General features: G+C 37.4%; 1 protein-coding gene across 2 annotated transcripts; it reads right to left on the reverse strand.

Annotated features, from left to right (window-relative positions):
- Positions 1-15960: 15960 nt before the first annotated feature.
- ice1 (KIAA0947-like (H. sapiens)) lies at positions 15961-59183 on the reverse strand. Of its 2 annotated transcripts, XM_051935618.1 has the most exons (18): positions 58888-59176; positions 52103-52138; positions 51267-51284; positions 51031-51142; positions 50870-50946; positions 50744-50781; positions 47102-47184; positions 46203-46242; positions 46054-46116; positions 45670-45759; positions 39694-40160; positions 32713-36597; positions 28793-28961; positions 25991-26151; positions 24116-24306; positions 20506-20609; positions 18927-19025; positions 15961-16494 (listed from the first exon to the last, which is right to left on the reverse strand). In XM_051935618.1, exons 4-18 carry the CDS (start codon positions 51094-51096, stop codon positions 16307-16309), a joined length of 5721 nt encoding a protein of 1906 aa, XP_051791578.1. In that variant the 5' UTR covers positions 51097-51142; positions 51267-51284; positions 52103-52138; positions 58888-59176; the 3' UTR covers positions 15961-16306. The 2 variants fall into 2 exon arrangements, with proteins under 2 accessions (XP_051791578.1, XP_051791579.1); XM_051935619.1 differs by lacking the exons at positions 15961-16494; positions 18927-19025; positions 20506-20609; ... (1 more) ...; positions 25991-26151; positions 28793-28961 and adding an exon at positions 32457-32572 and having other exon boundaries at positions 58888-59183.
- Positions 59184-72089: the final 12906 nt, after the last annotated feature.

The raw sequence follows: 72089 nt of genomic DNA on the forward strand, positions 1-72089 counted from the left end.
GTGCAGGTGATTAGACAGACTGGACAGACAAAGACTAGACTTACGGGGACATTTACAAGAAAGTGACAAAAAAATCAGAATATCTTTATTGTCATTGTAGTAAATACAACGAAATTAGGTGCAGTTCCTGCGGTGTCAAAATATAAATAACTATAATTAAAAAAGGATGAGAAAGCATAAGAAGAAAATATATAAATAGGAAATCTCAGCTACAGTTGGCCAGAAAGCACTTTGGATATTCTGAAGTCAGCTGGAAGATGGTTCTATGACCTGATGAGACCAAAACTGAATGAAAGCCAAACACTGCGTCTTATCAAAAACACACCATCCCCACTGTGGAGCCTGCTGGTGGAAACATCAGGCCCCAGAGGTGCTCCTCTGCAGCAAGCTGTCATAGGCTTCAAAGAGGAAAATGAAGGAAGCAAAATATGAGCAAATCCTGGAGGAAAACCTGATGGGAGTTTGCAAGTAACTTGCACCTTGGGAGAAGATTTGTTTTTTTTCCACCAAGACAACGAGCCCAAGCATAAAGCCAAAGCTTCGTAGGAATGGCTTTTAAAACAACAATGTGAATGTCCGGGATTATGGTCCAGATCTCAGTCCAACTGGGAATTTGTAGCTGGACTTGATAAAGCATTACATGATCTTAGGAAGTACACCGAAGCCACAGACATAGCAGACCCCCAGATACTGAGGCTGACCTTCATGATTTTAACCAGTTGACTCCCCTGGAGAAGAAGCTGGCGTGATAGTCTGGCTGGATAAAGCAGTTAGCTAGACATGGCAGAAAAGGGTGTAAGGCTTTCAGTTAGCAAACCAAGACTCTGCCCAGATAAGGCAACACCTCAGGCAGCCAGCTCATAACTACTAGCTGCAGGCTTCGGCCTAGTTAGGCCCCAGAATGGGAAACTGGCTCTAAACATTCAAAATGACTATAAAAGATCCAAAATATTCAAAAATACCTTACAAGTAAGAGCATAACTCTAAACCATAAACCTTATTATTTTTGGGTTGTTGATACTTATTAATAGATCAACCGTCGAGTCAATAAAAGGTTGACGTACCTCATTAAGAGATGTCGACTTTGTGACGTTCTCCTGTTGTGGAATATCCTTTCTGGTCAATGGAATAGAAGCTTATGTATAGACCTTTGGCCAATCAATATATGTGTTATCATGGAGACCACAGACTTGCAAATCTGATAAGATAGAACATTGGGTTAGCATTTTGGAATCATCATCATAATTATTCATAGTTTTGAGGAACACCTGAGTTCTTCATCCATAAAGGTTTCACCGTCTTGGAAGATTTTCAGTGTAAATTGTTACTGAACTACCAGGACCTATAAAGGCGTTGGACTCTACGTACCTTTAGCTCTTCTTGGTTTTTATCTTAACGGGGACCACATACAGTGCATCCGGAAAGTATTCACAGCGCATCACTTTTTCCACATTTTGTTAGATAGATAGATAGATAGATAGATAGATAGATAGATAGATAGATAGATAGATAGATAGATAGATAGATAGATAGATAGATAGATAGATAGATACTTTATTAATCCCAATGGGAAATTCACGTTATGTTACAGCCTTATTCCTAAATGGATTAAATTCATTTTTTTCCTCAAAATTCTACACACAACACCTCATAATGACAACGTGAAAAAGTTTACTTGAGATTTTTGCAAATTTATTAAAAATAAAAAAACTGAGAAAGCACATGTACATAAGTATTCACAGCCTTTGCCATGAAGCTCAAAATTGAGCTCAGGTCCATCCTGTTTCCCCTGATCATCCTTGAGATGTTTCTGCAGCTTCATTGGAGTCCACCTGTGGTAAATTCAGTTGACTGGACATGATTTGGAAAGGCACACACCTGTCTATATAAGGTCCCACAGTTGACAGTTCATGTCAGAGCACAAACCAAACATGAAGTCAAAGGAATTGTCTGTAGACCTCCGAGACAGGATTGTCTTGAGGCACAAATCTGGGGAAGGTTACAGAAAAATTTCTGCTGCTTTGAAGGTCCCAATGAGCACATTGGCCTCCATCATCCGTAAGTGGAAAAAGTTTGAAACCACCAGGAATCTTCCTAGAGCTGGCCGGCCATCTAAACTGAGCGATCGGGGGAGAAGGGCCTTAGTCAGGGAGGTGACCAAGAACCCGATGGTCACTCTGTCAGAGCTCCAGAGGTCCTCTGTGGAGAGAGGAGAACCTTCCAGAAGGACAACCATCTCTGCAGCAATCCACCAATCAGGCCTGTATGGCAGAGTGGCCAGACAGAAGCCACTCCTTAGTAAAAGGCACATGGCAGCCCGCCTGGAGTTTGCCAAAAGGCACCTGAAGGACTCTCAGACCATGAGAAAGAAAATTCTCTGGTCTGATGAGACAAAGATTGAACTCTTTGGTGTGAATGCCAGGAGTCACGTTTGGAGGAAACCTGGCACCGCTCATCACCAGGCCAATACCATCCTTACAGTGAAGCATGGTGGTGGCAGCATCATGCTGTGGGGATGTTTTTCAGCGGCAGGGACTGGGAGACTAGTCAGGATAAAGGGAAAGATGACTGCAGCAATGTACAGAGACATCCTGGATGAAAACCTGCTCCAGAGCGCTCTTGACCTCAGACTGGAGCGACGGTTCATCTTTCAGCAGGACAACGACCCTAAGCACACAGCCAAGATCTCAAAGGAGTGGCTTCAGGACAACTCTGTGAATGTCCTTGAGTGGCCCAGCCAGAGCCCAGCCTGGAATCCGATTGAACATCTCTGGAGAGATCTTAAAATGGCTGTGCACCGACGCTTCCCATCCAACCTGATGGAGCTTGAGAGGTGCTGCAAAGAGGAATGGGCGAAACTGGCCAAGGATAGGCGTGCCAAGCTTGTGGCATCATATTCAACAAGACTTGAGGCTGGAATTGCTGCCAAAGGTGTATCGACAAAGTATTGAGCAAAGGCTGTGAATACTTATGTACATGGGATGTCTCAGTTTTTTTATTTTTAATAAATTTGCAAAAACCTCAAGCAAACTTTTTTCACGTTGTCATTATGGGGTGTTGTGTGTAGAATTCTGAGGAAAAAATGAATTGAATCCATTTTGGAATAAGGCTGTAACATAACAAAATGTGGAAAAAGTGATGTGCTGTGAATACTTTCCGGATGCACTGTATACTATTAGCCAAAAAGAAGTAGCATATTTCAAACGTTTATTCTATAAAAATGCTACAAGATAAAATAAATTTCATTACGACATAAGAAAGGGCATACAAAATAGATTTTTTCACCATGTTTTAATAACGATGTCTTCAAGGTGGTGGCCATCATTAGCGGTAAACTCTTTGAGACGATTTCTGAACGCTCGCATGACTCGTTCAGCCATTTCAAGGGGAATAGCGGCGATTTCGTGGCAAATAGCCTCCTTGAGGGCTTTCAAGGTGTTGAGGTCAGTGTGTGTATACTTTCGACTTGAGAAGAAATCACACGGAGTGAGATCAGGCGAACATGAAGGCCACCTGACATCGCCGTGCAGGGAGATCAGGTTCCCCAGAAACATCTCTTGCAAAACTTGCAAGTATCTCCACGTTGTATGAGCTGTTGCTCCATCCTGTTGACACCAGGTGTCCACCACATCCATTTCTTCCAGTTGGGGCCGCAAAAAGTTCTCTAGTATTGTAACCGCTGCTCCCGCCTCCTGAAAAAGTAAGGGCCTACAATGCCATATTCTGTAACAGTGCACCAAACTGTAACACGTGTGCTGACTGTGCAGGGGCCTCTGATGAAGTTCACGAGGGTTGATTTCAGCCCAATGGTGTAAGTTTTACTTGTTTGAGCAACCATTCAAATGGAAATGTGCCTCGTCGCTGATGTCTCGTGACGATGGCTTCCCGATGAACGGCTTGCAGAATGTTGGCACACAACTCTCTACGGCTCTCCCAGTCTCTCTCAGTGAGTTCCTGCACTGCCATCATTTTGTATGGATGGAAATTAAGGTCCTTGTGCAAAATCAAACACGTGTTGGAAATGCTGAAGGCAGAAGCGCGCTGAACGTCTAGGAGACGGCAAAATGGACGCCCTTACAGCTTGGATGTTTTCAGGCGTTCATACAGTCCGAGGACAGCCTGGAGATTTTCTATTCAATGTTGTACCCGTCTGTCTAAATTTAGCCACCCACTGAAGAATTGTTTTCCGATTTGGGACGTCACCGTTACGAGTAATGCTGAAGTGCGTTTGGAAGGCACGTTATGTAGTGATCTCCACGGTGGATTAATAAACATTTAAAAAATGAAGTTGCAAAGGAAAAAACTGCTTTATAAGGAATGTAAGACTAAGGACTGCAAAGTGAATAGTAGAGCGTAAAACATGAGGGCAACCATTAAGAAGGATATCAGGGAGGCTAAAAGACAGTTGGAGAGGAACACAGCAGATAAGGCAAAAGACGACCCTAAGAGATTCTTTCAGTATTTTAGTAGTAAAAGAACAGTCAAGGAGGAGGTGAAGTGCATCAGAAATAGTAAAAGGGAATTAAAAGATACAATGAAATAGCGGATGACCTAAAGTTACATTTTTCTGAGGTGTTTACAAGTGAGCAAGTGGATAACCGCCGAGTGGTAACAGGGACTACTAAGGAGGTACTGAGGGATTTGGGAATTGTAGAGGGAGAAGAGCTGCTCAGATTCAATAAGCTGAAATCAAACAAGTCACCAGGACTTCATAATATTTACCCTCAAGTTCTTAAGGAGGCTAGCGAGTACAGATATAAACCCTTGACACATATTTTTAGGAAGTCACTGCACACTGGAGAGACTCTGAAGGACTGGAAAATGGCAAATATCATCCGATTATATAAAAAGGGTGACAGGGCAGATCCAAGCAACTATAGGCCATTAAGCGTAACATGCATCACAGGAAAATTAATGGAAGGAATTATTAAGGATAAGATTGAGCAACACATGACAAGGACAAGAGTTATTAGTCAGTCAGCATGGGGTCAGAAGAGGGAGGTCGTGTTTGACTAACATGCTGGAATTCTTTGAGGAGGCAACAAAAGGATACGACCAATTATTTATCTGGACTTACAGAAAGCATTTGATAAGGTGCCACATGAGAGGGTGGGCATCAAATTAAAAGAGGTGGGAGTTCAGAGTGTGGTGTGTAGATGGGTGCAGAATTGGCTCAGACACAGGAAGCAGAGGGTGATGGTGTGAGGAGCATTATCAGAATTGGCCGATGTTAAGAGTGGTGACCAGCAGGGGGCAGTGCTAGGAACGCTGCTATTTTGAATATATATAAATAATTTTGATAGGAATATAAGTAACAAGCTGGTTAAGTTTGCAGAGGATACCAAGATAGGTGGATTTGCAGATAATTTGGAATTCGTTATATCATTATAGGAGGACTTGGATAGCATACAGGCTTGGGCAGATTTATGGCAGATGAAATTTAATGTTAGTAAATGTACAGAATTACACATTGGAAGTAAAAATGTTAGGTTTGAATACACGATGGGCGGTCGGAAAATTGAGAGTACACCTTATGAGAAGGATTTAGGAGTCGTAGTGGACTCTAAGCTATCGACTTCCAGACAGTGTTCAGAGGCCATTAAGAAGGCTTACAGAATGTCAGGTTATATAGCGCCTTGATGTGTGGAGTACAAGTCACAGGAGGTTCTGCTCAGCCTTTATAACACACTGGTGAGGCCTCATCTGGAGTACTGAGTGCAGTTTTGGTCTCCAGACTACAAAAAGGACATAGCAGCATTAGAAAAAGTCCAGAGAAGAGCGACTAGGCCGATTATGGGGCTACAGGGGATGAGTTATGAGGAAAGATTAAAAGAGCTGAGCCTTTCCAGTTTAAACAAAAGAAGATTAAGAGGTGACATGATTGAAGTGTTTAAAATTATGAAGGGAATTAGTCCAGTGGATCGAGACGGTGACTTTAAAATGAGTTCATCAAGAACACGGGGACACAGTTGGAAACTTGTTAACGGTAAATTTCACACAAACATTACGAAGTTTTTCTTTACACAAAGAATGATAGACACTTGGAATAAGCAACCAAGTAGTGTGGTAGACAGTAAGACTTTAGAGACTCTCAAAACTCGACTTGATGTTTTTTTGGAAGAAATAAGAAGATAGGACTGGTGAGCTTTGTTGGGCTGAATGGCCTGTTCTCGTCTAGAGTGTTCTAATGTTCTAATGATGGATTTGTTGCTTTTGAGGAATGCACGGTGTGCACCGGACCAAGGCATGTTGGCAACTAAAAACTACAAGGGATTGCCTATCAAAGGACCCCCACCCACCTCAACCCATTTAGCTGACTCTACCTCTCACAATGACCTTGAGAAATGTGGGACTTCATTTGGGTTCACCCTGTAGTACATGTTCTTCACTGGCCAGTGAAGTTGGGGGGTATCCCCCGTGAGATTCAAATCACGTCAAAGTGATTGGGAGACGGTGGGGTCATACCCCCCTCCCCCCAAAAAGGATCCAAGCATAAAGAAGCCGACAGTGAAGTGAAGATCCAATCATGTCAAAGCAATGGGGTGGGATGTCCCCGTTAAGTTCCGATCACATCAAAGTGTATCCAGTTTTCTTTCATGACGTCTACAAAGTGGAGGATTTTCCACAACTGCAATAGTGAGTGTCAAGGGATGGTGAAGGAGACTGTGAGGAATCCCAAAATGCTGCTTTAAAATTTGGGATATTCTGTAATTTTTCAGTGTACCACATACTTACCATGAACTCTTAATGACAACCTTATCCAGTAGAACATAAAGGTGCGGTGGCATTGTATGGTGATGCCACTCGAGGTTTCCACATATATAAACTTCAGTGATATGCTGTGTGTTATTTTTGGGTTACTTGATATTTAGAAATCATTTTTGAAGTTTTGTTTTTGTTTATTGTTTGGGACTGACTTGAGAATGTTTGGAAATTGTTTCATTTGTCCCGTACTTTATGTAACACGGTAAACGGGTTCAACTGAACTGAACTGAACTGAACTTTTAGGTGTAATGAGGTCTCAAACAAATCCGTACTGCAATTGTCTCGCCATGCTTGTGGAATGAGGGACAGATGGAATTAGGCTGTCAATTAAGCTCTAAACCAGGCATGTGCAACCTTGACAGGACTATGAGCCGGATTAGAAAGTAGAAAGATTACGCGGGCCGGAGTACTTCAGGATATATATGTATTTCTGAAAATCGAAAATGCAAGAAGGCCAAAAAAAAAACAACAAATATTTATTAATATATTATTTAATAAAAACTCTTTATTAATGCGACGATTGAGATTGCATGGTGGTCACAAGCTTATCAATATTAGGAGATATTGTGGACGTGGAAACTCGCAACGTGTTTTCTAGGTGCTCATCAGTAATTCGCGTCCTGGTTTTGGATTTTACGAAGTTCATCCTTGAAAAAAGTTGCTCGCATTTATAGGTGCTGCCAAATAGAGTCATTCTTTTCTGAGAGCTTTAGAAACTTGTCACGTGGGAAATAGTTTTTATAAAAGTCAAGTAATTCAATATCATTGAATTTTGATTTCAGGACAAGGTTCTCTTGTAGTTCAATTAATTCCATTTGCAATGAAAGTGGAGCTAGTTCGACATCAACATCAAATGGACAAGAGAAAATTTGCAAGTTTGCTTCTTGATTTTTAAAATCACGGAACCTAGTGTTGAATTCTCCACTCAATGAATTTAATTCATTCGCAAACGATTCACAATCAAAATCTTCGTGGTTCGCAAGTGTGGGAAAATGATAAGTATTGCCTTCCTTTAATTGGCTTTCCCAGAGTCGAAGCTTATTTTGAAATGATTTTATGTGTCCATAAAGCTCATGAATCATTTGTCCCTGAGTTTGTAATTTAGCATTAAGTTCATTTAGATGTGTTGTTAGGTCGACAAGAAATGCAAGATCACACAGCCAGGGTTTGTTTTCTAGCTCAGGAATAGGTTTTCCTTTCATGTCCATGAAAAGAGATACCTCATTTCTCAAATCATAAAAACGTTTCAACATTTTTCCCTTGCTAAGCCAACGCACTTCACAATAAAATGTAAGATCTTCATGATCAGAAAGAACATCAGCCAGAAATTCTTGAAATTGGCGGTGATTTAGCGCCCTGGATTTAATGAAGTTTATACATGCAGTTATTGTGCCCATCACATGTGCAAATTTAACTGATTTTGCACATAAGTTTTGCTGGTGTATAATGCAATGCAATACCGACAAATCTTCGGTACTGATTTTGTTACTTGATAATTCGGTTTTTATTTGGGCAACAACTCCGATGTTTGGTCCAATCATCGATGGAGCTCCATCGGTGGATATTCCGCATAACTTTTCCCACTTTAAATCAAATACAGTAAAAACAGTTTTTACTTCCTGGAAAATGTCTTCACCCCTTGTTGTATTCTTCATTGGTTGGAGAGCAAGCAATTCTTCCGTACAATTGAAGCTAGCGTCAACTCCGCGAATAAATATAGCCAATTGAGCGGTATCGTTGGAGTCTGTACTCTCATCAAGAGCAATGGAAAATGCTTCAAATTTTGATGCAATATTTTTAATGCTTAATTTTATGTCACTGGCCATTTCGTCGATTCGTTGGGTTATTGTCCAACGAGAAAGACTTATCTTTTCCATTTCATGGCTTTTCTCTGGACACAGAACATTCGTGACTGCAGTAAGGCATTCCTTGACAAACTCGCCTTCAGAATATGGTTTTGAGTGCTTCGCAATTTTTTCGCTAACAATAAAACTTGCACGAACAATATTGTCAGCTACATCAGTATGTTTGCGGAATAACATCTGTTGTGCCGATACACATTTTTTCAAATTTTGTATCTTATCTGTTCTTAGTTTACCTTTGTAACTGTTGTAATTAGCGTGTTTTGTATTGTAGTGTCTTTTTAAATTGTATTCCTTTAAAACTGAAATACTTTCCAAGCATATCAAACAAAGAGGTTTTTCTTTCTGCATTATAAAAAAATAATCGTCAGTCCATTTCTCTTGAAATGTACGACTCTCAGCGTCCACTTTTCTCTTCTTTGTTGAAGCCATCTTAATTAGGGTTTGATCAAAAATTCACAAGTATTTGTAAGTATTGAAATGTAGGCCGATATAGCGTGAAACTCGAAACAACATGCAGATAGGTACAGCACTAGCAAAAACCATGAAAAGACTGCGCTATGCTACACACGACAGCAGAGCAGAGAGATGCAGCAGAGTCAACGACTACGTGACTACGAGCTCTTGCACACTTTAAACGTGCGACAGTTCCAGACGTGCCGTAAAAGAGGGGGAAGCACAATATAAAGTACAGTGGACCCTTGACTTACGAACTCAATTCGTTTGCGAGGGCTGGTTGTAACTGCAGTTGGTTGTAAGTCAAGACTATTTTTCCCATAAGAAATAATGGAAATACCCATAATGCGGTCCGAACCTCCCACTGCAACACTTACTTAACCTTTTCATAATAAAAAAAGGGTTGTATAATGTGCATAATTTACCAAAACACCAATAATTTTTCTAATGTACTAACCAAAAAGTAATAAAAAGTGCCTAGCCTACCAGAAACAACAATTTCATACTGTACTCACCATTTAATTTGACATCTTTGGGCTGCAGGAAGGGAGGAGGATGATAATGAAACTGAAGGCTTTTTAAAGGCTTTCTTTAACTTGCGCTCAGGCATTTGCAATCATTTCAATAGCTTCTTTTGCGTTAATTTTAATCTCCTCCTGCCTACAAGTTATTCTGACGAGAATTTTTCTCAGCATTTCCTTGCGATGATACAAAGAACTGTTTCTGAACTCTTCTGAGACCCCCCCACACTCAATGGGAACGACATGCTGAATTGCGTCCTGAAGCGCGATTGCCGCGACTGTGGAAGCTTGCTTGTCCATTGCCGGGCAGGGATATCACATGCATATCACTCATCGATATCTTTTCTGTTTGCTTTGGCTGAGAGACTCAGCACAGCTTTAAGCCGGCTGTTGCCCCAGCAACAGATAAACAGTCTTCCATACGGAGTTTGGACTTTGGCATGTCTTCTAGTTGGGGGAGGTCCCAAGAGAGTTTACAAACCTGACATTTTATTGAATGAGTGCCGCATTAATAGGAATGTTTCTGTTTGTTTACAATTGCGCAAGCGGATACACGTGACCGCATTCAGGTCGTAACGCAAGATGTTGGTCGTAAATCAAAAAAAAATTTTGGTCGTAAATCAAGTTGTTCGCATGTCAAGCCGGTCGTATATCAAGGGTCGACTGTACTTCAGAAAGCACTGGCCGCATCATACTATCAAAAATAATCCAACAATACCACAAGAACAAACAGGCATCACCAAGAGGGTTAATGGGCCAGATTCAATGATATTTGGAAAAGTCGTCGCGGGCCGTATAAAATCAGTACGCGGGCCGGATTTGGCCCGCGGGCCGTAGGTTGCACATGCCTGCTCTAAACTGTATTTTTCCACCCACCAATTGTTAATAAAAATACCAGAAAATTGGCAAGATAAATATGGCATATTACACACCAAATACAAACACCAGTATATACAAACAAAGCAAGGAAAAGGAATAATGTCATGTAATTTTCTAACCAGCTTAATCCAGACCAGGGTTGCAGGGGGATCTGGAGCCTATCCCAACAAACACAGGGCAGGGACAAACCAGACCACCTCAGACTCCACATGGGGGCCAATTTATCATCACCAGTTCACCTAACCTGCACTTCTTTGGACTGATACGAGGAGAACATGCAAACTCCATGCAGGGAGGACCCAAGACATGAACCTTGGACTCCTTACTGCGCCGTCCCTGAAAAAGCAATAATCTAAACTTAATAAAATGACAAGTGTCTGTCTATGCGCCCACCACACGCCGAACCACCTGGATTGGGACCAGAGTGCAGTGGGCGACACCTCAGCACCACACTCACACAGTGTGAGGTTTTTTTTTTTTTTACAGTGGCTGGCGTGCCAATCCTGCCACCAACCCCCAAGTGTTCCCTGCAAGTTGGAGGACCTGCTTGCAGGGATAGATTCAGATTAACGTCATACCCTGGACAAAGCAATGGCAGGTTAAGGGCCTTACTCATTCATTCAGTTGCTATGTCTCTGTTAACCAACAGATGGAGCATCTGAAATATTAGCACTGCTTTTATGAATCTCATACCAAATGTTATATAAAAAGAGACACATGCATTGCATTTGTCATTCCAACATATGGTACACCATAAACATTTGGCATTTTATTATTACAAATGCTTGTGATGTGCCACCTACTGGAATGACAGATGCAATGCATTTTATTTTTACAAGACCAGCAACCGCGCACTGCACGAATACACTTGACTTGAGCATTCCTAGTATTCCTCCTCTTTCTCTGTACATTTATCATTCGTTTGCTCAGAGGTTGATGCGCTTGCTGCTTCCTGAGCAGCTCTTCTTTTCTCAACCCTAGCGGCCCACTTCTTCTCATCTTTTCGCATTAAAACTGATTAAGTCAGCGTTTGTGTTGCAATTAACTTTGTACGTTTTCTTTAATTTTTCACTTAAGCTGGCACTTAAGTCTTCAATCTGCCTCAAGAATGATTTAAGATATGAAGAGGTAGGGGAAGTGACGGCAAAGGTGGTAGGGATGAGAACGGTGCCCATACACATGCGCCACACGAATTGGCCGCTGACAGGAGCCGATTCTACAATAAAAAAAAACAAAAATAAAAAGAGAAATAACCTTGGAGGTCAATCATCACCACGAAAGCGGATAGTAGACATCCCGTAGTATATGTGTACCAAATTTCAGCTCAATAAGTCAAACGGTTTTCAAGCTACAGGTGATTTAAAATCCTGGACAGACAAATGAAAAGCCACGGTAGCGTATTATACAGTATAAGAAGGTACATTTCACTCAATGGTGCAGTGCAAACATTAACCCTGAGGCCAATGTTGATTACTTAGATTTCCACCCATCTTAGACAAGTAGCGAAGCTATGGCTCCTTAATAAAAGGACAAGTGTATGCATGTCTGTCCGCCTCTCTAGATCTCTGTTATCCTGTACATAGTGCGTCACAAATATGATCACTGCTTTTATGAATCCCACATCAAACGGCACGCAACACCGACATTGTAATCGGATGTCACACCTACACTGCAAACGTCAACTCTGAATCAGTCCAACTGCCGGATGAGCAGAAATCAGCTTATCCGCCTTACTAGAAGGAAAAGTATCTGCATTATTTGTGTGTCCACCCTTATGCTATGTCTTTGCCATTCCAACAGATGGAGCATCACAAATATTTCTGGTTCACTTTGTCATTATGGGTTACTGAGTGTAGATTGATGGACAAAAATGGTAAATGTATCCATTTAAAAATGAAATCTGAAAAAGGATGTCAGCCAGCCAATTGCACAGCAGAGTGGGGCAGGGTGTGCGTGTGTTTGGTGGTTCTCAGACCATCTTACAAGAATGTCAGTCCATTTCAGAGCACACACATCCACAGATAACCACCACTGCAATAACCTGATAACGACACGGCCGACTTAATCTGTGCGTGTGTATCTGCTGCCACCTTGTGGTCATTGTAGAATGCAGTTTTTCTTTTCTTATCCTTAAGGCACACCAACAGAAGACTTTGAGAAGCACTTGGTCTGTGTGTACACTTCAACTAGTGTATATGAAATAGTAATAATCAAATCTTAATAAATGAACTATCTAAACATTTGCTTTACTGATTTTAGAAGATGGACTGATGAGATTACAAAAACAATGTAATGTGTGATGTGAATGCAATGTTTAGATTCAAGGAAGAGCATGGAAAGAATTCAATATCAGGAGGTGAGAACCTGTAGTCCAGTAAAATTAGATAACAGCTCGGCCTCCTGAAGCTTCAAGCACTGATATCCATAATACAGTATGAATGCAAAGAGATATTCATAAATCATAAAGTGCTTTTAAAAGGTCTTCACCCTGTTAGAACACTTTTTCGTGTTATAAAACATTCAGTCACAATGGACAAAGGTTAGTTTTTTTTTTTTTTTGGACACTGATCAACAGAAAAAAAAACAAAACACAAACTTAAATGTCAATCCTCTAATAAAATGAATTCCTAGTAGATTCCCTGATGGTGAGCTGGCCAGGCACTGATAGAGAGAAGCAGTAAATGTGTTTCCAGGTAATTGCTCTTAAATTTAGCTGTTTTGTTTTCAGTTTTACCTCCACACAACTGTTATTTTAAACATATCTCAAGAATTTCATTACAATTGGATTATATTAACCAGGGCTGTGGAGTCGGTAGATACAGTGGGTACGGAAAATATTCAGACCCCCTTCAATTTTTCACTCTTTGTCATATTGCAGCCATTTGTTAAAATCCATCCATCCATCCATTTTCCAACCCGCTGAATCCAAACACAGGGTCACGGGGGTCTGCTGGAGCCAATCCCAGCCAACACAGGGCACAAGGCAGGAATCAATCCTGGGCAGGGTGCCAACCCACCGCAGGACACACACAAACACACCTACACACCAAGCACACACTAGGGCCAATTTAGAATCGCCAATCCACCTAACCAGCATGTCTTTGGACTGTGGGAGGAAACCCACACAGACACGGGGAGAACATGCAAACTCCACGCAGGGAGGACCCGGGAAGCGAACCCAGGTCCCCAGATCTCCCAACTGCGAGGCAGCAGCGCTACACATACTGCTTAGAATTAAGGCCAAAAAGTTCTATCTTGGTCTCATCAGACCAGAGAATCTTATTTCTCACCATCTCAGAGTTCTTCAGGTGTCTTTTAGCAAACTCCATGCGGGCTGTCATGTGTCTTGCACTGAGGTATGTGTGGAGACAACCAGGCACGGCTCATCACTTGTCCAATACAGTCCCCACAGTGAAGCATGGCGGTGGCAGCATCATGCTGTGGGGGTGTTTTTCAGCTGCAGGGACATGACGACTGGTTGCAATCGAGGGAAAGATGAATGCGGCCAAGTACAGGGATATCCTGGACAAAAACCTTCTTCAGAGTGCTAAGGACCTCAGACTGGGCCGAAGGTTTACCTTCCAACAAGACAATGGCCCTAAGCACACAGCTAAAATAACGAAGGAGTGGCTTCACAACAACTCTGTGACTGTTCTTGAATGGCCCAGCCAGAGCTCTGACTTAAACCCAATTGAGCATCTCTGGAGAGACCTAAAAATGGCTGTCCACCAACGTTTACCATCCAACCTGACAGAACTGGAGAGGATCTGCAAGGAGGAATGGCAGAGGATCCCCAAATCCAGGTGTGAAAAACTTGTTGCATCTTTCCCAAGAAGACTCATGGCTGTATTAGCTCAAAAGGGTGCTTCTACTAAATACTGAGCAAAGGGTCTGAATACTTAGGACCATGTGATATTTCAGTTTTTCTTTTTTAATAAATCTGCAACAATTTCAAAAATTCTTTTTTTGTCTGTCAATATGGGGTGCTGTGTGTACATTAATGAGGGAAAAAATTAATTTAAATGATTTTAGCAAATGGCTGCAATATGACAAAGAGTGAAAAATTGAAGGGGGTCTGAATACTTTCCGTACCCACTGTAAATCCTTCGACTCTGACTCCTTAGTTTCCGTTACTTCCGACTCGTCTGTATTTAATATGCTAATGTATTTTATGTGTTCATTGAAGGAAGGCAACATACACGTCATTTAACCACAGAACTACTGGCTAGGAAGCTGACTCTCTACCGTATTGGCCAGTTTAAACAAAAGACAAGAATCCCTGAACACACTTCAGGCCATAGCACACACCTACATCGTTACACTTGTTTACACTCAAATTAACTTGTTAAACACATTATATCTGAAATAAAATGAAAACACTTTTTGTAATGTACCATAATCCAGATTACAATATGTAAATGTCAGGTTGTGTAATAGCTCAGCTGAACTTCACACTAGTAGTAACACAACTATGCACTGAGCTTTATTCTTACTTCAGTGGAGAACTTAATTATGAGTATTGTTTGTGAAAGGGGACATTTGAACTGCTGTATTTTTTTCATTACAATTTAAATTGATTAGGAGTCAGAGTCGGTACATTTTTGCCGACTCCAATTCCAGGTACCCAAAATTGTCTCTTGACTCCTCGACTCCGATTCCACAGCCCTGATATTAAGCACTGGCACTCACAAATAAATTTTCCTTTACTAAAAAGGAGACAGAAAAACTGCAGAGCATCATGTTGGCAGTCATGGACCTTTTATGAAAGCCTTATTACGGAGTCCTTCCTGGACTGGGGCCTTCTCATTACCTGACTAGTAACTCTTCACCAAACAAAATCACATTCCCACATTGCGGACAAAGAGGAGTTATCCCATCGGGATTAATAAAGTATTTATCTATCTATCTATCTATCTATCTATCTATTTATCTATCTATCTATCTATCTATCTATCTATCTTTCTAAGGTGCTTGCTGTGTTGCTTACCTGTATGCATCTAAATCACATTTTGTACAATTCAAATGCTGCAAACATATGAAAATGGCAAATAATTTACCTGTCACTACAGTTTTGTGATAAATCCCAGGTCACACTGCACTACCATTCCTTTGTGGATTATCCTGCCATGGCCTGCGTGCCCAGGGTAAGCAAACATATATACACGTCATGAGCGTTTCTGATCGTTTTAGTGTGGACGGAGATAGTAAATGATGTTAAAAATATTTGTGTGGATGGAGATTTTCAAATGAAAACAGAGCAGTGTGGATGTAGCATGAGAGGTGTGAATGATCAAATCCCACTAAATTAATGTTAAAATCATAGTTCTAAAATTCACTTTTTTTTTCTTTTCTTTTTTAATTCAAGGCCAATTTATGTTTTAAGTGGACTCCTGTTGGAAATGATTCCACTTTCCCATTCCTGTTGGCTATTTTCACCATCATTACTAAGTAAAATTAATACAAGTAGAATGCAGCTATCTATCAGTTGTCTATTTTAATATAAAAACATTACAAAGAGCAAAATATTAACATAATTAGAATACAAAAAATAAAGTAACAAATAACTGAAAAACTTATGAAAGCCTATGTCCTGTACATTTTTACAGAATATAATACAGCATATACAGTTCACTTTACAGTACATTTAAATGTAAAATTGCATAAGAGCCATAAAAATCTGACTTTTACCAAACTACATTGAAATGCGAAACACTGCAGTTAAATTATTATTAAAGAAATTTTGGAAATAAACTGTGCAATTTTTTGTTGATGATTTTGTGCAACTTACAATATGACCAATATATTAATGTGGTGTCCCTAAATTTAGGTTAGAGTTGTCATCTGACGGTACACACAGTTCAGCTGTGTCAGACAGCTGGTCACAGCAGGAGGGACTGTTTGTGAAACTTCTGATCGCCACGTTGCTAGGGAGTCCATTGCTTCTTTTGGATTGCATGGAGACAAATCATATATTGCATAGAATGCAGCCAGCTGGACACCCCAGGGCATACCTAAAATTACAACAAATGTCATTAACATAAAGTCTAATATAATAGCCCCACGACACTAGAATTGGTTTAACTGGAGCACAGATAAGGAAACTAGAAGCAGTCCATGAAATTTAAGAAGTACTGTAAATGTTTATCAGGAACAATTTGCATTAGACATTTCTTTTCAAGAAATAGCCAAAAATACATTTGTTTCAATTATTTCTTTCAGTATCAATAAAAGTGCATTATTCATTAGTTTTGCTTAATAACCTGTCAAATTAGATGCATATATGTGTATACAGTGAGAACATAGGGAGGAAATCTTACAGAAAGACATCACAAGTACTATTTTCTTATAGATCTTAAGAATAAGGCCCTGGGTAGAAACTGGCTATCAACCAGCAGTAACAATTTAAACACCACCTCAAAAAAAAAAAGTATTACATTTTTTTTTTAAAATTGCATATGGGGTGCAAATACAGCTGGGGTATCGATTGAGTCGTGAAACCATGCTTGCACAAATCAGCTCAGGCATGGAAATAAAACACAAGGTAAACAGACAGTATGCATATGTGAAAACACTATAACTCCGTGATGTTATGACGGCCATGCAAAGTATCATTGGGTTTTGGGGGACGGGAAGTTTGTCTAAGTTGAACGCATAGTAAATTTCCAGGCAAATATTCCATGAACACTGCATAATTGCTACAAAATACACTTTGGCAAATTTTGCATTATCAACAGTACTACAGTATTTAGTAACACACCACTACTCGACATGTCGTCTGATCCTATCCTTGATAAATGCTTCCATTATTACTTTTCTAATAAATGTTAACCTAACTGAACCCAATAAGCATTATTACTGAATGGCACAATTTTTGCCAATTCATACTTTAAGAAATTTCCAGTGCGTATAGTTCTTATAAATGCCAATTGAGCTTCATGTAGTAAAATAGCTTTTCTTAAGAAATCTTTTTCAAGTCATATCTGATGCTGCCGTTTTATTTAGTTTCAATTTTGGTTCAAATAGCACTTCTCTTTCTGTAATCTTTAAGTCATTTATCACATTATTAATATTCCCAGTTACTACTGGGAGATTTTGAACATATTCACGTAAGATTTCAATAAAATATGAACCGAGAGCATCAATTACTACCTCTATTTATTTTATTCCCTTTTTTGATTTTTAATACTCTTGACCTCCTTTTTAATGACTCTCTTACTTGTAAAATAAGTGCAGAATCTTCTAGGTTTGATTTTTCCATTGTCGGGAACCTCCTTCTCTAACTGCCTTTTGGTGCTTCTAATATTTAACTGTTTCTCTTATGTGCTCACAGACACTACAGTTAGTATAAGATTTGACCATGAATTATAAATCCTACTATTTCTGCAATTTCTTTTTTTACTCTACTTACATATTGAGGACTCCCTTTAAACGTGTTCATATTTTCTGAACTTTATGATCAACTTCTCTACCAGAGTACAAAGTCCAGCTTTAAGTTAAGCCCACTGTACTTTGAGCATCTTTATTTCCAAATTTGGTTTATTCAAGTATCCGCTTGAACTCTGTCATACTGAAATTAAAAAGTTTTTGTGAAATTTATTATGACTACTGGTTGCTAATGGCTCAATAACATCATTACTTTAAGTTTGGTCTTAATTGTTTCATGTTAAATCTAGACAGGCTTCGCTCCTTTGGGTCTTCACATACAGTTGTTAATTAAACCTCTGAACAAAAGCTGCAGTGCTCCAAATACTTAATGTCTCATTATTATAACATACGCAATCTAAACTACTTGTAAATTTAAAATTAGTTATTAGTAATAACTAGTAAAGTTATAATTAGCGTTATAATTAGTTAAGCCCAGCACACACTGTGCCAGAAACTACTTGTATTGGACATAAAATGTTATTTCAGATAATGGTGTGGTATGGTGGTAATACACACAAATCATGGCACCAGAGAGTGACAATGTGTTGCACGTTGATTTGCAAATGCAATAAGAATTTCACTCTTCTCTGCACATGTGACAATACTGACCTGCATTTAGGAGGAGTGATGACACAGCTTCCTCCTTTTCAATCCTGCCTACACTTTCAATTACGTGCACCCATTTGAGTTGTACTAATACCTATCCCCAGGATTCATTTACATTTCTGCTGCATCACATTTATGTGCGGTTACATACAACTTTAATTAATTAGTTCTATTTTAATATCCTTTCTCCTACCACATTTGGTTGACAAAATATCGTGAGAGGGTCATTATCTGCAAATACAGACCATTTATCAAGAGACACATAATGGTAGACAAAAACCTGAATAATGAAGTAGTAACAGCAATAAACTTACTGTCATTAGGAAATTCCTCAACTGGAGGGAGTGACCTACTTCTTTTTTTATTTATATCCAAGATAGTAGTAAATCCCCAGACTTATATACCATCTTACCTTCTTTATTAGAATGTCTGCCAAAAGTGTTAATGACACTAGCAACATTTTTCACAGAAGCTAAGAATCCTTCCTTCATACCAATCTGCCCAAGTCGACCTTAAAAACAAGAAAAGTATTCAATAGTTTACATTTTTTCTAAATTGGACAACAAATTGCTGGTCTGGACAGTAAGAAACTTGAGAGAGACTAATGCAATGTAGTCAGCAGTATTAGGAGGTGTTTCCATCTGGACTTTTAGTAAATTCTGCAGGCACATTTCTTTTATACAAAAATCAGCTGATTATGTACTAGTTTCAGAGTTTTTTAATCCTTACTGTGTCGTAAGGAAAATTAAAAATAACACTTTAAATTTTACTATTTTAAGCAATAATTACAATAGATTAAAAGTTTTGCTAATTTCTTAAGTTACTAACAACTGGATTTTCTTTTCATTCCCACAATTCTTACACAGAGCTGCTGCAGTCTCTTATGAGTGGTTGCTGCACTGGTCAGTTCTTAGTTGTTGAGACTGTTCCAAGTCCATTACACAACTGTCAGGAAAAGCTCATTTAAATTTGTGATACATACAGTACTCTGTGGAAATCTATTCCTAAATCTTAATGGGAGGTTCCATATCTCAAAACAAGGCTTAAAATATGGATGTTTCTCTGAATTACAACTGCTGTCAATTTATTTGCATGACTCAATGGTTCCTGCTGTATCCTGAGCGTACACTGCTATTACCACACTTCTACTGTAGTCTGCTAGGCATCAAAGCTCTACTCATTTTAGGTTACGTTATCCCAAGCTTTACAGTAACTGTATACTGTAACCATGCACGATTTTAAAACTCTTTGATAACTGCTGTTTATATGGGTCAGTCTACAATTTATTTTTTTTTTTTTAATTGCATGTGGGGTACAAATACAGCTGGGATACTGATTGAGTCGTGAAACCTCGCTTGCACGAAGCAGCTTAGGCATGGATGTATGACATTTATATAGCACTCTTCTCACTACTCAAAGCTCTTTAGTGAGTGGGGAGCCAATTAGAGACTGGGGATGATCTGGGGCCCATAATGACTAGGCCAATTGGTGGGCAATTGAGCCTGGACATCAGGATACACCCTATTCTTACAAAGGATGCCCAGCAATCTTTAATGACCACAGAGAGTCAGGGCCTCTGTTTTATGTCTCATCTAAAGGACGGCACCATTTTTACAGTACAGCGTCCCCATCACTGCACTGTATCACTGGGATCCACATTCAGACCAGAGGGTAAGCACCCCCTGCTGGCCTCACCAACACCTCTTCCAGCAGCAACCCAAGCTTTTCCTAGGATAATTAGAATAACTCTGCTTTTTTGCAAACAAAATGTCTACATCATTCTGCTTAAATTAATGGATGATCACTCAGGGTACCATTAAGTAGAATGCTAAGGATTACGGTTTCGTTCTTCAAGCATATTCTTAAATGTAAGTATTAACATACCTGGTCATAGATACAGAAATTTATAAACAAAACAAATGTGTTTTAAGTTTTTTATTTATAAAAATACACATCATGTTAAATATTTAGATATATAATTTTTTTTTTACCAATTAGACGTAGTATGGCTGCAACACTAACTTCAGGTATACTCGTTTGTGATGAAGCTTTAAATTGCTTAATCCACTTGTCCATCTGTGGCCAGATTTGTTTGCTATAGGGAAAAAAAAATAAAGAGAACATTTAAGAAAACATTCTAAAAAAAAATCTAAACTGATTATAGTGAAACATCTAAAAAATTTAAGTCTCATTTTAATAGATAATGGAAGATATCTCACAGGAAGGTTAAGAGTCTACATTTTTTACTAAAGGTAGTAGAAATGGTGGTTCTAACAAAAGATGATCTCGATTTCTAAATTAAATTAGCAGTTCACAGTTCCTCCTCTATAGTCTCAGAAATAATTTACAAAAAATAAGGTACCCAACACTGTACACATCTATCATTTGAAACTCTTTGTGTTAAGCATAAAGGAAATGCTTTAATACAATATTACAAAGATGCCAAGAACACAGTGCACACACCTATAGAATTGTGGTCTCTAACTGGGTTTTTAAAAATAAAATCCGATTCCTTTTTTCAGAATAGTAAAAAAAAAATAATAGAAAGAGAGAAAAAGGAACACGTACAAGCAATTCAACTGAAACCTTGCAATACCAGAAAAGAATTATACTGGTCAAACAACAAGGGACTTGATAAAGATATAATTGAGTGATATGTGAAATCCAATACAAGGCAGCAATATTTGGGGAAAACATTAAGTACATTTGTGTTTTTAACCATTTGATCTCATTTATACTATTACTAGACTTTAAGCCCGTTACAATAACGGGCGCTAGAACAGTAGTCCATAAACAGTAGGAACAGTCTATATTAAATGGCAAGGGACACTTTACCTCTTTAATTTTTTTCCGTAAAATGCCTGTAATTTTCTCTGACAGTAATACTGGCTTTGCTTTCCGTAACATGCGTCCCAGCAACTGATGTAATGTGCGCGAAAATAAATCTACTTTTAAAAGTCATCGTATTGTAGTATCATGAAAATTCGTATATTCAACGACTGACACTTTACACGGCCAAGCTTCTTAATCGCAAATCTGACATCCTCAGAGTGAACACTTGCACAACAACAAACACTAATCCCACCTCTTTGGGGAAGCTGGTCTCCACGTCTCAGTACCCGATTGGATTTTTCGTGTTTTATGTCTTACTTCATTTACCGAAATCCGATTGGATCGACCGCACGATACTTTATAGGTCCCGCCCTCTCTGTCTTGTGTGACACGTCAGACAGCCTTTGAAGCATCGCACCGTGCCCCGAGCATGCGCACTTCACCAGAAGACACACACACACACACACACTGGACGCGAACAGGTGTTTTATTAAAAGAGGATGACAATGTGTCATTGATTACCACTAACTTAAATAAGTACTGTTACTATTTAACATATCATAGGTGCCGAGGGTTAGAGGGTTTAGTTGAAATAGATTTTGCTTAATATGCCTTTATCTCTACAGTCTTTAGACAACATTTTCTTTAACAGGATATGTTGTTGTTGTTATCTTATATAAATTAAAATCTGTTACTTATTATCAACAAACCTCCTCTGTGCTGTCACTATGCCACATTATGGTACAGTTTTAGTTTTTAGTTTAAACAGATTTTACTTAAGTATGTCTTTACCTCTAGTCTTTTTACTTTTTTCAGGTTTTATACAACATGTTTATACTACATTTTTACTTTGATTGGTTATGCTGTTATTTTATATGATTCTAAAGGAATCATATAAAAGGAAAAATGTTACTAAATAGCACCCCTGTCCAAAACAAAATACATACTTGCTTGCTTCCTGCAACATGAACAGAGATTTAGAACATAAAAGATGAAAACATGTCTAAAATTTAGTGATTTAACTTATATTAAATGTAAGCTTTCCATTTCATTATCTTATCAAAAGGAAACTGTCAAGCTACACTTTAAGTCAAGAGAGAAGACCTTCAACTTGAAACATATGATCAAACACTATATTGTAAGACACCTAAAGTGTATTCCACCACAGTAAATTTCAGGATAGTGCTTAATCCTTAAAAAAGTAGTTTAAAACAAAAAAAAAAAAAAAAAAGAAATTCATATTATTAGAAAGAATACACACAACAAGTCTATTTGACATGCATGTGACTCAACTGGCACTAACCGAACAGCATCTGATCTGGTGACTCAAGGGTTGCATCTCTACCTTTTTTCCATTTCACTGGAATCTCTGATATACAATGGAGCACTTGGCAGAAGGGTGCAACCTGGCTGGGACAGAAGTTGGTAACCCCAAATTGGAGATCACTATCCACATATGGAAAAAATATGTAATGCTTTTTGCAAGTGAGGGAATAGCTTGCTTATAAGCAAAGGAGGTTACAACTAGAATGACCAATAAATCAGTGCAGCTCTGGATTTATAAATCTATTTGAATCCCTGTTCTTCTCTATAACTATAATCTCTGCATAGTGATCAAAGGAATGAAGTCTCGAATACAAGTGGCTGAAGTGTTGCTGAACTTGCTTTTTGTAATTAAGTGAGGAAGGTCAGAAAAATAGGAAACCGTAGAATAAATATGGCATCCCTCTGGATCAGGGGTCCTCAATCACAGTCCTGGAGGGCCGCAGGTTTTTGCTCCAACTCAATTGCTTAATAAGAAGCACTTATTGCTCAAGTAACACTTCTGTTTCACTTTAGTTGTCTCACTCGTTAAGATTTTGAACCCTTACTGCTTATTTTAGTCTTAAACAGCCACATTCTTGGCTTTTAATTGCTCCTAATTAGCAATAACATGCAAATGACAAAAGAGACCAGCATTTCTCCATTTAGCTTGTTACCATTTACACCTGTGTGTAATCATGCACTATTGGGTTAAATTAAATACTTGGAAGGAAACTGAAGAGAAAAAAGTGAAGGACTGAGAATTACTCATCCATTTTAGCCTTCAAATCATTTGGATGATATCCTTAGAAAGGGAAAGAAAATCCAGGATATAAGAATTACCTGACATAGCAGAGTTAAAGCACTAAACAAGCCATGAAATTAAATTATTGGCAAGAATTGCTTTCTAATTAAGCAACCAGGTTAGAACAAAAACTTGCAGCCAATGCGGCCATCCAGGACTGTGATTGAGGACCCCTGCTCTGGATCAACAGGAGGAATTTAAATTTCAACATCTAGTGAAGAGGCCCAGTGGGTACCTTGACCGTAAGGTGCAAAAGGAACACCCCCAGGAAGGAGATCTTGTAAAGACTGGAGATAATATCTCTGAGATGACCTGGGAGCACCTGGACATTTCCCAGACTCCAGTCTAGACTGTTACTTGGGGTTATGTAGGTCTAACCTGATCAAGTCAGCAGGCTGCCATTGTAGAAGTCACCAGTAAAATCAGAGAAAATGAGATGAGATCACACTCAATAGACCTAATTCTTCCAATATTAGGGTAGGGGTTGAATTGAATTTAGTTTCGTTAAGTTTCACTTGTTTGTATAAAATGTTAGTATTTTTTATTGAATTTAATAAAAGCAAGTAATACTTCCAATATAATAAAGTATTATAATAAAAGAAAATATTTTTAAACAAGTAAAAATACCAAACAGCTAAAATTTATTAAAAAGTTTTACATACCAAATTAAATTGTCATGGGTCCATGTCCACTGCTGCTGGGTACACAAAAGTTCAGTGGCATAAATGTACTCCCATACATTAGAACTTAAATCTTCACCGTATTTTTCATGGCTCTGGAATCTCATATTTAGTCCAGTTTCCAAGGCAATGAATATACCAGAAACAACCTGTGCTATAGCACATGGGGTACTCTAAGGGTTTAAAAGGGGAAAAAAAAAAACATTTGTAAAATTGCATTAGAACTATATATAGTACTTAATATACTATATTGCTTTGGTCAGCCTGGGTACTCAAGTCATAAAGGAGTTTCAACATTAAGCATTTGGCATAGAAAGTTACCTCTCTTGTACATAAACTAGTGCAGCAGATTCTGCTCCTTCCAGATAAAATATTTTTATAGCAACTGAGAATCATCAAAACAAACACCATAACAGTGACATCCCAGGCATATGTAAAACCTACAGACCAAGATATGGATAAGAAAAGCATCTCTCTATTATAAAAAAAAAATCTTGGGGAGGGAGACTAGGGAGATGAAACGTGATCTTCTCGGAAGACAATCTGAAATCCCGCGAGAGACACTTTAACTTGCTCCCAGCTCTTAAAACAGCGACAAGCAAAACACGCAGCTCGCCAGCAGCTGACCCGACAGCATCTCCTTAGTTAAAGTAAGACTTTAACAACTATCAAAACTGGACTTGATGTTTTTTTGGAAGAAATAAGTGGATAGGACTGGCGGGCTTTGTTGGGTTGAATGGCTTGTTCTCGTCTAGAATGTTCTAATGTTCTAATTGAGTTTGTGTGTGTTTATGATAATAACTGGCATAGCTATACAGGGAAAGAGAGAGCAGCAATTTACCATATGGCTAAAGTATTATTAAATGAGGTTTAGTAACAAGAAGTGCAATTCATAGAAAAGTTATGTAAAATTATTGAATTAACTGGTTAAAATATTAGTTTATCTTTTTTGTCATAGTATTAGTTCAGCAAATTATAAGATTTAAATTATTAATTACTTCATTAGATTATTAACATAGGTTTTTTCACTAAAAGATAGTGCCCAGTATAACAAGAAGGACATGTTTAAATTTATTATTTGGAGAAAAAAAAACAAAAAAAAAAACAAAAAAAAAACACATTGAACAGGGGTCAGCTCCCTGAAAAGATGAGGGGTGCTACATAAGTAAACTTTTCAACTGTAGGGAGATGACAACATCCCTTAAGCCCATTACCACCACTTCAAGAGACACATTATCTCACCACATTATGGAGAGTAGTATTGATAAGAGTATCAATAAGTATCAATATAATATGTTATATATAATATAATCATAATGATATCTCATATGAATCAATAAGGAGCCTGCTATTCTTTAACAGACTGTAAAGGCTCATGGGTTTAGTTCCACATTGAGTCCATTAGCTGCCAGTAACAGCTAATGAAATGCAATTTGTCAGAGTATCCCTAACTTTAAAAGTGATGTTTAGACTTGATCTGGATGCAGTCCCAAGATGACTGAAGCTAGAAAAGCTTGAAGTTGGATGGCAGGATGGGATAATGACTACAAGAATTGTAGCCAGGATGTTTCTAAAAAATAAAGTAACAGATGGAAAGTGCTTTTTAAATATGGAAAGGGAAATGGGGAAGCCAACCCACTAAGCAGACAGACACAAACAACATTTAGCAAGACTCTTTGGAGATGTTTATCTTTCTTCCCGGTGACTGTTTTTTTTTTAATAGTTTATGATCTAATCTTTATCTTGTGTCTGGTTAGCAAAAGACAATATTTTTACTATGGACTTATTTTTGATTTTTACTTTAGACTCTCATATCATCTACATACTCTGAAAATTAAAAACATAGAAAATCTATACCTTGTTGGAGCGTGTGTATGCCTGGAAACACTTTAAAATATCTCCTTTAGCTCTTGCCATAATCACAGACATTACAGATTTATTAATGAGACCCTGCATGGAGAAAACATCACACCACGTGCTTGCAATGAATAAAGCCAGCTTTTCAGAATCTGGGAAGCCTGAAAAACAGAAAGCAGATAATAAGTAATGCTAATGTATTTTTGCCTTAAAATCTGTTTAACATTACAATAATAAATGTATTTCAGTAGTTGTTCTCAGGCAGCTGAATTGCAACAAGGAAATTCATTGAATTCTGTTTGTTATTTTACCTTAAGGAAAATGCTAAAAATGTGTAACTAATTAATATGAAGAAAAAAAAAGCAAGTGTGTATCACAAGACACACATTCCAAAGCAACTACATTATGCACAGCACATCTAAAAAGCAAGTTTGCATGTGGCCGAGGCATTACTGTACAGGTTGTAACGGGGCGTGTATTCAAGTGCAATGTAGAAATCCTTAAGTGCCAAAATCCAGAGAACCTTACCTGACTTTGAAGTTAGCTGATCACTATAGCAGCCACATGTAGGATTCCTAACCAATAACCAAAGTGTAATGTTTATAAACAGTAAGAAAAAATTTCAATAAACTCCCAATGTGTATTATAGCCTTATTTATTCCTGAAACTTTGCTCAGGGTTAGTGTTTAGGCACTTTGACAATATCACTCCATCCCCATGTGAAAGATAATAAATATACAATGCGAGCCTGCCTGGGCTTATCAGGCAAAAAGCAAAAATGAAGCATGCAGAGATCATGCACCTGCAGGGTGAACGCATATTTAAGCATTTTTTTTTTATGTTTAGGTAACAAGATAACTAGTAGCATTGCAGAGAGCTTAAAATAGCTGAAAATATGGGACCCCGAAAGATGGAATTTGTTCATAAATAAGTAGACATCAGAGTATAAAATGACCTGAGCCCTGCATATATTGCCCTGAACCATGAACTTTTTTTAAGACAGAGAAGTCAGTTAAAAAATAAATTTTAGCCAAAATCCACCAGATGGTGTTTTTGAGTACTATATGTATTTTATATATATATATATATATATATATATATATATATATATATATATATATATATATATATATATATATATATATATATTATATATATTACTATAAGTCCATTATGATCAAGAAAGACAACGAAGATGATAAGAAACTGGGTAAAGCCTTACATATAAAATGGATTGACACTTATATCCTAAATGCACTTGAAGTATGTTATCAGTAAGGTATTTTCAAATTCCTACACTGGGCATGCAAGGTATGTTAACAATTAACACCTGTTCAATTACAAGTTTACTAATAAGCTTATTAATTATAAAATGTATTTTAAATTTGCATTGGAAATTTTAATTGCTTTATGCACTGCAACACCTAACACAAAATTAATTTGAGGTATGTTTCATTTACATAAAAATGGGGTAGTAGTGAGAGCAATGGCCAAACATTCACATCATGGGATACTTCAAAATTCTGTTTTGGAAGACATCAGGAAAACATTTTTCAATATAATAGTTAAGATCACTACACCATTTACAGATTTTGACATGCTGAAAAAAACAGCTTGGACAATTGTATCTAAGAATGACCAATTAAGGCACAGCCATCATTAACTGCCACAATAATCTGATGAGCTTTCACATTAGCATTCAGACCATTATTTGCTAGTGATGGGTCATATTAGAACTATGGCTTCTAAATTCACGACCTTTGGGTGCTGTAATAAGGACATAAGAAATTTGACAAAAGGCAGGAGACCATTCAGTCTACCAAGCTTGTTTGTTTAGTAGTTTGCTACAGACTCTCATAACATTTTGCATAAAAAAAGAGCTTCCAGGCTTTAGTCCTAAACGCACTTCCCCTTAATTTCCACTGCTGTCCTTGAGTATGCAATTTTGCTGATCTACTTTCTCAATGTCTTTGAGCAAACAATATCTGGAATACAATTTAGATAGTTTTAGATAAAAGTAAGTGTGACAGATCAAAGAAAGTTCAAAATAGAACCCAGTGGCCAACATGAATAATTATATATACACATAAATACACATGCATATACTGCACAATGATGCATATTAATACTGCATATTTAGAAATGCATGCAATGCAAGATGGGATTTGCTAAAATGGAAACCAAACAAAAGTGCAACTCACAAAAAGTAATCAATAAAGCCTATTTAAACTAATCCACAAGTATCCTTCTTCAAAGTCTGAAATTCATTTGAAAATATAATCAAAACAAACTGTACTGTAATAAAGTATTGTATCTTTTATGTTATTATCTCCTTACCTATCAACACTTTGCAAGTGATCAACTTATAGTAAAATTTCCAATATTAAGGTAAATCAAATAAAACATTTTAGGATCCCATCACAAGTGCTGTGCTGGTAAAGGTTTTTGCGTCACACATGGATCTTAATGGGGTCACATTTCCTTTATAAAATCATAAGGAAATACCATAGGTTAATCATTTATTATGCCCCTCCCCCCTCAATAAATAAATAAATAAATACTCAATGTCAAAAGAGAAAAGGTGTTGCCCCTCACAGCTCCTTTACTATGAAATAATATGAAGAAATGGAGCAGAGTGCAAACAATGAAAGCATGGACTTTCAGTCATGTGTAAAGGGATACAAAAAGCCAAATGTTTCACTCATGTCACACTACGTGCTATCAAAGTATCACAAGCCATGGGCAGGTGGCAAAGATATATCACTATTCAAATACAAGTTTATCACAAAAGTGGTAACTCACCTTCTTTCAAAACATTATATGCGAAAACTCGTGCTCTTTCTAAGTCCCCAAGTTGTCGACAGATTCCAACATAAACACGACAAAGGGCTTGGAGATAGTTTTTACTCAGGATATTTTTTTCAGTTTTCAATTTCATGGCAATAGCTGAAAGAAATTCTTCTGCAGACAGCTGAAATAATAACAAAAAATATATATTAATACCTGTACATACCACCGTACAATGATTAATTTCAATTGCAGTGAAAGGCTACTGAATACATTACTGATACATTTAATACCAAAGAAAAGCAACACATCTAAGAAAAATTATTTGCACAATCTACCAAAATGGCCAGCTGTTGCCTCAGAGTTCCACCAACCTAGGTTTAATTCTCACACTGGTCCCATTTCTATTGCACGATGTATTCTTTTTGCTACCAACTTCGATAAGCATCACTGTTAACCGACACTTTGTCCAGGGTTCTGTCTTAAACTATTCTTGTAATTTAAACACAATATACAGTACATATTAGTGGATATGGTGGATAACGATAACCAGAAATAAAGAACAACATGCTTTATAGCAAAATTCATACCATTTTCCTTTTTAAGGATGAAAACCATGATCTATACAGAATAAATTACCGGTCAGAGGTACATACTTGGCATTGTTTTGTACACATATCCATTGAAAGTTACACTTTTTGGTTAATTCAGCCCAGTCTTTCCCATAGATTGTGTGTTACATGAATAACACCAAACAGTGTTATATAGGGCTGATGGACACAACGGAGTGAAACATCCTGAAAATGCTGCTTTAATCACACACTGTCACTATCATGTCGATAATCTCTATGTTTACTGTTGGGACTGTGGCAAACTTAAAGACTGCACTTGTTGGACTTCATGGTCTCGAGAATATCAGATGACACAATTAGGAATCACACAATGACACGACTATCTCACAAGTTTTCAGCACACTTTCAAAATTTCCAAAGTATTGCAAGACTGCTGCATTTTGACAGCTAATTAATATGTGCTGCCTGACAACACAACGGTAGCCATTTCTGAATGGTTTTCAGTTATGGTAAGCACAGGCAATCTTACCCAGGTTTTGTCCTTGTTGCATTCTGGTGTGTTAAGAGAAAAACGAGACACTGGTCAGATTAGACTCTTCTGGGTGTGTAGTTCAAAACACCCATTTACCTTCTTTGTTTACTTCAGCATTGTACGCATCATACTTCTGGCTGTGTGTCCACTGGTTGTCAATTCACAGACACACAAACAGGAGCCCATTCCTATGGTTTGCCTAATTTTGTCATAGCGAGTTACAAAGAGCTATAACTGACTCACAAGTGTTGTCAAATTACATGACTGGGTCTCACAAGCAAGAGCTGTGATTCAATTTATTTTACTAAGATTATATATATGAAGGATACAACTGAAAACAGTCGTGTAGTATGATGAGAGTATTACTGGCATAAATTAGTCAAATGGTAAGCAAACTATAAAAATGTCTAATTTAATTTCTAAACTGCACCATGCTGTATTATCTGCTGGTTTAACTGCCATTTTCTGGGCTTACCCAGGTAGACTGGCTACCCTACAGCCTTTTAAATGCCTTTTCTCAATGCCAGCTTCCTTTAGTTGCCTTTTGTAACACACAAGAGGAGATGGTAACCTCATTCTAACTCAAGATCAGGAGGTGAAACTGAATGAATGAAACATATACATTCTAAACACGTGTAATAACTTTTTGCAGTGATCATTCTTGACACCTAACAAAAAAGCACAAGACAGTCTCTAGCTTTCCAAAAAACATAATCAATTCACCTACTTGTTTAGTATTAGATTTACAGCATAGGTAAAGCCATGATGTTTTATAAAATCTCAATAGTAAGCTGATAGTTTGTGGGCTGTCCACCTACAGGATCACTAATTTAGGCCCATTTATTAACTGTAATTTAGTTTGTTTAGAAGAAACACAGAATAAAACTAAATAGCATTTCACTAAGATGAATCTCTTAGATATTGTTATAATGCTGCAGGGCACTGTCTTTGTCTTCCTCAAGACCATTATCATTCATAGGAACATTTTCACACTGAATTCAATGTGATTATTACATGAACACATTATATGTTATTTTCCCTATATTACTAAGGGCTGAAGTGCCAGGAATATACACCAGTCACATGTACACATTAACATATTCTTTGAGGGAACATAAACAGGAATTCATAAGAATTACCACCGCTGTGTTCTTGCATCCAAACAACGAAAAGGCACTGGCTTCATAGAAACTTACTGTGTTGAATTACAACTACTGCAGAACACTGCTATAAAAGAAGTAGGAAGAGATTTTTATTTTTGCATAAGTACAAAAAAAAACTGAACATATGAAAACATCACCAGATCAATTCAGAAAATAATCCAGTAATTGGAATATTTAATGTTTCATCTATTGTAAGTATTTTTAAAATTTCCAGGCAAAAATATATAATGACCCATACTTAGAGGTTATGTTGCTTCTCTTTACATCAAATAAGTTATTGTGTCAATGGTTTAAGAATGAATAACATGATGTACAGTATACAAGAATGCTTGTATGAATATTGGAAAATGAAAGAAATAGTCTCAAGTCAAGGACACTATGGGTAATTAAGGGCAACAGCAATTAAGATGACAGCCAGGAAGCACTTTCTCAAGCAAAGGGTTGTGATACTGTGGATCTAATTACCAAGTTATGTCACTAAAGTGAGAAAGTGACAATTTTGAAATAGTATCTGGACAAATTAGCTACCTGCTAAGCAAATGAGCACATCTGACTGAATGTCTCCTCTTTTTTGTCTAATGTCTTATGCTATTAACTCAAAACGTAATAAACAAGAAACTGTATTAAGAAGACAATGTGCCAGGAGAGATAAGCTAGGAGAGGACATTGGAGAATCAGACTTAGCTTTTACAAAATAGAGGACATTTCCATCATAACAAAATAAGCTTACTCTATTTCCATGCTGGAGGCTTAATGCCATGTCACATTTTAATTGCAGACATTATTTATATAATCTTAGTAATTATGAGTCAATGGCGGTGTACTCCCGTGTTCTCCAGTCATATAGTTTGACCCAGCTAGCACATCAGTCCAATCAGTCTGGGACTGGCCCCAACTAAAATCCAACAGGCCTGATAGCGCGTTAAGTTGCAGAGGCAGGCTTGTGTACATGTGAGAGCTGACAGCCAATGAGTACACATTCTGAAACATGAAAAGCATAATGCACATACAAGGAATAAGGAACGCATTTTAAATCTGACAAACAGAAAAGAAACTTGTTTGTCTTACGTCTCATGTTCTACTTACCACAACATAAAGGAAAAAAAAAAAAAACAGAAAAAAGGCGGAACACACTATATCTGTAAAGTCTTTGCACAGACACTGGCTCCGTAAGGTAAGCATGTTTAAAGCAGTCAGAAAAAAGCGTAAGCTCGCAATACTTTGGAAATGTAAAACTGTGTTGGAATGTTATTATGCAGTCATCTAATCTGACATATCTTCTTATTACTAGACAAGTAATATGACATGCTAAGGTGATGCAACCAGGAGCTGTCATTATGCATTACAGCAGTACTCAAGCCTACATACATAAAGGACATCACTCCCCACCTTTTTTCCTGTCTTACCTAAAAATGGAAAATAAAAGTAACAGCTTAAATCTGTAGATTTCTCCAGGAGAAGCTTACATCTTGGGGGCATGTATGTACCACTGTGGAAGACTACTATGAAGGGTTCACTCACTGAATATCTGTGAATTAGTAAATAAAGTTCTATTACATATTAAAAATGCAAGCAAACTGATGAGAGCTAATAGAGTCAATGGAGATCTGGTCAGTAACATTAACAACTCTGTTAGTACTTCAAAGAAAGTATATTACTTGCACTCACCTTTTTTGATACACAGATTTCATAGATAACCTCCTTTTCTTCGTCTCTCATTACTGGCATGACAGAAATGTTCCCAACAATGATATGACTATGGACAACAGGCCACAAATCAAAACAGCAATGTTCAATTTTTTCAAAAAGTCCCTTCATTCCAACAGCCAGAATGCTGGAAGTGGTCACAGTTTCCGGCAAATTGTTTTTTTCATTCCTGTTGACCTCAGAAAGGGGGTTGTCAAGTTTGTTTGCCTCCGAATCACTGGAGGCAGAGACTGGACTATTTAACCTATTGGCAACTGGTGAATAACCATCTAAACAAAGCTTCTTGGCAGCACTCTTAGGCAAAAGAACAAAGGGTCTCTTCCTTGTTTGATCAGAACTCAGTCTTTTGGATTCAGTGGTTTCTTTTGGAGGCTGGAAAGGGCTGTTTTTAGAGTCACAGGTTTTAACTGTTTTAGTAAATACAGTAGCAGAAGGGTTAATGGCTGTAAAACCTGAAAGTCTATTACCTTGTCCGAGTAAACTGCTGTCCAATGAAGGGACAAACCTGATAGGTTTGACATTCCCTTTAAGAATATTTAAAGTTCTAGCACGGGCAGAAAGTTCTGGGTACATTGTGTCCAAAATCTTTACAGAGTTCTCTTGATGTATACTAGCAGATGATGTGCTGGCAGTAACAGCTGACTGAGGCAGCCTACCAGGAACAGGTAAAGCATGCTTTGGAGTAGCTGCACAAAACTGCAAAGGAGAAGATTGTATTCTTCCTAAATTATTCATGTCAGAAGGTGAAGGAGTGTCAAAAGATAGAGATTTACATTTTTGTACGTCTGAAAGTGGAGACATAAGAGGAGGAATAGGTGTCTCTTTTAAGGGGGAAACCAATTCTTCCATTGGTGACATGAAAGAAGATGAAAGGGGAGAGACAGGTCTCGGTACTCGAGGTGGTGTAGCTGTAAGGGGTGCTAGCAGAGGAGGAAGTGGAGGGCCCATCTCTGATCGCATTTTTCTTAGACAATCTGAAGAGGGTTGTGATGAGGTAGAAGTATCCGCAGTAGCATGCACTGTTGGAATTGTTCCACATAATTCCCCCTCTTTCATCATGCCTAACATTACATTTTTTTTTGCTGATGGAACCGACGCATCATTCTCTACAGAGTTGTAGACATATTTATTTAAGCCTTTTTCCTTTGCTAATATTGTTTCCTTGTCCAATTCAGAAGGTATGCTTTTAATAGCCAATGTCGATACTGTTGATTTTTTCTGGATATCTGATGAAAGACTGGTGCACACAGGAACACCATTTTCATCTACATTATTTTGAGAACTTGATGCTGTGATTTTAATAGGTAAAGCAGTTATTGATGGTTCCATCTTACCATTCAATGAAAGACTGTGGCACAGCGGTGTGCTATTTCTATGTGTAAGATTATTTTGAGATCTTGATGGTGTACTTTCAACAGGCAGTGTTGATGCTGTTGGTTCTTTCTCAGTCTCTGACAAAAGACTGGTGCACACAGGCATACTATTTTCATTCACATTACTTTGAGATCTTGAGGTCTTGATTTTAACAGGTAATGGGATTATTGCCGATTCTGCTAGAGTGTCCAACGAAAGACTAGTACATGCAGGTGTAGGATTTTTATCAAGATTATTGTGAGATCCTGAAACTATGCTATTAGTAGGTAATGCAGACACTGTTGGTTCTGTTTGGGTTTTTGATAAAAGAGTGGTGCACAAAGGCATACTATTTTCATTTACATTACTCTGAGCTCTTGAATTACTGGAAGGTTCTACAGATATTTCAGTCGCTTTGTCCTTTTCCTTTTGTTGATGTACATTAAACTGTAAAAGTTCAAAATATTTTCCAGAGTCACTCCTATCCTGATGACCAGAAAGAAACATATTTATATTAGGTTCTTGGCTTCTAACTTCTATTAACTTTTCATATGCTTCTATTACAAATTCAGCAGATTCTTGATTTTCTGAATGTTGTAGTTCTGGTACTGTATGACACTTGGGAGTTAATTTTGTTGCACAGAAATTGACATTAATTTTAAAAGCCGACTTTCTACTGGCATCTTCCTGTGTATCTTTATTGCCCTGATTTACATTTACTGATTCATCAACATTATTGTTATTTTTATATTGGTCAAGAGTGGGAATATTTACAGAATTTGTTGCAAATAACAACTCGGACTCTCCCAAACCATTATCACTTAAACATAAGGTTCGTGGACGTTGGCTTCCCAGTTTCTTAAGCATTCTATGTGGTATAAAAGTCTCGGGTTCACCTTCTGAATCATTAGCACTACAATTTAGATCAGATGTGCCATTAAAAGAGACATTATTTCCGATTAATACTTTATGATTTTGAAAATCATGTTTTATTCCTGAGACTTGTTTCAAACCAGAGGTAACAGGCACTTCCAATATAGCTTTAACATTAGGTGGTCTGCTTAATGTTCCCATTTCTAAAGAAGACTCTGAATCAACAGAGGGTTTAGGACCAGGACTGTATTTCTTTGTTGCAGCAATTATTTCATCAGACTCATGTCGCATAGCATCCGGGTGGTGGCCACTATCTTGTTTTTGTGAAGAACTGTGTTTAGCAAAGATATCTTGTAACGGCAGATTTCCATCACCAACCTTTTCTTTTTCTGGCATCATTTCGGTATCCTTAATATTATTTATTACATTAGTGGAGTGCAAATTCTGTACTTCAACATTCACAGAGTTCTGTTTGATGCAACTTCTATTTTCTGAAATACAATCCTCTTTCTTTTTTGGTGGTGTGAGATTGTCATGCGTCAATGTTTCAATATTAATATCTTGGCTAAGCAAGTGAGCATGAACCTTAAAGTCAAAAGTATTCAAACTACTCTCAGCCACAGAGCTGCTATATGGCTTTTTCACATCGGAGTGTTTTAGTTCTGTTTCATTGATGCCCCTTTCCGTAACTGTTGACAAAATCTCAGAACTCTCCACTGTTTCTTTCTTTGCTTCACCATCACTGATCATGTGTGTTGTGTTACTTTTTATGGATTTCTCATAAGTCATAAGATCTGCTGAATTCTTCAATACATATTTGCAGTTAACTTGCTTTTCCTGGTTCGAAGAATTATTTTCAAGAGAATCTTCATTCAATGTTTCTTCGTGTTTATTTGCAACATCTTCACAGCTACTGAGAGTAATTTTATCATAACTTTTTTCTGGTTTATTTTGATCTGAACTGTCTGTTGAAACAAATGTATTTACATGCAAATTTATATCAAATACAGAATCCTGAAATGAAGAACAATCAATTGTATTGTTTTCCGATGCCTGTAAGCTTATTTCCATTTCATCTGGGACTGAGTCTGCATTGCTTTGAGACAAAAGATCATATTTTTCATTGGTTATGCCTAGAATGTGCTCTTTAGTTGTAACTTCTTCACTTAGACAGACTTTAGAATTGGGGTTAAAATTCAAACTTGTCTCACAGTCTTCTGAATCACTACTTTTACTTATCCTCGACGAGTTTTCATTCTGGGTTTTATTCACTCTGAAACTGACACTGCCATTGACCAACTCTTTTTGTATCTCTGTAGTACGATGAATATCTTCACAGGAAGCAGAGTTATTATCATGAATATCACCTTTTTCCTCTTGTTTATAAGTACATTCTTTTGCTTCATTTATAAGGTGTGGGTCTACCTGGAAGATTTCAGTAGTAAGCACAGAAAAGTTCGATATGCATTTTGTTGTTGAATTATTTTGCAAGTGCTCAGAATCCTCACTACTTAGTTCAGATTTGTTATTCTTAAAAGTTTCATTTTCAACTTCAATAAATGATTCTTCACCATCGGTTTCCATTTCACTTAAATCTGATATGTCACCAAATAAATTTTCCTAGGATGATAAAAAAAAGAAAAACAAAGTTGTAATGAGATACAACATATTTTAATGACACATTCTTATGCTAACTTACATTTTTTACTGAAGAATTTTGTAAATGTGCTAGATATGCAGATAAAAAGACAGGAGCAACTACAGATTTCTTTTACTTAAAAAATACATTGTTTGGCTACATGCTTTTAATCCAATTTCTTAATTAGAATATATAGTTTTAAATTAATAGAACACACTCTTTATAAGTATATGGCATGTTCCTTTCCCTGTAATGCACCGTTTCTTTGTCGTACTTGATTCCTGTCTTGTGCTAAATGCTGTAACAACAGGCTACAGATACTGTAACTTTGAACAGGATTAAGTAGTATGGAGGGATAGACGACTTCCTTGGGTTGGCCACACAATATTTCTTAATTAAAGGTTTTGCAAATAGTAGCTAATCACTAACTGCACTAAGTCATCTGCACTTTGCTGGTATTGGTCTGTTTGGTCTAAGGGGGAAAAAGAAAACAAAAAGATCCTCACTGGAATGCTTTAAAAGGGAAAGTGTCTGGTGGAAGTGCATAAAACTGGCAAAAGCACCACTAATGAACTAATTGTGATGATGAGGGTTCTGCTCCAGGTTCCTGTTTCCATTTTGGGAGAACTTGAACCAGACACCATCAGTAATGTCACCGGATGAGCTGGACAGTGAAGTTCACGTTGGGCATCCACCTCCCAAGCCTCCCAAATCCTGCAGCGAGCCATCCTTCTTTCGGTCACTCCTGCTCCTCACTAAATGCTTAGCATGAGCAACCACTACCAACTGCCCTGGGTGCCGGCCAAACACCCCACTAGGGCTCACTGCTCAACTGTCTGGCCTTATAGTGGACCGGCTCTTGCTCGCCTGCCCACTAATTCACGTGCTGGCTTCCTCCCTTCCAGCTGTCTTCTCCCTTAACCATCATTATCCTTCTCGTTTCCCTACCCCCAATCCCCCATCCACACTCGCGCTCCTACTATATATAAAATGGGGACGTGGCTCAGGTGTGGCGATTAGCAGCTCCCGGCATCAATTACGGATGTGGAAGACTCCTCACCTGTGCACTTAAGTGAGGACCGCCCACATCACAAAACACCTGGGAACTGCTCCGGCCACACTACCACGCCCCCTCTATAAGCCACGAGTGCGGTGATTATCCATTTAAACTGGGCTTTTTCATCTGAGCTGTGGACCTGCTATACTACACTAATGCCTAGTCCAGAGCGGATTCTTCACTTATGCTCAGTATAGACTAAGGATGGACTCCATGCGTGGCCCATGGAACCCCTAACTAGATTAAGTGGTTTTAAGAATGATTATATAGTAAAAAATGCACAAAGACAAAGAATGCATACAGAAATTCATTTTCTATCTCTCTCTCTAGTACTAGGGTGTTGTACTGTGTTAGCCATTATGAATGTAGTGAGAACTCCAGCAAAATGACACCTTTTATTGGCTAACTAAAAAGATTACAATATGCAAGCTTTCGAGGCAACTCAGGCCTCTTCTTCAGGCGAAATGTACTCGAAAGCTTGCATATGGTAATCTTTTTAGTTAGTCAATACAACGTGTCATTTTGCGTGACTTCCCACTATATCCCTCTCTCTGTAAAAGGCACTCTAGCAGAAAACAGGAAGTTTCAATTTCTAGCGGAGTCTAGCTCTTGACTGCTAAAGGGTCAGTGCTCTACCACCTCTCATGTAAAAGTTTGAACTTTGCTGCCTTCCTAAAATCCAAAGCTATGCATGCAACTTAACTCTAAATTGGTCCAAGAAATGAATAATGTCTGTGTGTCTAAATGTGCTCTGTGATGGACAAACATTCTTAAATCTCGTGAGGATAAGGCACCAAGCCAAAGGTAATTCTGAAAATAGTGATCCGCTATTTGCATACAGTATTATTGTGCACCTGTAATTTTAATCCAGTACAGTAATCCCTCCTCCATCGCGGGGGTTGCGTTCCAGAGCCACCCGCGAAATAAGAAAATCCGCAAAGTAGAAACCATATGTTTATATGGTTATTTTTATATTGTCATGCTTGGGTCACAGATTTGCGCAGAAACACAGGAGGTTGTAGAGAGACAGGAACGTTATTCAAACACTGCAAACAAACATTTGTCTCTTTTTCAAACGTTTAAACTGTGCTCCATGACAAGACAGAGATGACACTTCAGTCTCACAATTAAAAGAATGAAAACATATCTTCCTCTTCAAAGGAGCAAACAAATCAATAGGGCTGTTTGGCTTGTAAGTATGCGAAGCACCGCGGCACAAAGCTGTTGAAGGCGGCAGCTCACACCCCCTCTGTCAGGAGCAGACAAAGAGAGAGAGAGAGAGAGAGAGAGACAGAGTTTTGTTTTTCAAGCAAAAATCAATACGTGCCCTTCGAGCTTTTAAGTATGCGAAGCACCGTGCAGCATGTCGTTTCAGGAAGCAGCTGCACAAAAGATAGCAACGTGAAGATAATCTTTCAGCATTTTTAGACGAGCGTCCGTATCGTCTAGGTGTGCGAACAGCCCCCCTGCTCAATCCCCCTACGTCAGGATCAGAGAAAGTCAGTGTAAGAGAGACAGAGAAAAGTAAGTTGGGTAGCTTCTCAGCCATCTGCCAATAGCGTCCCTTGTATGAAATCAACAGGGCAAACCAACTGAGGAAGCATGTACCAGAAATTAAAAGACCTATTGTCCACAGAAATCCACGAACCAGGAAAAAATCCGCGATATATATTTAAATATGCTTACATATAAAATCCGCGATGGAGTGAAGCCGCGAAAGGCGAAGCACGATATAGCGAGGGATTAATGTACTCAAAAAGAAACGGGGAGGAAAAATTACTTAAGGATTCAAGAGTAATAATCCATTCCAGTCAAAAAAAGCTACTTCTGACAAATTGATACAAAATCAGAAGCAAGCCTTTTAATTAAATTACATTCACTATGAACAGAAAAAAGTGGCTTTTAAATAAGAAACTGGATGAAAAGGAAATTAACTACCAATGAGGTATTTTAATGCCACTACTGCATACCATTACTCTAAAGCTGTGCTGTAGTAACATCTTAAAATAATTTTACATACCTGATTATGTGACACTACAGAGTGTACAGGAGACAGAGGTGGGGGCAAGGGCTCAAAACAGTTCATTATTTCTTCAAGATTTTCACAGGAATCAGCACTGAATGCTTCAGAAGAATGAATAAAATCACTATCATTGTGTTGCTCTTTGTCAGAATGTTCTGGTGTTTGACCATTCAATGCAGTTGTAGTAATAAAATCATCATTTTTTGTAATACGGGTGCCTTTCCTTTTCAATTTCTTTTGTTTCTTAGATTTGGGTTCAACAGGCAACATATAAGTATGCTGCAAACCTGGAGAACTTAATGGACTGCTCTGAACAGATGATTCTCTGGAGATGTCTCTTAGAGGGCTAGTGAGAGATGTAGTACTGTGACAAGGAAATTGATTTTCCAGTTCATTGAGAAGATGCTGGTTCGGCTTGGAGCTCTGTACACTAGGGGGCATTCTCAGTTGTTTACCACTCTCAACTGGAGGAACAAAAGAAAAGAGCTTCAAGTTAAGGTTCAATCTGAAAATAACCAAATACAATCTTAAACCACAAGCAACAGAAACATTCAAGATTGGCAATCTGTCTCAGACGGCAATGGATTTAAATCTGACAAACCATTTATTGAGACACATGGCCTCCAACAACCATAAACACACATATACATACACATTGTTTACTACATCGTGCTCAGTATAGGCTGAGGACAGACTCCATCGGCGTGCAACTCTTAATTGGATTATGAGGGTTTAAGAATGATCATACAATAATTTAAAAAAGAAAACGCACATAGGCCGAGAGAAAGCATAAAGCAATAAATTTCATATCCCTCTCTGTGTAAAGGCTGTACTAGCAGGAAACAGGAAGTCTCACCTTATTGTATGGATTCCTTGACAAGCTCTTGAATGACAAAGGAGTGCTGCCCTGCCAATTTTCATACTACAGTTTTATTTGTATAGAATGAACTTTGCTGGTTTCCCTAAATCCAAAGCATTGTATGTAGGTTAATGGATAATTCAAAACTGGCCCAATAAAGAGTACAGTGGAGTACAGTGGAACCTTGGGTCACGGACATCTCGGACCACGTACAAATTGGGTTACGACCAAGAAGTTTGGCAAACTTTTGCATCTGTTCACGACCACACATTCTGGTGACGAACAAGCCAGTTTCCCTTCCGGTTTGTACGCGCTGATGATTTCCGCACGTGTTCAGTCTCTCCCTGTGCAGCGAGCGAGAAAGAGAGAGAGAGAGCCCAAGCAGGGGTGTTTTGGCCGACACTCGGTAGGGCAGAAGGAAGCGGTCGCTCCAGCTGAGCAACGAAGGAGCTGGAGTGACCAGAAGAAGTAAGTAAACATTTAGTTTACTATTACACTGTGCATTCTATAGTATAATTAACTATTTTTGTACTTAAAAATCTTTAAAAAATATATATATATATTTTCATACAGCTCGTACGGTCCAGAACGGATTAACTGTAATTACTTCGGGTCACGACCAAATCTGGTTGCGACCAGAGTTTTGTAACGAATTACGGTCCTGACCCGAGGTTCCACTGTATGTGTGTAAGTGTGCTCTCTAATGGAGTATCGTTATACACAACGCTAGTTTCTCGCCTAACTCTGTGAGGCTGCGGCTCTAACTCAAGGCAATTCTAAAAACAGTGTTTAGAAAAAAACGAAGTTTGGAAATTTCTTTTAAATTGTTAAAGAATAATCATTATAACACATATAGAAAAACTTGTATGTGCTGTATTTTTTTTATATTACTTTATTAATCCCCGAGAGGAAAGTTATTTTTACTTTGAGATGTAATTTTAAATATACTAAGCAAGCAGTCAAAAAACTAAAATACTGAGGGAAAAAAAAGATGTTAACAGGGCAGTCTTTGCTGAGTTATACTGGGCCTTTTATAGAGTATGCATGTTTAGTAGCTTACATTTGCTTTATTACAAACTAGATGGTGTGGTTTCCTTGTCTGGCAATACTTCTGTAACATCTAAGAGTTCATTATATTAGTTCCATAAAAATCAATGAGAACTCTGTCAAAATAAAACCATTACACCAATCAAAAATTATAATTAACAAAATCCAAGATATTTATGCACTCTATAGACTGTTTAATGTTTCATGTAATTTTACTTTATTTCAAAAACTTTAAAAACATTAATGAATTCTTTCATTTAAGCAGAGTAATTCAATTTAAAAGCACTTATTAAAATGAGTTTCTAAGCAGCTAGCATTTAATAGTATAAAGAAAGCAACAGAATGGTACATTCAATTTTCTTTGACTCTCCAGATTAAATTATTTGAAAGTTACTCTGAGAAAATTATACAGTAAAAGAAGTGCAGATGATGCTTGGAAAGAATTATGACTATTATAATTTTCTTACACATAAATACATGAAGTCACAATAGCATATTTTGCTTAGCAGTACCTAATTTAAATTTTCAAAAGATAAATATCTTCTCCAAAATAGCTTTAGCTCTTATAATCACTGCAGTGGAGGAAAACTGCGGTTTTCCTATGGCCCTAAACAGATGATCATTTCATGAATACACTCTTACAACTGTGTGAAGCTTAAACTTCTGAAAGGTTTACCTTATTATATATATGGTTTGCAGGAATAAACCTTTAGCAGAAAATTAATATTTAAATGGACATGGTATGCCCAGATTGTAGAGGATGGTACTGAAACTGAATTGTCAAGAATTTTTTTCATTCATAACAATTATATATCGCAGGTCTTAATGCAATTTTATATATTTTTGGGTACTGGATTAAAAATGAAAACCATTTTTCTCCATCACATATATTTTTTTCACTAAACATTTAACTCTCCATCACTTTATTTTCCCCCCAATTGCTTTTGCACTACAATATCAACAGTTTTTATTGATAAAATTTTTTATATTCAATCTAGTTATTAAAATCTACATTTAAAGCAAAACAGTTATTTAACAATAAGAACAAAATATAGTTGGAAGTGCAGATTGATGATGGAACATAGTAGCGGGTAGCCACATGTGAAGCCATTAGATGCCCAGGGTTTCTCTGCAAATGGGACAGCAGGGCCAAGAAGGAGAGGCCAACTAGAAAAAAGCTCTGACTTGATACCTAAACATCATCAGACCTAGCATGGTGGATCCAGATAACGTGCTGCTACCACTTCTTCAAATTAAGCAGTTTGTCTGAGCCTTTTCAAATGAAGAAGCCCATTTTATGTGCTTGAGGCTGAATTGAATGAGGGAGTTGATGATGGACCTGACGCTAAAAAAACGATTTCTGATTGCGCAATTTGATGGTGTGGTGACAGAACCTAGAATGACAGGCTTGAGCATCTTTCCAAGTAGTACTTACCAAGTAGTACTTACCAAGTTTATGGAATCAATAAAACTCATTATAAAGAAATTACGAAAAATGTATTAGTTTGGTTTAAGGAATTAGGTTGGAACACGAGTCTCAAAGTTTACTTTTTTGATTTACATTTGGAATTTTTCCCTGAAAAGTATGGAGCGGTGAATGAACAGCAAAGTGAAATATTCCACCAGGATATGAAGAACACGGAAAGAAGGTACCGGGGATGTTGGGATGTCACTACTGCTGTATGATTTATATGGGTGCATTAGAAAAAGTGTACAAATGACGGTCCACAAAATGAAGGACCAAAATAACTAAGAAGCAACAAAAACTAGACAAGCTACATGAACGTAAATTAATGGGGTTATTTTTTTTGTTTTTTTTTTACGCAAGTTTGCAAATATTAACTAAATATTTCCACATTAAATTTAGAACAATAATGTATTCATAAATCTGCGGTGGGTTGGCACCCTGCCCAGGATTGGTTCCTGCCTTGTGCCCTGTGTTGGCTGGGATTGGCTCCAGCAGACCCCCGTGACCCTGTGTTCGGATTCAGCGGGTTGGAAAATGGATGGATGGATGGATGTATTCATAAATGTGTAATGTGTTAAAATTTAATTTCTTTTAAATTTCATACTTAATGGACATGATTAGCATGATGGAAATATTTATATTTTTAGTGTATTGATGAATGCAAATAAACAATTATTCATAATTAAAACTATTTTCCTGAATTTAATTTTGTAGACCTATGAATTGGACAATTCTATCATTAAGCTTTGCAAGGGTACAATGTTCTGAGAATACCACTAATTTTAGAACGAATTAAATGTATTGTAACTATAAACCTTTTACTACTAAAGAAGTTTAAAAATGATCTAATCATAGTTTACATTGTGAACTGAGAAATTAAGGATCCTGTCAAGTGTTACCTTATGAGAAAGGGATAGGAGGAAAGCAAACATACGATTATACTGTATGTGCATGTTACATTGCTGGTTCATCACACATTCCTGACCAGGTTAAAATGTTTAAATCTTAAAGCTGGGCGGGACAGTAGCACAGCAGTAGTTCTTCTGCATCGCAGTAAGGAGACCAAGGGTTGCGTCTTTGGTCCTCCTTGTGTGGAGAGTTCATGTTTTCCCTGCGTCTGCATGGATATCCTCCCACGGTCCAAAGATAAGCAGGTTAGGTGAACTGGCCACACTAAATCGACCCTAGTGTATGGTAGGTGTGTGAGTGTGCGTGTTTGCTCCATCATGTGTCCTATGCTGATTGGGACAGGCTCCAGCCAACCCCTAACCCTGTTCTGTATTAAGCAGATTAGAAAATGACATGTTCTAAAAACAAGAGTGATAACAGACCTGATAACTGCAAGGATGCAAGATTATTTAGGATTTAAAGAAATCTGTCCCACTGCTTAAATTGTAAATATCTTAAATATTAGAACATTAGGACACTCTAGACGAGAACAGGCCCAACAAAGCTCGCCAGTCCTATTCACTTATTTCTTCCAAAAAAAACATCAAGTCGAGTTTTGATTTTGAAAGTCCCTAATGTCTTACTGTCTACCACACTACATGGTAACTTATTCCAAGTGTATCGCTCTTTGTGTTCTTGCATTGCACTGGCCTCATTATTAAAATTTGATGTGGGATTAGTAAAACTGCCTTAACTATTTTTTTTCTTTCTTAAAATTAAATAATTTAACTTAAATGGTAACACTAAGATCTGCTACAGCTATTTTACACCTTTCCCCTTAAGCTCCTGTACTGTTCTCCCTCTCAGCTGCCTGCTATTTGTCTTTCTATGAGGTTAACTTTACTTTTCTCTGTCTCTTCTCCTAACTTAGCGCTCCTCTTACTTATAAGTTCTCCACTTCCACTTGTACTCCCTCGTATTAATGAACCCTTATGCTTTCGCCCACTTAACTGTTCTCCATCTAGACCACTAAGGACTGTTCAATCTAAAATAAACAAATAAACTTTACTACCTTATCTTCTTCTACAGCACCTTGTGCCTGATCAGCGTCTTACCGCTGGCCGCTTACCTGCGCGCCGCTGAGCCTTCCCCATTACAGCTTTGAAGTCAGCAGCTGTCTTTTTTTCTTTTCCTTTAAACTAAGGATTCGCTGTGGACACAGTTATTTGCTTGCAAATGGTGATATCAGTTAATGCTGCTTTCTATCCTGCCTCCTCGGATGCTAGTTTAAACACAGATAACAAGTACAAGTAACTTGTCCAAGTGTACCTCCAAACACCCAGCTACTTTTGCTTTTGTGTGGGTGAAGCGAAAAAAAAAAAAAAAAAAAAACCCTTCTAAAAGGGAAATAAAGCTTAAAAATTCCCACACGGTACCTTAGTGACAACGAAAACCCAAGTTTTTAAGAGCAAAATGTTTTTTTTTTTTTTATTTAAATCTCACACCACAGAACAGACAAAACTCTCAACAGCCTCTAGCATTTGCAAAAGCACACGTCAGCCACGTGTAAACAGATGTACAGTATATGAAATCAAGTTATTTTGTGTATAAAAAACACTAATTCAAAATATTTGAAATTGTCAATAAATATCCACTTTAAATCGACATTACTAGTAATAAAATAAAAAAACAAAAAACTTTATGTATTTACCACAAACAGCCATGTTTTCTTTCCACTGTGATTCTGGACCTGAAGGCTCTATGCACATCCAAATTTCCTGTAAAAGGAGCTGGACTTTACCTGTAATAACAAACACAAGATGCAATACTCTTCTTGAAATGTTTTGATAAACAGTAGTGAGTCACAAGCCTATCAATAAAATGACTTCAAAACAAGCTTATATCAATAAAAAAAGCATTACTGTAACATAATAAATGAGTTTTTTCAAATAATAAAATTAAACTTTTTTTTTATTTTAAAGCAATTCAGGGAGCACATATACAGTACAATTTGATCTGAAATACCAGTAACTGCAAGCTTAGATAAGAGTAATGTACGAACCGGAAACAAATAAATCCTTATATGAAAACTTACTTTTGTCGATTTCTTTTCTATCTTCCTTTGGTGGAGTTATCTGAGTGCTTACATGTTTTAAAACTGCAACAAAATCAAAGAATATACTTTTAAAATGGTTTTAAATAATGGAAAGAATATTTATTTTTCACAAGGGGAACAAAGTTTACCTTTTTCTTTAATGCGTCGTTCACTTTCCTCAAGATTTTTCTGTTAAAAAGAAAAAGAAAAATTTCACAGGTTTTTAAGAATACAAGAATGCTAAAGCAGAGTGAACTCAAATTTGATGTCCTAGATACAATGGTAATTATGAAAAACCACACTGGTGCAAATGGTACTCACTAATACACCAATTAAAACCTATAAATATGTCTCCGCATCCTATATTCTGACACATTATCTTATTGAATTAAAAAAAACACACATCATCAGTACTTGCTCACCTATTTTAAACAACACTGCCTGACCAGTAAATTACATGGCATGGGCAGTGCAGTCTAATATAGTGGCCACTCGGTGTACAATCAAATTAAACACCTTTTTTTTTTTTTTTTTTTTAATAACAGCTGAAATTTCCATACATTAATTTATAAAGGTTTGTGCAAAAGATTTTGATCATGAGCAAAATGTTTTATAAAAATAGCTTCATATGAAATAATGTACTTTACTGTAGTAATCATAAATATTAAAAATTGTAAAAAAAGAGGGTTTTTATTTTTCTTTAAACCAGCCCATACACTTCCTACATGTTATCCAGGGAATTTAAATATAAAGTATGGCTAACAAAAACTGAAAACAACCCTTACAACTGAATACAAGATAACATATTTAACTATACAAGTGTTTATTTGTAAAATCAGTCCAAAATTTTGGCTACATAAAACTGTAATAATTCTAAAAGAAAACAGTAGCCCAAAGACCACTGCCATAAACATAAACCTTCACCAAGGCTAGTTCTGCTTTGCTTGCAAAGCCTCCACTGAAAGGAAAAACTTTATACAACACCAAGTTTTAAATGCAAACATGAAATAGCAAAAAACATCTGATCAAAACATTTTAAAGAAGATACCTGTGTGCGCTCTAAATGCTTCTCCAAGTGTTTTTTCTCTTTCCTTAACTGCTTAATCTCACTGTTCTGTTTGGCAGTTGTTTCTAATGATAACAAGGAAAGAAATATATTAACATGTCATTAACAAATCCTCTTAATTCAGGAATAATAAATATAAACAACATCACATTTGCTATGCAGATTCTAAACCCATGTGCACCACAAAATATAGGGTGGTCCAGATCTAACCATTCAACTTTTAATGCAATGCAGGAAAACAATGCACGACAAAAGAATTGTTCGAAATATCTTGCAATAAATGAATGCAGGGCAGGTGCTGCCATCTATTGGCAACAAAAATATTTTTTTGTGAATTCTCTAAGTAATAAACTTTATAAGTTATAGCGTAATGAAAATTGCATAATTAGATCTGGACCACCCTGTAGTGTGCAGAGAATCCCTACTCTAATTTGGGTTCATCTACAACTGTGTGGGGAAACACTGCTTTAGCTCCATGGCTAAGTTTGTTCAATCACTAATAATGATTAAACAGCTTACCAAGTGCGTTCTGTCCTGCGTTCTGTCACGGTGGTGCTTGACCAAAAATCTCCTCTCTTAAGCAGCTGAAAACTATACCCATCTACACGGGCACAGCTGCTATACTATTCAGAAACTTCGTATTTCTTAAAATTGACAAAACTGACACCCATTACATCTCAACTACAGTCAATGCAGCTCAACAAAGCCTTTGTCCTGAGCAATCTAAGTACAGATATCTCCACCTATACCCACCAGCTTCACTGCAGAACTTTTATTCAAACAGATCCCCAAAATCCAAGTGTGTCAAGCTTGAAACATCATACCCAAAAAGACTTGAGACAGTTCTCTGTCAACAGTGTTTCAACAAAGTCCTGAATACGGGGTCTCAATACTTAAAAAAATGTAAGATTTCATTTTTCAAAACATTTAAAAGAATTTCTAAAAGATTGTTCTGTGTTTTAAATATGGTGTATTGCGTGGGGATTTATGATTAAAATAATGAATGTACTTCATTTAAGAGCATGGCTGTTGTGTAACAAAATTTGGAAAAAGCGAAGTGGACCGAGTACTTTCTGAATTAACTGTAAGAAAGCCAACAGTCACTTACAAGTTGTTTTCCTTCCCTCTTTGCTATAAATTGACAAAAATTGTGCACAGATTTCAGTTTCTTTTCTAAACACCAGGTTAACAGAAAACTATGGGAGTCAAGAATATTTTCTTCCATAATACCAATATAAACTTAAAAATGTTGAATGTTAATGAGAATATCAGGACATGCCACTTTTTCAAAACACATTTACAGCAAAAAAAATTAAACTAATAAATAAATTCAATTTTTAAGACTGCAATAATTTAAGAGATCACTAATTGTTTGTATAACGATCCATACCATCTAGTAAAACGCTACTGCCTCTGTGTGTGTGTTTATGTGTCTGGTCTTTATAAGCAATCTGATTGGTCAGTTTGGCTTTGATTTTATATACTTATATATTTATATACTTAAATAGCAAATAAATTAAATTAAGTTAATTAATAGCAATAACTAGTCCCTAATTAAAAAAAAAACGGTTAGAATGAAAACTTGTAGCCACTGTGGCTCTCCAGGATCGGAGCTGGCCACCCCTACCATAGAGCAAGCGAACCATCCAAACCAACTGAAGTCAGACTAGCAAAAAAAAAAAAAAAAAATGACCACAGCTTAACATAACCTACCCGGGTAATCCTACTTCTACTGTAATTTAAAACGGAGCGCTATTGGGTGAGGCTCAACTGAGAGTGGAAGTGCAGTGCATCGGAAAGGAGAATCAAAAGTTACTTGTTTAACTTCCGCTTTGTCAGCTTTTCCTCATAATTTAAGCAGTACAAACTGTCCAACTTGAACTAACAGGATGAGTCAGACAAGACAGCACTCATGGTTAGAACCTGACAAGATGCTACTGAAATTCTGGAATTCAATCAGACCAAAAATGAACAAATTCTCAACTCACGGGAGCAGAGACATTGACAGATGGGACTGTTAACAACAACAACAGGGTCACCCTTTAAAAAAAAAAAATAAATCTTTGCTTTCTCTCCTTAACCCAGTCTACAATAGAAACCCAGCCAACATCAGATACTTTGGCCAGTATGTATCTACGTGCATTTTATACACCTACAAATGAGTACAGATGGTTAAAAGGCCTGTGGTGGGTTGGCACCCTGCCCAGGATTGGTTCCCTGCCTTGTGCCCTGTGTTGGCTGGGATTGGCTCCAGCAGACCCCCGTGACCCTGTGTTCGGATTCAACGGGTTGGAAAATGGATGGATGGATGGATGGTTAAAAGGCATTAGCTGACCTAACAATAAAAGGATGGCAAAAAAAAATATCGATTATTGATCTGATACATTTTTGATGTGTTGATGCATTAAAACAAGTACTTTGCATTTTCCATTTCCCATTCAATTCATTACATTTTTACAGAACTGTGATCACATCATTTAGGCATTTGTTCCATCTTAACAATGAAACAGTGAATTAATAGACTGGACATCTTTGAGGCGAAGATAGAGTGTTTTATGAAACTAGTTTGGACTTTGTGAATGTACAAGGCTAATGCCTCATAAAAACAATATATATAAGACCTGTAACATTGATAGCAATTACTTATTATGGATATACAAACTGCTTAACAGGTTTTACAAGAGATTCTAGCCATACTTTGTGTTTGAAATTTGGTAATGGTGAAAGGATAATCAAAAGAAAAAAAAAATCCCAATTATCAATACATAAAAAGGCATCAGTGTCAAGCTAACCTAAAACAGTTCTTGAGTGTAAGAGGAAAACCCAAACAAAACTAGAAATCTCATAAGGGCAGTGTCCAGGCAGGCTACAGAACACAATATGCAGGAGATGTAAGGCGGTAGTATTAACCATTGCTCCTACCATACCATCATATTGCTGCCAACACAAAGTATCCAGATACCAAGGAAAAAAAACAGAAGTGCAACTTGAAAACAACCTTTTACCTGGAAAAACATATCCCCGTTCCAGGTTGCCTGATAAATGCATACTTATAAAAAAGCTTCTAATTATTTTCTGAACCTACATTTTCCACTGTATGATGTCAGGTATTCTAAATCCATCCATCCATCCATTTTCCAACCCGCTGAATCCGAACACAGGGTCACGGGGGTCTGCTGGAGCCAATCCTAGCCAACACAGGGCACAAGGCAGGAACCAATCCCGGGCAGGGTGCCAACCCACCGCAGGACACACACAAACACACCCACACACCAAGCACACACTAGGGCCAATTTAGAATTGCCAATCCACCTAACCTGCATGTCTTTGGACTATGGGAGAAATCTGCTCTAGGATTACAGAGTGGAAAGGTGTATCCAAGCCTTGGGTCACAGGCTATAGTAGAACACATGGCCAATTGAGAGTTGGCAACAAACTTATGCTACATTGAGACATGAGACAAAATGACACAAAAACAGAAAGGAACAATTCAAAAACCAGCCACTGAAGAAGCAAATTGTACTATAAGTACATAGCTTTTTTAGATTTACACCACAGAGGAAGAAAAGTCCCTTGCACGGCGGAAACAAAAAGTTTAATATTGTTAATTTATTGAGAACTAACCTTCCAGTTTTTTAGCTTGCATTTCATACTTCTTTTTCCTGTACAAATAAAGCAAAATATCTTTTTAAGTATATGAAAACTAAAAACAACAAAAAAAAAAGCTTTACATGAACATAAGACTCTTACAAAGCTTCTGTTTTAGTATGTTCATCCTTGAGCATCTGCATTTCACAAAATGTCTGTTGGTACATCTTAATGGAGCACTGTGGAAAGATTCACCACAAAAATTTATTTAAAATGTGCCAACATGAAACAAAACAAAACAAAAAACACAAAGTTAAATGTACCTTTTTCTCTTCTAGTTCAGTCTTTAAAGAATCCAGATCTTCTTTTTGTTTTTCCAGGGGTTTCATCTTTAAGAGCAGTTCATCAAGCTGACGATGAAGTGTAGCAGACTCCCTAAAACAAGCAACAAAATCGATTTAATTTTCCCTGAAAATATTTTATTATGTAATGCAAAAAATATCAAAAGCATGTACAATTAAAAACTGGACACAAAAAAAGAAACTAATTGAAAACTTACCTTTCAACTCTTTCAAGCTGTAAAAAAATGGTTAAGGAAAGAAATAGAAAAGGTGACAAAACAAAATAGCACTCTTGCCCATATTAACATGCATTAAGCTCTCTCTCATATATACTGTATATTATATTAACACTAGTCATTTAGCCCGTTACAATAAAGGGCGCTAGAACAGTAGCGTATAAACATTAGTAGGAAAAGTCTATATTAAATGGCAAGGGACTTTGACCTCATTCTTTTCTTTGGTAGTATTTTTCTTTCTTTCAGCCTTTCTTTTGTTGATGTTTACTTGTTGAGCTGACCGTTCTTCGTGGGCTGCCGCCGTGTATTGTGTGTCTTTAATATTCTGTGACAGTAATACTGTCTTGTACGTCCGTAATATACCTTTAGTTTTCTCTGGCGGTAATACAGGCGTGCGCATCGGTAATATGCCTTTAATCTCCTCTGACAGTAATACTGGCTTGTATGTGGCTGTAATATGAGTCACTGTGTTGTGTACCTTTAATTTCCTCTCGCAGTAATACTGGTTTGTATTTCCGTAAAACGCCTGTAAATTTCTCTGACAGTAATATCGTGCATCGCACCTTACCCCGCGCATGCACACTTCACCAGAAGACACACACAGGAATTTTATTAAAAAGGATATATATATATATATATATATATATATATATATATATATATATATATATATATATATATATATATATATATATATATATATACATACATATACATACATATACATACACACACACGCATACTGTACATACATACATACATGGTCTTCAAAAAGAAATCTATCACAAGCATTTTTTTGTCTTTTGCCAAAAAGGATATCATCACACTTTTGTCGGTACTCTGTCACCAGATGACTGTAAAACAAGAAAGGAGGAGACAGTTACACATGGCAAAATAAAAACAGAATTTATTTTCTAAATAGGTAAAGACAAATAAAAAAAAAAAAAAAAAAGTCAACACAATACACAAAAGATTTTATAAAAGAAAAAAATTGCAAAAGTGCTGCAATTAATAAATGTAATCATATCCTACAGCAACTTTGAACAAATTAAACACACTGAAATCATAAATGAAAAAACAACTACATGGTTAATAATTATTAAATAAAACTGGATTTGTTTAAGACACTAAGTATATTGTATCTGATATAAAACAATGAAAACTATAGCTTGAAATGATCAAGATAACTACTTGCATGAAAACAATAATAAAATGACAACCAAAACGGGTTAATAAGAGTATTATTTTTTTTGGCTCTATTTTAGAGTGTAATGACACCTTTACAGTCTTAATAAATCAAGAAATGTATCTAGTAGGATGTTAAAAAATGTAAAGATAAAAGGAAACATTAAACTAAAGAAATATGGCATCACTTAAAACAAGAAATGCATCAAAAATGATTTGCACTTTCAACACAAGTTTCTCATAGTGACAGGCAAATAAAAATGCAAATTTCATGTTAGGTTTTATTGTAAAGGCTAAAGAATATAAAGCTAGTAAAGTTATTCCTAAACGAATGTTCTCTAGTAAGATTGCCTCTGCAGTATTGTGTCTAGTAAGCAAAATACAAAAAACACACATCACACATAGCAGTACTAAAAGCTGTGCAGAAAAAAAAAACAAAAGAACATGTTCTACTGTAACAATTTAAAAGAACCAGAATTTATTCAGTTAAACAGTGAATTGTGTGGGACATAAGTTTCACAATAGAAAACTGGGAAAGGCTCAACTTGATTTAGGGTTTAAAATATTATTACTTCCCTCTCTAGCAATATTGCCTTGTCACTATCACTATAGCTTATTCTACTAGGTATCTTATAACAAATTGGGTGTGATACAGGGGTATAATAGATTGCTAATACTACTTCCATAACCAGACTGAACTAGTCGGCTGAATTAAAACACCACCAACAATACTTCCAAGTTAAGTAATCTATCCATTGCAGAACTGATCTAATCCAATTCAGACTGGTGGAGGGCAGAGCCTAAACTAGCAGCATGAGCCACAAGGTGGGATCAAACATGGACTTTTGGAATCTCACTGGCTTTAAACTATTTTAATTGGATATTATTGTTGCAGGGGTACAGCTGTGTTGAACATATCCTTGAAAGAATACCAAAAAGATTATTATATAACAAAGGTGCTTTAGACTGGCTTTGTCCGTCTTCCTGCCTTAAAGTAAGCTGGTGCTTTTACAAAATGCAGCCTCAGCCAGCAGTTTCTGATCTTGCGTCAGTGTCACAAATCTCACAAATGACCAAAGGTTCAAGTCATCTATTGTGGTAATTTGGCAATTTTTGTTTCCTTTATAATATATCGAGTAAAACTCATCAATTATACCTGTAAAATATAATTTGTCATTCTTGAGTGAAGTTGAAATATTATCCCTAAGAACAATACACAGTTAGGTCCATAAATATTTGGACAGAGACAACTTTTTTCTAATTTTGGTTCTGTACATTGTTGGCATAGAGCTGGACGGTTTGACATCTGTGGCAGAGCAACGGGCACTCAGCAGGCTCCTATCAATTATGGAGAATCCACTACATCCATTAAACAGTGTCATCTCCAGACAGAGGAGCAGTTTCAGCGACAGACTGCTGTCACTGTCCTGCTCCACTGACAGACTGAGAAGATCATTCCTCCCCCAAACTATGCGACTCTTCAATTCCACCAGAGGGGGTAAACGTTGAACATTATTCAAGTTATTGTCTGTTTTTTACCTGCATTTTTTATTACTCTTTAATTTAATATTTTTTGCTGCTGGAGTGTGAATTTCCCCTTGGGATTAATAAAGTATCTATCTATCTACATTACCACAATGAATTTTAAATGAAACAACTCAGATGCAGTTGAAGACTTTCAGCTTTAATTCAGTGGGGTGAACAAAACGATTGCATAAAAATGTGAGGCAACTAAAGCATTTTTTGAACACAATCCCTTCATTTCAGGGGCTCAAAAGTAATTGGACACTTGACTCAAAGGCTATTTCATGGGCAGGTGTGCGCAAGTCCATCGTTATGTCATTTTCAATTAAGCAGATAAAAGGCCAGGAGTTGATTTGAGGTGTGGTGCTTGCATGTGGAAGATTTTGCTGTGAACAGACAACATGCGGTCAAAGGAGCCATCCTTAAGCTGCGAAAACAGAAAAAACCCATCCGAGAAATTGCTACAATATTACGAGTGGCAAAATCTACAGTTTGGTACATCCTGAGAAAGAAAGCAAGCACTGGTGAACTCAGTAACGCAAAAAGACCTGGACGTCCACGGAAGACAACAGTGGTGGATGATCACAGAATCATTTCCATGGTGAAGAGAAACCCCTTCACAACAGCCAACCAAGTGAACAACACTCTCCAGGGGGTAGGCGTATCGATATCCAATTCTACCAGAAAGAGAAGACTGCATGAAAGTAAATACAGAGGGTGCACTGCAAGGTGCAAGCCACTCATAAGCCTCAAGAACAGAAAGGCTAGATTGGACTTTGCTAAAGAACATCTAAAAAAGCCAGCACAGTTCTGGAAAAACACTCTTTGGACAGATGAAACCAAGATCAAGCTCTACCAGAATGATGGCAAGAAAAAAGTATGGAGAAGGCATGGAACAGCTCATTATCCAAAGCATACCACATCATCTGTAAAACACGGTGGAGGCAGTGTGATGGCTTGGGCGTGCATGGCTGCCAGTGACACTGGGACACTCGTGTTTATTGATGATGTGACACAGGACAGAAGCAGCCGAATGAATTCTGAGGTGTTCAGAGACATACTGTCTGCTCAAATCCAGCTAAATACAGCAGTCAAATTGATTGGGCGGCGTTTCACGATACAGATGGACAATGACCCAAAACATACAGCCAAAGCAACCCAGGAGTTTATTAAAGCAAAGAAGTGGAAAATTTTTGAATGGCCAAGTCAGTCACCTGATCTTAACCCAAGAACATACATTTAACTTGTTGAAGACTAAACTTCAGACAGAAAGGACCACAAACAAAAAGCAACTGAAAGTCACTGCAGTAAAGGCCTGGCAGAGCATTAAAAAGGAGGAAACCCAGCATCTGGTGATGTCCAGGAGTTCAAGACTTCAGGCTGTCATTGCCAGCAAAAAGTTTTCAACCAAGTATTAGAAATGAACATTTTATTTCCAGTTATTTAATTTGTCCAATTACTTTTGAGCCCCTGAAATGAAGGGATTGTGTTCAAAAAATGCTTTAGTTGCCTCACATTTTTATGTAATCATTTTGTTCACCCCACTAAATTAAAGCTGAAAGTCTGCACTTCAACTGCATCTGAGTTGTTTCATTTCAAATTCATTGTGGTAATGTACAGAACCAAAATTAGAAAAAAGTTGTCTCTGTCCAAATATTTATGGACCTAACTGTATATACAGTGCATCTGGAAAGTATTCACAGCACATCACTTTTTCCACATTTTGTTATGTTACAGCCTTATTCCAAAATGGATTAAATTCATTTTTTTCCTCAGAATTCTACACACAACACCCCATAATGACAACATGAAAAAAGTTTACTTGAGATTTTTGAAAATTTATTAAAAATAAAAAAATTGAGAAAGCACATGTACATAAGTATTCACAGCCTTTGCCATGAAGCTCAAAATTGAGCTCAGGTGCATCCTGTTTCCTCTGATCATACTTGAGATGTTTCTGCAGCTTATTTGGAGTCCACCTGTGGTAAATTCAGTTGATTGGACATGATTTGGAAAGGCACACACCTGTCTATATAAGGTCCCACAGTTGACAGTTCATTTCAGAGCACAAACCAAGCATGAAGTCAAAGGAATTGTCTGTAGACCTCCAAGACAGGATTGTCTCGAGGCACAAATCAGGATAAGGTTACAGAAAAATTTCTGCTGCTTTGAAGGTCCCAATGAGCACAGTGGCCTTCATCATCCGTAAGTGGAAGAAGTTTGAAACCACCAGGACTCTTCCTAGAGCTGGCCGGCCATCTAAACTGAGCGATCAGGGGGAGAAGGGCCTTAGTCAGGGAGGTGACCAAGAACCCGATGGTCACTCTGTCAGAGCTCCAGAGGTCCTCTGTGGAGAGAGGAGAACCTTCCAGAAGGACAACCATCTCTGCAGCAATCCACCAATCAGGCCTGTATGGTAGAGTGCCCAGACGTTAGCCACTCCTTAGTAAAAGGCACATGGCAGCCCGCCTGGAGTTTGCCAAAAGGCACCTGAAGGACTCTCAGACCATGAGAAAGAAAATTCTCTGGTCTGATGAGACAAAGATTGAACTCTTTGGTGTGAATGCCAGGCATCACATTTGGAGGAAACTAGGCACCGCTTATCACCAGGCCAATACAATCCTTACAGTGAAGCATGGTGGTGGCAGCATCATGCTGTGGGGATGTTTTACAGTGGCAGGAACTGGGAGACTAGTTAGGATAAAGGGAAACATGACGGCAGCAATGTACAGAGACATCCTGGATGAAAACCTGCTCCAGAGCTCTCTTGACCTCAGACTGGGGCGACGGTTCATCTTTCAGCAGGACAACGACCCTAAGCACACAGCCAAGATATCAAAGGAGTGGCTTCAGGACAACTCTGTGAATGTCCTTGAGTGGCCCAGCCAGAGCCCAGACTTGAATCCGATTGAAAATCTCTGGAGAGATCTTAAAAATGGCTGTGCACTGACACTTCCCACCCAACCTGATGGAGCTTGAGAGGTGCTGCAAAGAGGAATGGGAGAAACTGGCCAAGGATAGGTGTGCCAAGCTTGTGGAATCATATTCAAAAAGAATTGACGCTGTAATTGCTGCCAAAGGTGCATCGACAAAGTACTGAGCAAAGGCTGTGAATACTTTTGTACATGGGATTTCTCAGTTTGTTTATTTTTAATAAATTTGCAAAAACCTCAAGTAAACTTTTTTCATGTTATCATTATGGGGTGTTGTGTATAGAATTCTGAGGAAAAAAATGAATTTAATCCATTTTGGAATAAGGCTGTAACATAACTAAATGTGGAAAAAGTGATGCGCTGTGAATACTTTCCGGATGCACTGTATATAACTGATGCTTATATCAAATGACGTAAAACTCTTGAGTCAATCATTCCTCTTGAATATTGTTTTAAACTGTTGATCTTGGAATTCAAGGATCTGAACAGTCTCCACAAGAGGAGTAGCACTGCATACATTTAAAGGGGAACTGTCAGGCTTTTCTATATTTTAATATCAAAACATATTAATTATATGTGATATCTATTAAATTTTCCACACACACTTACTTTAAAAGCCCAGTGTCATAATTTAGAGTAAGTGTTTAGTCTATTAATTATTCACAGCCTTCTTCGATTCTGGCAAATTTTTTCAAATATTTAATCAGATATTTGTGTTTCTCTTTAGTAGGGTTATAGTCGTTTGAAGTTATAAAGAAGCCTAAAATGCTTGTTGTTTGGAGAACAGAGGGCATCTAAAAAAGGCATAAAAGTAGTCTACGAAGAGCATCTAAATGTGTGTATAGTTTAACACATATACTGTTACATATTAACTTCCAGTCAAGAAGGACGGTTCTAATTTTCAGGCAGAAACACTGGACTACCTTGTGAAGTGCCTTCTAGCAACCAGCAGTGTCATTGTGCCCTTCAGCCTTCAGTAGCCTTTGATAGGACATGAATTTCCTTCAATCAGCCCGAAAGTCATTTAAATTCTCTAAAACTATCCATAGCATCCAAAATTATTTATACAGGGAGTGAGGCAACTCCAGCCTCTCCCAAGTTACCAGTCCACTAGCTTAATGTTACCTCTCGGGCTACTCCTTCCAGGTCATCTAATATATTGGTTCTCAAGCTTTTTGGCTTTGGGACCCAATTATAATATATTTTTAAACTGAGTGTTTTCTGGGTGGTGGGGTCCTTCCTGGTATATCGACAGATCTATATAGTACTGAAGAACTTAGTGCCCTTTGGCATTTTTTACACGGCAATCACTGCATATAATATTGAACAGCAGTGTGAGGGGACAGTTACCCCCATTTGGTGTTTCATGCATGGTGATTGATGCATAATATATTGAAAAGGGGGGGGGTATGGGTTTCCCCTTGGCTCTTTGAGCATGCCAATAGATGTACACACCATAATATCTAAAACGTTTGTGGTTTCTCAAACACACAAATGGGGTTAGGATGCATGCGTGAGGTACTGGTACATAATGCAGATACCTGGACATTGACACTGCAGTGTTTTTAAACAGCTTGCAATTTATCAAGGTCATTCTGTGACCCACGATTGGGGAGTTACCCATATAGGCGATACTGTCCCAATATGCTCCAGAGTTGCGTTACCCTTTCTGTATGTATTCCTTTTGTCTACCAAACCACTTGTAACAATATGTGTATTTTATAGCATTTATTGTTGATGTTTGAGCATTGTTTCATTGCATTTTCTTATATACCCCAAAGTAAAACAACTAATAAAGAAATATTAGTGAGAAACATCATACAATAGCCTACACAAAGTAATAAAAGTGTACATAAGAGAAGCACTGACCTAAATACTTTCAAAAGCAAAAACCTGCCAGTTATTGTTCCCTAATGATAATGTAATAATACCAAACAAAAATAAGGAAAAAATATACTTACTCCGAATCAACAATCTTTTGCTTCAGCACTATTAATGCAGTGATATATTCATTTAAATTCTAAAATACATAAAAAAAGAAAATCAATGACCATGTTAGACTGGAATAATACAAAGAAATAGTTTTGTTTTTTTACTTTGGACAACAAATCAAAAAATACTGTTGGTTTGAAAAAAAAAAACTCAAAGCATTGCTGCTTAAACTAAGTGACTATACATTAAATACACTGAATATTTACAAAACATCTATATCACTGCTAAATATAAATCAAGATCAGTTGCAAGGAAAGGTGCACAATCAATTGGAACTGTTTATATACAAACGTATATGGAAAATAAGAACAAAGTATCATTTTGTCTGAAAGCATGCATTAAATATATTATTTGTAATGGAGATACATAAGGGAAAACACAGAGACATACGTATGAAAAGAAATAAAAATTGTTTGTGCTTTGCAGCAATTTCTTTACTAGATTTCATATTTCAAATCAAATAATTCATTATAAATTAAAAAAATAAAATAAAATCCAGTACTTGAGCGCTGTGCACTTACCTAGCCAACATAAAATCACACCACTATTATCTACTGTGAAGCAGTAAGTTATCTGAGTGCTGCCCCTTGGTCTCAAAAGGAATACAAGCAGCGTAAGAAAATGTGCATGACGCAACTAAGGCAACAAAACATGAAAAGCAAATCATTACCTGATGCAATGCTACTGTACTCGCCTGGAGTCACCAATGGAGCAGAAAATACTGACATCAGAAAATTAAATATAGTAATGGGAAAGAAAAACAGTCACAAAATAGGTACCAGAGCTGCATGCTGGCAGTGTCACGTGTAATTAAAACCTGATTTTTGAAAAGCATTCAAGATTTTAGTTTCAGTATGGCAATGCAGGTATGCTACAAATCTATAGTTATTCCCAAACATATAGTATCAATAATTATGTTAACCTGAAACACTGCTTAAGGACTACTCTGCCGACAAAAGTGAACAATCACAACAAAGCAGCATTAAAGTCAAAACACTTTGTATTTTAAAAGAATTTCCAAAACAAAATATATATATATATATTTATTTATTTCAGAACAAACTGTGATTCAGTCTGTACTTTATGAAAAAATAGCAAAGTAAAAAATTAATTGCTCTGGTCTTAGAACTGAACTAAGAATTTGAGATTATTATGTTTTAGCCAGACATCCATTCACTGGCTTATGTTTTTTTTTCTCTTGATGGCTATTTGATATTTTTCAATTACTATTTTTCATGTGTTGGTTTTCTTTTATGTAATTTGTGTGAGCTATATGTATGTGCTGTTTATCTTTTATGTATGTATGTGTACTGAAAATGGACCCACAAGAGGAGAGGTCACCATTATTCCACTGCTAATGGACCACCCTCAGCCTTTACATTTCAGGTTGGGGAGCAGCCGAAAGAAGAAGATGTACAGTAGATTTTGTTGGACAAAGTGTGCATTGCCTATTCTGTTAGGCTTTACAGTTATGCCACACAAGGCCTGGAGAGACAGCAAATTTAACAGGGATGCAGAAATTCCGCTGCACCAACCCAGAATGCCAAAAACCAACACCTGCAATCCGGAGTAAACGGCTGAACTGCAGTTCATATCAACACCTTGGTCAGACCTGTACTTCATCTGATAACCAGGGTGTAAATCAGAGTTGAGCGAATACCTCAGGAAGGACTCACTCAGACAAAAAGGCACCCAGGTGGATATTCATTTTAGGTTTGTGACTGAAAACTTAACTGTGTCTTCTATGTACAGGACAAAATAATGCACCGATAACTGGAAGTGACCTTGATCCACTAACCAGAACATTTACCTTCCTCCAAAACTAGCTGCACTCATCCCTTCTCTGAAAGCTGCTGCTCTGCTCCTCTTTTAGCTTGGCTGAAAAGCTTAAGATCCATTTTTGTTGGGGGTGGCTGAACACCGACAATTTATTCTCTTTTTGAGCGGAAATCTCAGGAGCCCCTCTCTTTGAGGTGAGAAGCCACCTACTGTCTGCAGAGCAAAAAAAGATCACAAATTTTCTTTGGCCTATTCTTTATAGAGCTTTGGAGCTAGATGCCCTGAACTAGCTCCAAAATCCACTCTGCGCCTGTGCCTGAGCTCAGTCTGAGAAGTAGCAGTACTTCCAGAGAGGAACTTCAGCACCTACACTCTTCAACCAGAAACGGTAATGCTTTTTCCAATGAAGCTGCATAAGTCATAACTAGCAGAGTAATTGCAAGCTGAGAAAAGCAGCGTCATAGCACACCATGGACAATGGACCATGTAGCAAAAATCAAGAATGCACTCAACATGGTAAGAATCCTCCTCTTGAACCCAGAGCAACAACAACTCCACACAACACTGAGTATCATCCTTAAAGACTTCATATCGTAAAGCTGTTTACCTGTGCCAAGATACATTAGAACAGTAATCAGCCAGCCTTTTTGGTGTTAAGTTTGTCTTGTATGCATCATAAATGTCAATATATATAGTTATAAAATTGTACTATTGTGATTCTTACGAGTGTGCTTCAGTTACCTTGAAAGTTGAATGGTCAGAAATCTCCCTTACAGAAAAATGTAACGAAAATAAAGTGGGAGCCTTGCCAAATTATTTAACTGCTAGCATTGACAAAGGTAAAACTAATAATTAACTGATCATCAATCAAGCAGTTTTTTAACATTCATACACCATTTCCATTAACATGGCATCCCTGAATGTGCAAAAGTTAAAATTCTTATTTTCCCTACATTAAACTTATCAAACCAAGCCCCTCCACTGGATCCCTTACGCATAATTCCTACAACTCCAGATGTTCACCAACATCTGTAGAGTGAAAATGTTTATAGCAGGTATTGTCTTGGATTTTCAGGTTTATGATCAATTTTGCATGGTTTCTGGATTACTGTTCAGTACTTACTAGCTTTGGATTGCCTTTTTAAGAAAGCTCAATGTGCCTCATTTGTCATTTTCTAATACCTTGCCATTTTTGGCTTATATAATTAAATTTGTCACTTTTAAGGAAACTTTGCTTTGTCCTTAACATTTTTGATTACTTCTCTCCTTTAAAGGGCACTTTTGTGAATTTGAAACATTTAAAAGTATTTTTTGAATTTTTTGCCTCAGTCCCAGTGCGAGGTACGCAAGTATATAAAATAAAAGTGACAGCTGCAGTTAAGCACATTGAGGAGATTTTTGCAAACGTTTGGAGACAATCGATTTTATTTACATTGGTGTCCATCCAATCACGTGATGGACGATATAATTGATCATCAGCTCAGTCCTGCTGTTCATAGAGGATGACAAACATTGAATTACAATAATGAACAGGAATAAGCAAACAATATCACACACTTGGGGGAAAAAGAAAAAAAAAGTTCAAATGGCATCAAACAACGAGGACTCATAAACAGAGAGTAAGGCTTTTAAAGAATGGAACAGATGGTGTACAAATGAGGAGAAAATAAAATAGTGCTGGGCAGTATGACCAAAATTCTACATCATGGAATTTTTCAAAATTATACCGGTTTCATGGTATTGGACGGTCTATTTTTGTTCCCATGCATTAGTGGATGTTAACCACATTTCGACTGCAATTACTGGCTAAGAATAACCTATTCCACTGTCATGAGAATTGTACATTGTACAAAAAAACATTTTAATGTGCACACAAGTATTAATACAGGTTTGCATGGCCCCATAAAGTGATACTTTTCAAGGGGTGGCACTAATGAAGAGAAGGAATCACATTGTTGGACAGATGCAGTCAAAATATAGAGCCTTTTTATTGAACAATATTTGCAAACAACAAACTAAAATCTTGACAACATATATTCAACCATCCAAAGAGGCATTTAGACTTAGTAAAATATCCAAAGGTGCTTGTCAAAAGTTATATTGCACTGAACATGTCTTAGAAAAGGAATAAATAAATATTTTTTGTAAAACAACTACACTTTGTTAATGTTAACAATCTCTGTCCACGGACATGTTAAAGTGACTTTTTAAACAACTTTACCATCATTAAACTGCATAATATTTAAACTAATAAATAATAACAATAAAATAAATAATAGTGCAACTTTCAGTAATAATACTATTACTTCCAAGACTTCAAGCCCAGGTGCATTACACAGTATTCACCAAATAAAAATAAAATAAAATAAAACAAGTGCAACTTGGTGATGACATCTTTACCAACTGAACCATCATTAACACTAGAATTACCAGAGCCTACGAAAAAACTCGTAAATCCGTCCCACCTTAAATCGCGTCTTAAATCCGTTTGCACCTCTCCGCCAGAGTCCTTTGTCATCTAAATGTGCTGATAAACAAAAGCTACTAGCAGCCAGCTATTCCATCCCCCCACCGACTTAGAATGAACTTCTCTCCTAGCTCAAGCCTTGCCTTAATTTGATTACCTGGGATTGAAGTGGAGTTTTACAGTGGAAATAATTCTAGTGTTATTTGGAATACACGCATTTCATGTGTGTTCCATTTCTATAGTAGGCTGTGCAAACACATTTTTAAAACAGAAACGTTTTTCATATTCTAATAGTAAATGACAAAATGTAGGCATAAACTATATAACGTATGAAGCCTGAAGTCCATATATCAAAGAAACACTTTCACAAAAGGTACAAATAAGAGAACACGTACGCTTTCATTCAAAAAATTAAAAAAAAAAAAAAAGCCGCGTTAGCATGCCACATTGACATTCTTACTACAACCGCCGCGGTGGCGTAATGGTATCAGCCCCTGACTGGGAATCAGAGGGTGACGAGTTCGATCCCGCACGGCTCCACTTCGAGAAATAAACTGCTCTGCCAAGCAGAGTTGTATTGCGGTGCAGCAGTCTATTAGCCAGCTTCTTCATGTCACTTTTGCTGGCTAATAGACTGCTGCACCGCAATACAACTCTGCTTGGCACCATGAATAAAGTGCGACGGGAACTTCCACCTGCAGCTAAAGTCAGTTCAGTACACGAATAATTCTCCACGCTGGTGTTTAGATCTCCCAGTGCCATGCTGACAGTGTATGTGCCCAAAAAGATGAAGTCTGTCTGCATTCTCAGCACAATGCACCATGATGTGGAGATTGGGCAAGATAAAAAAAAAAAAAACCAAACACGGTCACAGACTACAACCACATGAAGGTATGCTAATGAAAAAAATATTAGTGTGACGAAGTATTCTGGTGCTATTCTGGTGATAAAATGATTTCTTCAAAATGTCACATAAATTTGTCTTTCTTTTTTCCCCAGCGTGGCGTTGACATCATGGACCAGAAGGTGCGTGCTTGTTCAGTGCGAACAGGAACACGCAGGTGGCCGGTTGCTGTGTTCTACAACATCCTTGACCTAGCAGCGATGAACGCACACGTACTGTATAAGGCATGCACGGGGTCCACTGAGAAAAGAAGAGTGTTCATGGCTCACCTTGCAGAGGAACTTCGTCGTCGCTTCTTACAGGAAAAGGCGATGGAAAAAGAAAAGATGATACAGCGTCAACAAACTTCCGTTCTAAGACCTCAGCTTCCCCCAGGGAAGAAAGTACAGTGTCAGGTGCTCATTCACTGTAATAGGAACCATAGCACAGAGAGGTGTGTACACTGCAACAAGTACACATGTCGTAAATGTAGGAATGGCGGACCTTGGGTGTGTGGGAACTGTTAATATTTGAATGTGATGATTTTATATAACACGGATCGGAAATCAGCAGTTCTTAACATTGCACCACACAAGCTGTCGTATCAACCACCAACTGTTACTTGCTTTCTTTATTCTTCGGTTATAGTCTTGAATAAAAGTGCACTTTTATTTATGTGAAACCAGCTGTGTCAGATGGGGTTGTATGGATTGATTCTGAATGCGACTGCGAGAATGAAAAGTGAATTAAAAAAAAAAAAAAAAAAAAGCTAACCTTTACCAGTATCATAAGTTACACCGGCTGTTACAGACTGAAATCAAATTTATGTTGTTATTCTAAAATTTTAAGAATAAGAGCAGTTCATTTCTCGAAGTGGAGCCGTGCGGGATCGAACTCGTCACCCTCTGATTCCCAGTCAGGGGCTGATACCATTACGCCACCGCGGCGGTTGTAGTAAGAATGTCAATGTGGCATGCTAACGCGGCTTTTTTTTTTTTTTTAATTTTTTGAATGAAAGCGTACGTGTTCTCTTATTTGTACCTTTTGTGAAAGTGTTTCTTTGATATATGGACTTCAGGCTTCATACGTTATATAGTTTATGCCTACATTTTGTCATTTACTATTAGAATATGAAAAACGTTTCTGTTTTAAAAATGTGTTTGCACAGCCTACTATAGAAATGGAACACACATGAAATGCGTGTATTCCAAATAACACTAGAATTATTTCCACTGTAAAACTCCACTTCAATCCCAGGTAATCAAATTAAGGCAAGGCTTGAGCTAGGAGAAGATCATTCTAAGTCGGTGGGGGGATGGAATAGCTGGCTGCTAGTAGCTTTTGTTTATCAGCACATTTAGATGACAAAGGACTCTGGCGGAGAGGTGCAAACGGATTTAAGACGCAATTTAAGGTGGGACGGATTTACGAGTTTTTTCGTAGGCTCTGGTAATTCTAGTGTTAAGGCAAACTGCATTAATATGGACCTTGCTACAAGCTAAGCTATATACATACATAATAAAACTGCAACTTGCATTTATAATGCTATTTGTGGTATAGCCCAACGGAAACGTATTAGGGCCACTGTGAAGAAAGAAAAAAAAAAACGGACGCAGTGAAATAAATAAAAAAAATATATATATATTTTCGGATTAAAGTCGACATTTCCACTTTATTCTCATAGTTTATTTTGTTATTAAAGTAAAATGTCATAAACTAAACTTAATCCTAAAATCAATGTTTAATTCACTAGATTTTCTAAAACCCCGTCATAAGTTATGTGGCACATTAAATGCTTTGTTAAGTGTTCCCTGGCCCAGTTGTTAATCGCTACGTTCTTCTTAAACTGACTTCCTCTTGCACTAAGAGGCAGCAATCGCCGCACAGAATACATGCACTTCATGATATTCCTGCTCTCTGAAAACGTAGAATGCTAAGATAATTTTTCAGTTCCTATCCTTCCTTTTTCTTTCTCCACATAACCAATCGCCACAAGATAAACGTCCTTGTGAAATTAAAACTTGTTATAAACTTGGACCACGGAGTGTTCAGAACTTTTTAAAAAAAAAAAAAAAAAATCTTTGTTATACATGTTTAATAATGCCGTCCTTTCAGGGTTGCGCCCATCCCAGCAAGCATTGTGTGCGAGGCAGGAGGAAATCCTGAACGTGGCGCCAGCACATTGCAGGGTGAATACGAGCAATAAATACAATAGCAGGGTTAAAATAGCATAACAAAACCCGCCATTCTACATGACTTTGAAAGGAAACTGAAGCACGCCGAGTAAACCCACCAGAAAAACATGCAAATTCAAAGCAGGGCACACCCGGGACCCCATTGCTGAGAGGCAGCAGTGCAACCTCCATGCCACTGTGCCCCCACATGATTAATACATGCTTTAATGCATTTCATCATGAAAATTATATCAAGTATTTATCTTAGCATTCTAAATGTTCAGGGAGCAGGAATATCATGAAATTAATGTATTCTGTGTGCTGTCTGTGCCTCCTCTTAGTGCAAGAGGAAGTCAGTTTAAGAAGCGCGTAGCGATTAACATAGCTCCAGGGACACAACACAAAGCATTCAATGTGCTAAAAAACCTTATGATGGGGTTTGAGAAAATCTAGTAAATTAAAAATATTCATTTTAAGATGAAGAAGTTTAGTGTACGATGTTCTACTTTAATAACAAATTACGAGAATAAAATCAACATGTTGAGTTTAATCTCGACAAACAGTGAGAATAAAGTTGAAATGTCGACTTTATTCTCGTCATAAGCGTCGAGATTAAAGTGGAAATGTCGAGAATAAAGTCAACATGTCGTCACACTATTACACAGTACCCAGGTAGATTACACAGTATTGAAAAAAAATACAACTTGGCTTGCAGTATTATGCAGTAGTATAGAAACAGTATTCACACATTTGAACATAATGGTCCACATCCGACCTTTTAAATCCAAAAGTATCTCCAGACAACAGATGCGACTCCTTTTTCCAGCAAAAGTTCTTCTGTGTCATCATGTTCAACTATATCGTCTGCTACAACTATTGTTTCGGAATGTTCTCTGTCCATTTTCACCACGCAATACCTCTACTAACACATGTACTCCGTTGTATGCTTGTTTAGCGGTGTAGCAGTGAAAAAGAGCCCCCACGCAACACCTCTGTGGCATATGTTTAGTGGTGTAGCAGTGAAAAAGAGCCCCATTAAACAGTTTTCCACTGCGCCACTTTCCAAACATTGCTTAGGCAATTTAAACCGGTGTTGCGGTATAAGAAAAATCCATATCATAACAAAAATAAAAAACGGTTTTTGGTATGAACCGGTATACCGCCCAGCACTAATATAAAATGCATCAAGTGCTTATGCTGTAAGAGCTACATGAGTGAGTTATGCCAAAGTTAAAAACAAAAAGTTTCCAAAGAGTAGAAAAACAAGATTCATTGAATGATCACTGAAATAATGACAGTGCTCACTTAAAAACAACTGAATTATAGTGAAAAGGAATTTGGCTCAAATGGGAGCACAACTGCTGGTACTGCTAAACAGTGAAAGGCAGAACAACAAAGAGAAAAGACAGAAAGGGGGGAGAGAAAAAAAAACACACAGGAAAGCAAGCCAGAATGACAATCCTGTTGCAGTATGTACTATAGTCAACAAGTTAAAAAAAAAAAAAATCAACACTGAGCCAAGTTATACACAAACATTAATAAGATGGATATGTGCACTGCTTGCTTCTGGTTTTCAAGATTTGCAACAGCAGAATAGAAAATCAATTTTTTTTAAAAAGTGCACAATTTCTAGCCACATTCACAATTCATTTTAGGTGGCAAAAGCTTTTATTCAAGTGACTTGCAAATGACCTGATAAAACACAATTGTTTATTTCTAAAAGCGGACAAATGGCAGTGCAAGCTTAAGTTCCATAAAGAATTAGTTAGAAGGATTTGGGTATCAACTTTATGCTTTCCAGGTCAATGCCTTATTTAGTAGGAATCACTAATTGGCTCTGAAAAATCAAAGCAGAATGTGCAAACTCTTTCTTGGTGCACCATTGAGCATGTAGTTTTCTGTTGATTACTATAAATTAGCTTCTAAGTAGGCCAACTAACTTCTTATTTAACCATATTTATTTTGGTCATCAAACAAATTCTGACAGAGAAGGATCTTGTTGCTAAGATCACATACTCATTTTCAATCAAACCACCTTTTTCCTAAAATGTCCCTAAAACGTACAAATGTTTAATTGGAGATGTAAAAGTTATAAAATGTCAAAAATCAACACCCAACCCTCGCACTAGCATCCAGTAATCAAAAAAAAAGGCTAATCTATGAATGCAAAAGTCCAGAAATAAACACAGTATGTGGCACCAGTCAAGTGCAGGAAATTATCAATCACACACACATACTTGTTCCATATTTTCTTAATTTTACATATTGTACAACACTACCGAATCAACTTGCCTGTGAATTACTAGCTTAGTAAGATTTGGTTTCTTTCTTCCGATTTAAACCCTTTGGAGAGTGAGGCTAAAATACAGAACTCTGGTTATTCAGCCATGGCCTGACATTTGTGCAATTTTTCAAATAAGATTGAAGCAAGCAATCACTTCTTTATGCGAAGAGTTGTGGGACTCTGGAACAAACTACCAAGCCATGGAGTTAAAGCTGAAACCGTGACAACCTTTGAGAAGTATGTGGATGAGATATTGGGATAGCTTAGCTATTAACTAAACAAACAGGCTAAGCATTATCTTTATAGTAACTCATACAGAAACCCAAGCTCCCTCCCTCACAGCAATTTAAAGATGCCAATTAAAATTACCCTGTCCATCTTTGGTATTTAGGAGAAAAAAAAAGTAACTGGTTGGCCATGCATGTATATGTGAGGAACACATGCAAAGTTGAAAAATGAACAGGTGCAGAGTTCAGACTCAATATATTAAATCACTGGGGCTGCATCACTGCGCTAACATGTTACACTTTAGCTGTACAAAGTAGGTAAACAATTGGCAGGCAGTGAGCATAGTGATTCAGGCTTTGGACTTCAAATACTGAGTTTGTGGGTTTAAATTTCTCTACTAACATTGAATGACAAGGTGCCAAAAAAAAACAAAAAAAACGGAACCAATTCCATCAAGGCGTCAGTCAAAATAATTCAATTTAACTATAAAACGGTGCTACATAAAGAGGATTTGCTTAAAGCTGTAAGACTTTGCACACTAAAGCTACAAGTCTTTGCACACTGATCCAACCATCTGGGAACCATCATTCTGCATCCTAAATGTCTCACAAATTGGAATCGCACGTTGTGGAAAGAAGGATGAAAACAAAACAAATGACTGAATGCATTTTCAAATAAATATTTGAATTTTTTCTTATTAATACACAATTTAATGAACAAATAAAATTTAAACAAGGTGGTGCTACCTTAGTTACTCTTCCAATTCCCAATACTGGAATCCTGCTTTAATCCTTATTAGGTCATTAGCTAATTATGAGTATTCTACAACATAAGGAAGACAGCCATGGACCTGTTCTTGACGAGTTTGGTTAATGGTGCAATCGTTCATTTTTACAATTAAATATCTGTAAGACAAATGATATGGTTGTAGATCTTATGTACTCCCTTCTTGCAGCTCTCTTAACGTTAATTAAAGGAGATGAATGTGGGCATGGCTGAACACTAGTATACAGTATATACAGGTGCTGGTCATAAAATTAGAATATCATGACAAAAGTTGATTTATTTCAGTAATTCCATTCAAAAAGTGAAGCTTGTATATTAGATTCATTCATTACACACAGACTGATTTATTTCAGATGTTTATTTCTTTTAATGTTGATGATTATAACTGACAACTAATGAAAGTCCCAAATTAAATCTCTCGGAAAATTCGAATATTGTGAAAAGGTTCAATATTGAAGACACCTGGTGCCACACTCTAATCAGCTAATTAACTCCAAACACCTGCAAAAGCCTTTAAATGGTCTCTCAGTCGAGTTCTGTAGGCTACACAATCATGGGGAAGACTGCTGACTTGACAGTTGTCCAAAAGACGACCATTGACACCTTGCACAAGGAGGGCAAGACACAAAAGGGCATTGCTAAAGAGGCTGGCTGTTCACGGAGCTCTGTGTCCAAGCACATTAATAGAGAGGCGAAGGGAAGGACAAGATGTGGTAGAAAACAGTGTATAAGCAATAGGGATAACCGCACCCTGGAGAGGATTGTGAAACAAAACCCATTCAAAAATGTGGGGGAGATTCACAAAGAGTGGACTGCAGCTGGAGTCAGTGCTTCAAGAACCACCACGCACAGACGTATGCAAGACATGGGTTTCAGCTGTCGCATTCCTTGTGTCAAGCCACTCTTGAACAAGAGACAGCGTCAGAAGCGTCTCACCTGGGCTAAAGACAAAAAGGACTGGACTGCTGCTTTCTGATGAAAGTAAATTTTGCACTTCCTTTGGAAATCAAGGTCCCAGAGTCTGGAGGAACAGAGGAGAGGCACAGAATCCACGTTGCGTGAGGTCCAGTGTAAAGTTTCCACAGTCAGTGATGGTTTGGGGTGCCATGTCATCTGCTGGTGTTGGTTCATTGTGTTTTCCGAGGTCCAAGGTCAACGCAGCCGTCTACCAGGAAGTTTTAGAGCACTTCATGCTTCCTGCTGCTAACGAACTTTATGAAGATGCAGATTTAATTTTCCAACAGAACCTGGCACCTGCACACAGTGCCAAAGCTACCAGTACCTGGTTTAAGGACCATGGTATCCCTGTTCTTGATTGGCCAGCAAACTCGCCTGACCTTAACCCCATAAAAAATCTATGGGGTATTGTGAAGAGGAAGATGCAATACGCCAGACCCAACAATTCAGAAGAGCTGAAGGCCACTATCAGAGCAACATGGGCTCTCATAACAACTGAGCAGTGCCACAGACTGATCGACTCCATGCCACGCCGCATTGCTGCAGTAATCCAGGCCAAAGTAGCCCCAACTAAATATTGAGTGCTGTACATGCTCATACTTTTCATGTTCATACCTTTCAGTTGGCCAACATTTCTAAAAATCCTTTTTTTGCATTGGTCTTAATTGATATTCTAATTTTCTGAGATACTGAATTTGGGACTTTCATTAGTTGTCAGTTATAATCATCAACATTAAAAGAAATAAACATTTGAAATACATCAGTCTGTTTGTAGTGAATGAATCTAAATATACAAGTTTCACTTTTTGAATGAAATTACTGAAATAAATCAACTTTGTCATGATATTCTAATTATGACCAGCACCTGTATATACACACACACACCTAGTGACAATCATTGGCAACAGGCTAAGCTTTGATCTTAAAATAAATCTGCAAAATGGGGCGGACATAGATTTTCTTTCTTAGGGAACTTGACTGTTTTAGAGGTGACAAAACTTGCATTCTGAAATAAGCAACCCCCCAAAGATTGTAAGGATTTACAAATTAAAATCTTTTCAAACAGCTATATTTTTCCCTTGCTCGACTTCTTTATCAGTCGAGTTATATATAAAATCAACAACAAAAAAAAAATGTAAGACTCTTGGGTAATAGGATATTTTGGTAATATAGCCATGTCACCACATTTCCGTCTATATGTAATATTGCAGTTTTTCAAACATTCTGCTATTTATTACCACTTAAAATGGTGTAAAAACATAATTAAGCCTCTAGGAACTCTATAATAATTGTTACTTTGCTTCAGCTATGATGCATAAATACACCCCAGACATGAATGCGTTCAAGGTGAGTTGCAATCATGGCTAAGACAAAGGAGCTTTCATAAAAACTGAGAAATGAAATTATTACATTGCACCTGAAGGACACTGGGTATAAGAAGACTTCCTAAAAATTGAACATTCCAAGAGACACCACTGGGAGCATTATAAGGAAGCTTAAAACTTGTGACAAAGCTAGCACAAATCTGCCTGACCATTGGAGAAAGTCCAAAGTTTCATCCAGAGTCCTTAGCAACTTAATCTAATCAGAACAACTTAGAAAAACATCCATGC

This window comes from Erpetoichthys calabaricus, chromosome 13 (genome assembly GCF_900747795.2).
Source record: "Erpetoichthys calabaricus chromosome 13, fErpCal1.3, whole genome shotgun sequence".
Lineage (NCBI taxonomy): Eukaryota > Metazoa > Chordata > Cladistia > Polypteriformes > Polypteridae > Erpetoichthys > Erpetoichthys calabaricus.

Excerpts from the sequence above, each read along its gene's own strand:
- ice1 (XM_051935618.1), bottom strand. The coding sequence starts at position 51,096 with ATGAAACCCCTGGAAAAACAAAAAGAAGATCTGGATTCTTTAAAGACT. Across the intron at positions 46,117-46,202 it reads ACGACGCATTAAAGAAAAAG|TTTTAAAACATGTAAGCACT; the intron begins GTAAACTTTGTT and ends ATTTTGTTGCAG. Across the intron at positions 20,610-24,115 it reads ACCCATGACAATTTAATTTG|CAAACAAATCTGGCCACAGA; the intron begins GTATGTAAAACT and ends TTTTCCCTATAG.